A 72,089-nucleotide genomic window follows, 5' to 3' on the forward strand; every position below is an offset into this window, starting at 1 on the left:
GTGTAGGGCGTAGTTTGTAGGGTTTAGGGGTGTAGTGTGTAGGGTTTAGGGTGTAGTCTGTAGGGTTTAGGGTGTTGGGCGTAGTTTGTAGGGTTTAGGGTGTTGGGCGTAGTTTGTAGGGTTTAGGGTGTAGGGCGTAGTTTGTAGGGTTTAGGGTGTAGGGCGTAGTGTGTAGGGTTTAGGGTGTTGGGGGTAGTCTGTAGGGTTTAGGGTGTAGGGTGTAGTCTGTAGGGTTTAGGGTGTAGGGCGTAGTTTGTAGGGTTTAGGGTGTAGGGCGTAGTGTGTAGGGTTTAGGGTGTAGGGTGTTGGGGGTAGTCTGTAGGGTTTAGGGTGTTGGGCGTAGTTTGTAGGGTTTAGGGTGTTGGGCGTAGTCTGTAGGGTTTAGGGTGTTGGGCGTAGTCTGTAGGGTTTAGGGTGTTGGGCGTAGTCTGTAGGGTTTAGGGTGTTGGGCGTAGTCTGTAGGGTTTAGGGTGTAGGGCGTAGTCTGTAGGGTGTGGAATAAGTCAAGGGGTATGAATACTTTCTGAAAACACGATGACAACATCAGGGTTAGTATGTAGGGTGTTGGGCGTAGTCTGTAGGGTGTTGGGGGTAGTCTGTAGGGTTTAGGGTGTAGGGTGTTGGGCGTAGTCTGTAGGGTTTAGGGTGTTGGGCGTAGTCTGTAGGGTTTAGGGTGTTGGGCGTAGTCTGTAGGGTTTAGGGCGTTGGGCGTAGGGTGTAGGGCGTTGGGCGTAGGGTGTAGGGTGTTGGGCGTAGTCTGTAGGGTGTTGGGCGTAGTCTGTAGGGTTTAGGGGGTAGTCTGTAGGGTTTAGGGTGTAGGGTGTTGGGCGTAGTCTGTAGGGTGTTGGGCGTAGTCTGTAGGGTGTTGGGCGTAGTCTGTTGGGCGTAGTCTGTTGGGCGTAGTCTGTAGGGTGTTGGGCGTAGTCTGTAGGGTGTTGGGCGTAGTCTGTAGGGTGTTGGGCGTAGTCTGTAGGGTGTTGGGGGTAGTCTGTAGGGTGTTGGGGGTAGTCTGTAGGGTGTTGGGGGTAGTCTGTAGGGTTTAGGGTGTTGGGCGTAGTCTGTAGGGTTTATTATTCAACCATGCTGGTCATTTATGAACATTTGAACATCTTGGCCACGTTCTGTTATAATCTCCACCCGGCACAGCCAGAAGAGGACTGGCCACCCCACATATGCTCTCTCTAATTCTCTCTTTCTTTCTCTCTCTCTCGGAGGACCTGAGCCCTAGGACCGTGCCCCAGGACTACCTGACATGATGACTCCTTGCTGTCCCCAGTCCACCTGACTGTGCTGCTGCTCCAGTTTCAACTGTTCTGCCTTATTATTATTCGACCATGCTGGTCATTTATGAACATTTGAACATCTTGGTCATGTTCTGTTATAATCTCTACCCGGCACAGCCAGAAGAGGACTGGCCACCCCACATAGCCTGGTTCCTCTCTAGGTTTCTTCCTAGGTTTTGGCCTTTCTAGGGAGTTTTTCCTAGCCACCGTGCTTTTCACCTGCATTGTTTGCTGTTTGGGGTTTTAGGCTGGGTTTCTGTACAGCACTTTGAGATATCAGCTGATGTACGAAGGGCTATATAAATAAATTTGATTTGATTTGATTTAGGGGGTAGTCTGTAGGGTTTAGGGTGTTGGGCGTAGTCTGTAGGGTTTAGGGTGTTGGGCGTAGTCTGTAGGGTGTAGGGTGTTGGGCGTAGTCTGTAGGGTGTAGGGTGTTGGGCGTAGTCTGTAGGGTTTAGGGTGTTGGGCGTAGTCTGTAGGGTTTAGGGTGTAGGGTGTAGTCTGTAGGGTGTTGGGGGTAGTCTGTAGGGTTTAGGGTGTGGAATAAGTCAAGGGGTATGAATACTTTCTGAAAACACGATGACAACATCAGGGTTAGTATGTAGGGTGTTGGGCGTAGTCTGTAGGGTGTTGGGGGTAGTCTGTAGGGGTTAGGGGGTAGTCTGTAGGGTTTAGGGTGTTGGGGGTAGTCTGTAGGGTTTAGGGTGTAGGGTTTAGGGGTAGTCTGTAGGGTGTAGGGTGTTGGGGGTAGTCTGTAGGGTTTAGGGTGTAGGGTGTTGGGCGTAGTCTGTAGGGTTTAGGGTGTAGGGTGTTGGGCGTAGTCTGTAGGGTTTAGGGTGTTGGGGGTAGTCTGTAGTCTGTAGGGCGTAGTCTGTAGGGATTAGGGTGTTGGGGGTAGTCTGTAGGGTGTTGGGGTAGTCTGTAGGGTGTTGGGGGTAGTCTGTAGGGTGTTGGGGGTAGTCTGTAGGGTTTAGGGTGTTGGGCGTAGTCTGTAGGGTTTAGGGTGTTGGGCGTAGTCTGTAGGGTTTAGGGTGTTGGGCGTAGTCTGTAGGGTGTTGGGCGTAGTCTGTAGGGTTTAGGGTGTAGGGCGTAGTCTGTAGGGTGTTGGGGGTAGTCTGTAGGGTTTAGGGTGTGGAATAAGTCAAGGGGTATGAATACTTTCTGAAAACACGATGACAACATCAGGGTTAGTCTGTAGGGTGTTGGGGGTAGTCTGTAGGGTTTAGGGTGTAGGGTGTTGGGCGTAGTCTGTAGGGTGTAGGGTTTAGGGTGTAGGGTGTTGGGCGTAGTCTGTAGGGTGTAGGGGGTAGTCTGTAGGGTGTAGGGTGTTGGGCGTAGTCTGTAGGGTGTAGGGGGTAGTCTGTAGGGTTTAGGGTGTAGGGGGTAGTCTGTAGGGTGTTGGGCGTAGTCTGTAGGGTGTTGGGGGTAGTCTGTAGGGTTTAGGGTGTAGGGTGTTGGGCGTAGTCTGTAGGGTGTAGGGTTTAGGGTGTAGGGTGTTGGGCGTAGTCTGTAGGGTGTAGGGGGTAGTCTGTAGGGTTTAGGGTGTAGGGGGTAGTCTGTAGGGTGTTGGGCGTAGTCTGTAGGGTGTTGGGCGTAGTCTGTAGGGTGTTGGGCGTAGTCTGTAGGGTGTTGGGCGTAGTCTGTAGGGTGTTGGGCGTAGTCTGTAGGGTGTTGGGCGTAGTCTGTTGGGCGTAGTCTGTTGGGCGTAGTCTGTTGGGCGTAGTCTGTTGGGCGTAGTCTGTTGGGCGTAGTCTGTTGGGCGTAGTCTGTAGGGTGTTGGGCGTAGTCTGTAGGGTGTTGGGCGTAGTCTGTAGGGTGTTGGGCGTAGTCTGTAGGGTGTTGGGCGTAGTCTGTAGGGTGTTGGGCGTAGTCTGTAGGGTGTTGGGGGTAGTCTGTAGGGTGTTGGGGGTAGTCTGTAGGGTGTTGGGGGTAGTCTGTAGGGTGTTGGGGGTAGTCTGTAGCGTTTAGGGTGTAGGGTGTTGGGCGTAGTCTGTAGGGTTTAGGGTGTAGGGTGTTGGGTGTAGTCTGTAGGGCGTAGTCTGTAGGGTGTTGGGGGTAGTCTGTAGGGCGTAGTCTGTAGGGATTAGGGTGTTGGGGGTAGTCTGTAGGGTGTTGGGGGTAGTCTGTAGGGTGTTGGGGGTAGTCTGTAGGGTTTAGGGTGTTGGGCGTAGTCTGTAGGGTTTAGGGTGTTGGGCGTAGTCTGTAGGGTTTAGGGTGTTGGGCGTAGTCTGTAGGGTGTTGGGCGTAGTCTGTAGGGGGTAGTCTAGGGTGTTGGGGGTAGTCTGTAGGGTGTTGGGGGTAGTCTGTAGGGTTTAGGGGGTAGTCTGTAGGGTTTAGGGGTAGGGTTTAGGGGGTAGTCTGTAGGGTGTAGGGTGTTGGGGGTAGTCTGTAGGGTTTAGGGTGTTGGGCGTAGTCTGTAGGGTTTAGGGTGTAGGGTGTTGGGCGTAGGGTGTTGGGCGTAGTCTGTAGGGTTTAGGGTGTAGGGTGTTGGGCGTAGGGTGTTGGGCGTAGTCTGTAGGGTTTAGGGTGTTGGGGGTAGTCTGTAGTCTGTAGGGCGTAGTCTGTAGGGTTTAGGGTGTGGGGGTAGTCTGTAGGGTGTTGGGGGTAGTCTGTAGGGTGTTGGGGGTAGTCTGTAGGGTGTTGGGGGTAGTCTGTAGGGTGTTGGGGTAGTCTGTAGGGGGTAGTCTGTAGGGTGTTGGGGGTAGTCTGTAGGGTTTAGGGTGTTGGGGGTAGGCTGTAGGGTTTAGGGTGTTTGGCGTAGGCTGTAGGGTTTAGGGTGTTTGGCGTAGTCTGTAGGGTTTAGGGTGTAGTGCGTAGTCTGTAGGGTTTAGGGTGTTGGGCGTAGTCTGTAGGGTTTAGGGTGTTGGGCATAGTCTGTAGGGTGTAGTCTGTAGGGTTTAGGGTGTTGGGCGTAGTCTGTAGGGTGTTGGGGGTAGTCTGTAGGGTTTAGGGTGTTGGGGGTAGTCTGTAGGGTTTAGGGTGTAGGGCGTAGTCTGTAGGGTTTAGGGTGTAGTCTGTAGGGTTTAGGGTGTTGGGCGTAGTCTGTAGGGTGTTGGGGGTAGTCTGTAGGGTTTAGGGTGTTGGGGGTAGTCTGTAGGGTTTAGGGTGTTGGGGGTAGTCTGTAGGGTTTAGGGTGTTGGGGTAGTCTGTAGGGTTTAGGGTGTAGGGGGTAGTCTGTAGGGTTTAGGGTGTGGAATAAGTCAAGGGGTATGAATACTTTCTGAAAACACGATGACAACATCAGGGTTAGTATGTAGGGTGTTGGGCGTAGTCTGTAGGGTGTTGGGGGTAGTCTGTAGGGTTTAGGGGGTAGTCTGTAGGGTTTAGGGTGTTGAGGGTAGTCTGTAGGGTTTAGGGTGTAGGGTTTAGGGGGTAGTCTGTAGGGTGTAGGGTGTTGGGGGTAGTCTGTAGGGTTTAGGGTGTAGGGTGTTGGGCGTAGTCTGTAGGGTTTAGGGTGTAGGGTGTTGGGCGTAGTCTGTAGGGCGTAGTCTGTAGGGTTTAGGGTGTTGGGGGTAGTCTGTAGTCTGTAGGGCGTAGTCTGTAGGGATTAGGGTGTTGGGGTAGTCTGTAGGGTGTTGGGGTAGTCTGTAGGGTGTTGGGGGTAGTCTGTAGGGTGTTGGGGGTAGTCTGTAGGGTTTAGGGTGTTGGGCGTAGTCTGTAGGGTTTAGGGTGTTGGGCGTAGTCTGTAGGGTTTAGGGTGTTGGGCGTAGTCTGTAGGGTTTAGGGTGTTGGGCGTAGTCTGTAGGGTGTTGGGCGTAGTCTGTAGGGTTTAGGGTGTAGGGCGTAGTCTGTAGGGTGTTGGGGGTAGTCTGTAGGGTTTAGGGTGTGGAATAAGTCAAGGGGTATGAATACTTTCTGAAAACACGATGACAACATCAGGGTTAGTCTGTAGGGTGTTGGGGGTAGTCTGTAGGGTTTAGGGTGTAGGGTGTTGGGCGTAGTCTGTAGGGTGTAGGGTTTAGGGTGTAGGGTGTTGGGCGTAGTCTGTAGGGTGTAGGGGGTAGTCTGTAGGGTGTAGGGTGTTGGGCGTAGTCTGTAGGGTGTTGGGCGTAGTCTGTAGGGTTTAGGGTGTAGGGTGTTGGGCGTAGTCTGTAGGGTGTTGGGGGTAGTCTGTAGGGTTTAGGGTGTAGGGTGTTGGGCGTAGTCTGTAGGGTGTTGGGCGTAGTCTGTAGGGTTTAGGGTGTTGGGCGTAGTCTGTAGGGTTTAGGGTGTAGGGGGTAGTCTGTAGGGTTTAGGGTGTAGTCTGTAGGGTGTTGGGCGTAGTCTGTAGGGTGTTGGGCGTAGTCTGTAGGGTGTTGGGCGTAGTCTGTAGGGTGTTGGGCGTAGTCTGTAGGGTTTAGGGTGTTGGGGGTAGTCTGTAGGGTTTAGGGTGTTGGGCGTAGTCTGTAGGGTGTTGGGCGTAGTCTGTAGGGTGTTGGGCGTAGTCTGTAGGGTGTTGGGCGTAGTCTGTAGGGTGTTGGGCGTAGTCTGTAGGGTGTTGGGCGTAGTCTGTAGGGTGTTGGGCGTAGTCTGTAGGGTGTTGGGCGTAGTCTGTAGGGTGTTGGGCGTAGTCTGTAGGGTGTTGGGCGTAGTCTGTAGGGTGTTGGGGGTAGTCTGTAGGGTGTTGGGGGTAGTCTGTAGGGTGTTGGGCGTAGTCTGTAGGGTTTAGGGTGTTGGGCGTAGTCTGTAGGGTGTTGGGCGTAGTCTGTAGGGTGTTGGGGTAGTCTGTAGGGTGTTGGGGGTAGTCTGTAGGGTGTTGGGGGTAGTCTGTAGGGTGTTGGGGGTAGTCTGTAGGGTGTTGGGGGTAGTCTGTAGGGTTTAGGGGGTAGTCTGTAGGGTTTAGGGGGTAGTCTGTAGGGTTTAGGGGTAGGGTTTAGGGGGTAGTCTGTAGGGTTTAGGGGGTAGTCTGTAGGGTTTAGGGTGTTGGGGGTAGTCTGTAGGGTGTAGGGTGTTGGGGGTAGTCTGTAGGGTGTAGGGTGTAGTCTGTAGGGTTTAGGGTGTAGGGCGTAGTCTGTAGGGTTTAGGGTGTAGGGTGTTGGGCGTAATCTGTAGGGTTTAGGGTGTTGGGGGTAGTCTGTAGTCTGTAGGGCGTAGTCTGTAGGGTTTAGGGTGTTGGGGTAGTCTGTAGGGTGTTGGGGGTAGTCTGTAGGGTGTTGGGGGTAGTCTGTAGGGTGTTGGGGGTAGTCTGTAGGGTTTAGGGTGTTGGGGGTAGGCTGTAGGGTTTAGGGTGTTGGGGGTAGTCTGTAGGGTTTAGGGTGTAGTGCGTAGTCTGTAGGGTGTAGTCTGTAGGGTTTAGGGTGTTGGGCGTAGTCTGTAGGGTGTTGGGGGTAGTCTGTAGGGTTTAGGGTGTTGGGGGTAGTCTGTAGGGTTTAGGGTGTAGGGCGTAGTCTGTAGAGTTTAGGGTGTTGGGCGTAGTCTGTAGGGTTTAGGGTGTTGGGCGTAGTCTGTAGGGTTTAGGGTGTAGTGCGTAGTCTGTAGGGTTTAGGGTGTGGAATAAGTCAAGGGGTATGAATACTTTCTGAAGGCAAGATGACAACAGGGTTAGTATGTAGGGTGTTGGGGTAGTCTGTAGGGTTTAGGGTGTAGGGCGTAGTCTGTAGGGTTTAGGGTGTAGTCTGTAGGGTTTAGGGTGTGGAATAAGTCAAGGGGTATGAATACTTTCTGAAGGCACAGTATACCAATCAATCACAATCAAAAGGTTCTGTCCCAAGTTCAAAACAAGATTCAGTATAGAGAATGTTAATTTATGTTTTCAGTTTGAATATTTTCTTTGTCCTTTGTATGCACTGTTTGACAACGCGATCATGTCATGCCTTGTTTTGTCATTCATGATTCCGCCACTTTGTCCTTTGTATGCACTGTTTGACAACGCGATCAGGTCATGCCTTGTTTTGTCATTCATGATTCCGCCACTTTGTCCTTTGTATGCACTGTTTGACAACGCGATCATGTCATGCCTTGTTTTGTCATTCATGATTCCGCCACTTTGTCCTTTGTATGCACTGTTTGACAACGCGATCAGGTCATGCCTTGTTTTGTCATTCATGATTCCGCCACTTTGTCCTTTGTATGCACTGTTTGACAACGCGATCATGTCATGCCTTGTTTTGTCATTCATGATTCCGCCACTTTGTCCTTTGTATGCACTGTTTGACAACGCGATCAGGTCATGCCTTGTTTTGTCATTCATGATTCCGCCACTTTGTCCTTTGTATGCACTGTTTGACAACGCGATCAGGTCATGCCTTGTTTTGTCATTCATGATTCCGCCACTTTGTCCTTTGTATGCACTGTTTGACAACGCGATCAGGTCATGCCTTGGTTTGTCATTCATGATTCCGCCACTTTGTCCTTTGTATGCACTGTTTGACAACGCGATCAGGTCATGCCTTGTTTTGTCATTCATGATTCCGCCACTTTGTCCTTTGTATGCACTGTTTGACAACGCGATCAGGTCATGCCTTGTTTTGTCATTCATGATTCCGCCATTTGAAAAATTGTCTTCTGGCCCTTTATGTTTCTAGATAGAACCCTCAAAGACCCCTTTAGAACTACGGTTTTCCCACACAGAAGGTGAAAAGCCGTTTACTGTAACAAAGGGTTCTACATGGAACTCTTCATCCGAGAGGTTATTCATGTCTTTGTGAGAAACCACTTTGGAAATAACCATTTTCATTGCATGGCACTATCCACAAGAATGGGTTATTACCATGATGTCCAGGGTTAATCCACAAGAATGGGTTATTACCATGATGTCCAGGGTTAATCCACAAGAATGGGTTATTACCATGATGTCCGGGGTTAATCCACAAGAATGGGTTATTACCATGATGTCCAGGGTTAATCCACAAGAATGGGTTATTACCATGATGTCCAGGGTTAATCCACAAGAATGGGTTATTACCATGATGTCCAGGGTTAATCCACAAGAATGGGTAATTACCATGATGTCCAGGGTTAATCCACAAGAATGGGTTATTACCATGATGTCCAGGGTTAATCCACAAGAATGGGTTATTACCATGATGTCCGGGGTTAATCCACAAGAATGGGTAATTACCATGATGTCCAGGGTTAATCCACAAGAATGGGTTATTACCATGATGTCCAGGGTTAATCCACAAGAATGGGTTATTACCATGATGTCCAGGGTTAATCCACAAGAATGGGTAATTACCATGATGTCCAGGGTTAATCCACAAGAATGGGTTATTACCATGATGTCCAGGGTTAATCCACAAGAATGGGTTATTACCATGATGTCCAGGGTTAATCCACAAACTATCTTTGGCTGGAAAAATGGCTGTGTGTTTTGGGGATCTGGTGGTGATCTAACATAATCATATGTTGTGTTTTCACTGTAAAGCATTTTTTGTTTTTTAATCAGACATGATGGGTAGATTAACAAGATGTTTATCTTTCATTTGCTGTATTGGTTAATATGTGAAAGCTACATATTTCTAAAAAAATATTTTTTGAATTTCCCGTGCTGCCTTTTCAGCAGAATGTTGTGGGGGGTTCCGCTAGCGGAACGTGTGTCCTAGACAGGTTTTAAACGCTAGAAAAAACTAAATGCTCTTCAACCAATTGTTGCACGCACCCGCCTGCCAGACTAGCATCATTACTCTGGACGGCTCTGACTTAGAATATGTGGATAACTACAAATACCTTGGTGTCTGGTTAGACTGTAAACTCTCCTTCCAGACTTACATTAAGCAGCTCCAATCCAAAGTTAAATCTAGAATCTGCTTCCTATTTCGCAACAAAGCCTCCTTCACTCATGCTGCCAAACACACCCTCGTAAAACTGACTATCCTGACGATCCTTGATTTTGGCGATGTCATTTACAAAATAGCCTCCAACACTCTACTCAGCAAATTTGATGTAATCTATCACAGTGCCATCCGTTTTGTCACCAAAGCCCCATATACTACCTACCACTGCGACCTGTATGCTCTCGTTGGCTGGCCCTCGCTAATTTTGGATTAGAGATGCTTAATGCGAGTCTGGAAGGAGAGTTTACAGTCTAACCAGATACCGAGGTATTTGTAGTTGCAAGTCGGAAGGGCAGGTGCGTGCAGCAAATCGGTTGAAGAGCATACATTTAGTTTTACTTGCATTTAAAAGCTGTTGAGACCACAGAAGGAGAGTTGTATGGCATTGAAACTCGTTTGGAGGTTTGTTAACACAGTGTCCAAAGAAGGGCCAGATGTATACAGAATGGTGTTGTCTGCGTAAAGGTGGATCAAAAAAATCACCAGCAGCAAGAGCGACATCATTGATGTATACAGAGAAAAGAGTCAGCCCGAGAATTGAACCCTGTGGCACCCCATAGAGACTGCCAGGAGTCCGGACAACAGGCCCTCCAATTTTACACACTGAACTCTGAGAAGTAGTTGGTGAGCCAGGCAAGGCAGTCATTAGAGAAACCGAGGCTACTGAGTCTGCCGATAAGAATATGGTGATTGACAAGAGTCGAAAGCCTTGGCCAGGTCGATGAAGACGGCTGCACAGTACTGTTTATCGATGGCGGTTATGATATCGTTTAGGACCTTGAGCGTGGCTGAGGGGCACCCGTGACCAGCTCTGAAAGCGGATTGCATAGCGGAGAAGGTACGGTGGGATTCGAGATGGTCAGTGATCTGTTTATTAACTTGGCTTTCAAAGACTTTAGAAAGGCAGGCTATTCGAGGCTAGTGCAGCTCACCATAGGGTGTTTTTGTGCTGGTCAAGGGCAGTCAGGTCTGGAGTGAACCAATGGCTGTATCTGTTCTTAGTTCAACATTTTTTGAAAGGGGCATGCTTATTTAAGATGGTGAAGAAAGCCCTTATAAAGAACGACCAGGCATCCTCTACTGACGGGATGAGGTCAATATCCTTCCAGGATACCCGGGCCAGTTTGATTAGAAAGGCCTGCTCGCTGAAGTGTTTTAGGGAGCGCTTGACAGCGATGATGGGTGGTCATTTGACCACGGACCCGTAACGGATGAGGCAGTGATCGCTGAGATCCTGGTTGAAAACAGCATAGGTATTTAAAAGCGCAAGTTGGTCAGGATGAGATCTATGAGGGTGCCCATGTTTACGGATTTGGGGTTGTACCTGGTAGGTTCCTTGATAATTTGTGTGAGATTGAGGGCATCTAGCTTAGATTGTAGGACGGCCGGGGTGTTAAGCATATCCCAGTTTAGGTAACCTAACAGCACGAGCTCTGAAGATAGAAGGTGGCAATCAATTCACATATGGTGTTCAGGGCACAGCTAAGAGCTGAGGGGGGTCTATAACAAGCTGCAACAACGGGGGACTTATTTCTGGAGAGATCTTTAAAAGTAGAAGCTCTAATAGTTTGGGCATAGACCTAGATAGTATGACAGAACTCTGGAGGCTCTCTCTACAGTAGATTGCAACTCCGCCTCCTTTAGCAGTTCTGTCTTGACGGAAAATGTTGTAGTTGGGGATGGAAATCTCAATTTTTGGTGGCCTTCCTTAGCCTTCCTTAGCCCAGGATTCAATCACAGCAAGGAGATCGGGGTTAGCAGAGGGTGCTAAAGCAGTGAGTAAAACAAACTTAGGGAGGAGGCTTCTGATGTTGTATGACATGCATGAAAACAAGGATTTTACGGTTGCAGAAGTCAACAAATGAGGGTGCCTGGGGACACGCATGGCCTGGGTTTAACTCCACATCACCCGAGGAATAGAGGAGTAGTAGAATGAGGGTGCGGCTAAAGGCTAGCAAAACTGATCGTCTAGTGCGTTGGGGACAGAATAAAATTAGCAGATTTCACAGATGAGAGCGAATGGGAGTGATGCTGGGGGCTGCAGGGCCTCTTCATCACCAGAGGAACAGAGGAGGAATGGTATGAAGGTACGGCTAAATGCTATAAGAATTGGTCGTCTAGTGCTTTGGGAACAGAGAATGAAAGGAGCAGATTTCTGGGCGTGGTAGGATAGAGTCAGGGCATAATGTACAGACAAGGGTACGGTAGGGTGCGAGTACAGTGGAGGTAAACCTAGGCATTGAGTGACGATGAGAGGGGTTTCATCTCTGGAAGCGCCAGTTAAGCGGTCTCCGGATGTGTGGGGGGGGGGTGGGACAAGGGGGCTATCTGGATGTGTGGGGTGACAAGGGGGCTATCTGAAGCATGTTGAGCAGGACTAGGGGCTCCACTGCAAAATAAAACAATGAGAGCTGCCCTAAACAACAGTATACAAGGCATATTGAAGTTAGAGAAAGGAATAAAAGCAATCACAGGTGTTGATTGGGAGAGACATAGACCGGGTGAGACAACGGGTAAACAGCTAGGACAACAACAGCTGGTAAATGGCAATGACTGGGCAGGGAGGGTCAGTTAACTACACACAGGGCCTGAGTTAGAGGCTGGGACCAACAGATAAACCAAATGAAGTACCGGGTTAATGAACAGTCCAGCAGGCATCAGCTGTGTAGCCGAGTGGTCATAGGGTCCAATGAACAGCAATAGATGAAACAGGGAGCTGTTCGGTTACTACGCTAGGCGAGCGGGAGACACGGCGTTCAGGAAACTAGCGGGCCGGGGCTAGCAGATGGATCACCACTAACATCCACCAGGGCTAGCAGATGGATCACCACTAACATCCACCAGGGCTAGCAGATGGATCAACACTAACATCCACCAGGGCTAGCAGATGGATCAACACTAACATCCACCAGGGCTAGCAGATGGATCAACACTAACATCCACCAGGGCTAGCAGATGGATCTTCACTAACATCCACCAGGGCTAGCAGATGGATCAACACTAACATCCACCAGGGCTAGCAGATGGATCTTCACTAACATCCACCAGGGCTAGCAGATGGATCTTCACTAACATCCACCAGGGCTAGCAGATGGATCTTCACTAACATCCACCAGGGCTAGCAGATGGATCTTCACTAACATCCACCAGGGCTAGCAGATGGATCTTCACTAACATCCACCAGGGCTAGCAGATGGATCTTCACTAACATCCACCAGGGCTAGCAGATGGATCTTCACTAACATCCACCAGGGCTAGCAGATGGATCTTCACTAACATCCACCAGGGCTAGCAGATGGATCTTCACTAACATCCACCAGGGCTAGCAGATGGATCTTCACTAACATCCACCAGGGCTAGCAGATGAATCTTCACTAACATCCACCAGGGCTAGCAGATGGATCTTCACTAACATCCACCAGGGCTAGCAGATGGATCTTCACTAACATCCACCAGGGCTAGCAGATGGATCTTCACTAACATCCACCAGGGCTAGCAGATGGATCAACACTAACATCCACCAGGGCTAGCAGATGGATCAACACTAACATCCACCAGGGCTAGCAGATGGATCTTCACTAACATCCACCAGGGCTAGCAGATGGATCTTCACTAACATCCACCAGGGCTAGCAGATGGATCTTCACTAACATCCACCAGGGCTAGCAGATGGATCTTCACTAACATCCACCAGGGCTAGCAGATGGATCTTCACTAACATCCACCAGGGCTAGCAGATGGATCTTCACTAACATCCACCAGGGCTAGCAGATGGATCTTCACTAACATCCACCAGGGCTAGCAGATGGATCAACACCAACGAGGCAGAGGCCGGTTGAGAGCACATCGGCCGAATTACATCAGTAGACCAGCAGACCAGTCGTGATGGATCGGCGGGGCTCCGTGTCAACAAAGGGTTCAGTCCAATTGGCAAGAAAGGTATTGTAGTTGGTGTACTTCGTTTGCTAGCTGGGAAATGGGCCTAGCTCGAGGCTAGCTGGTGCATGCTTCTGGACAGGGTCGTTAGCAACAATAGCCACTCGGTAGGAACTAGCTAGCTGCAAAGATCCGGTGTAATGGTCCAGAGATTGCGGCAGGAATCCGGTGATGTAGTGGAGGGAAAAAAGCAGTTCGATATGGTGCTGTGCAGACTGGCAGATATTATCCAGGCTAAAGTGGCTGGAGTCCGAGCTAAAGGTAAAAACCGCTAGCAGTGGCTAACAATGACTAAAAAGCTAGTAGCTAATTAGGTCTAAAAAATAGCAGATCTGTACCACATTGGAGGCGGGTTGCAGGAAGTTTATTTAATTAGAAAATGGAGAAAAAAAATAGATTGAAATATAATGAAATGTATACAACAAAAAATATAATAAAAATAATATTTACATGGGACAAAAACAAACACGTCTTACTGCCCACCATCTTGGTACTAACTAACCCTACAGGACCCCACAGAATCCTACATGACCCTCTAGAACCCTACACAACACTCTAGAACCCCAACTAATCCTACAGGACCCCAACTAATCCTACAGGACCCTCTAGAACCCTACAGATGACCTTACAGGACCCTCTAGAACCAGACAGGACCCTCTAGAACCAGACAGGACCCTCTAGAACCAGACAGGACCCTCTAGAACCCTACATCAACTCCACAGAACCCTACATAACGCCACAGGATCCTTCTAACCTTCAGCTAGAACTCTGACCTAGAAGGTGTTGCAACCGCTTTGGATTTGTCTGTAAAGCCTCTTTTCCTGCTGATTACAGGTGTGGATGCACATATCTAGATGAAGTGGAGGTGTTTGTCTGGTGCAATGCCGTAGTTGTCCTTGTTGTCTTCAAACACCGTAGTGAGGCCCTCCAGGTAGAGAGAATGGAGACAGTCTATATCATCCTTAGTGGGAGAGGGGGTCTGGACCACTGGAATAGGCCTACCCACTGGAGAGAGAGAGAGATGAGATAGATGAGAGAGAGATGAGGGGGTCTGGACCACTGGAATAGGCCTACCCACTGGAGAGAGAGAGAGAGAGGGGGGGGTCTGGACCACTGGAATAGGCCTACCCACTAGAGAGAGAGAGAGAGAGAGAGAGAGAGAGAGAGGGGGGTCTGGACCACTGGAATAGGCCTACCCATTAGAGAGAGAGGTGAGAGATGTGAGAGGTGAGCGAGGGGTGAGAGAGAGATGTGAGAGGTGAGCGAGGGATGGAAGAGAGGTGTGAGAGATGAGGGATGAGAGAGGTGAGAGATGAGAGAGATGAGGGATGAGAGAGGTGAGGGATGAGAGAGGTGAGAGAGAGATGTGAGGTGAGAGGTGAGAGGTGAGGGATGAGAGAGAGTTGAGTGTGTGTCTTACCAACAGTGTGTATGGGCTCTCTGTAGGGCAGTAGACCGAAGCTGTATTGGAACACTCCTCGTCCGGTGAACATTGGCAGCGCAACTCCCATGAGCCTTTGCAAGTGGTCCTGGAGCCAGCGGAGCGGCGAACCGGCAGGGTTGGTCATCTGGTCGAAGAGCTCATTCTCCCCAAAGGAGAACACAGGTACTAGCTGGGCCCTACGAGACATTATATATACTGGACATTACACAAACCAGCAGGGTTGGTCATCAGCTTGTTTTCCCCTGAAGGAGAACAGGTACTATAGGACAATAACTGGGGGTGCCACTTTCCCCTTACTCTCAATAACTGGTGGTGCCACTTCCCCTTACTCTCAATAACTGGGGGTGCCACTTTCCCCTTACTCCCAATAACTGGGGGTGCCACTTTCCCCTTACTCCCAATAACTGGGGGTGCCACTTCCCCTTACACTCAATAACTGGGGGTGCCACTTCCCCCTTACTCTCAATAACTGGGGGTGCCACGTTTAGCTGTAATGACTCCAACCAAACACTTCCTGTAGTTATTGATCAGTCCCCCTTTAGCTGTAATGACTCCAACCAAACACTTCCTGTAGTTATTGATCAGGCCACGTTTAGCTGTAATGACTCCAACCAAACACTTCCTGTAGTTATTGATCAGGCCACGTTTAGCTGTAATGACTCCAACCAAACACTTCCTGTAGTTATTGATCAGTATCTCACATCACTGTGGAGGAAGTTGGCCCACTCTTGCATGCAGAACTGCTTTAACTCAGCAACATATGGGTTTTCCAGCATGAACTGCTCGTTTCAAGTCCTGTCACAACATCTCAGTGGGGATTAGGTCTGGACTTGGACATTCCAGAAATTCAAATGTGTTTTTTTAACCATTTTCACATAGACTTGATTGTGTGTTTTGTATCCTTGTATTGCTGACCCCAAACCATCACACTACCACCACCATGCTGACCCCAAACCATCCCACTACCACCTCCATGCTGACCCCAAACCATCACACTACCACCACCATGCTGACCCCAAACCATCACACTACCACCACCACCATGCTGACCCCAAACCATCACACTACCACCACCACCATGCTGACCCCAAACCATCACACTACCACCACCACCATGCTGACCCCAAACCATCACACTACCACCACCACCATGCTGACCCCAAACCATCACACTACCACCACCTCCATGCTGACCCCAAACCATCACACTACCACCACCACCATGCTGACCCCAAACCATCACACTACCACCACCACCATGCTGACCCCAAACCATCACACTACCACCACCACCATGCTGACCCCAAACCATCACACTACCACCACCACCATGCTGACCCCAAACCATCACACTACCACCACCACCATGCTGACCCCAAACCATCACACTACCACCACCACCATGCTGACCCCAAACCATCACACTACCACCACCACCATGCTGACCCCAAACCATCACACTACCACCACCACCATGCTGACCCCAAACCATCACACTACCACCACCACCATGCTGACCCCAAACCATCACACTACCACCACCACCATGCTGACCCCAAACCATCACACTACCACCACCACCATGCTGACCCCAAACCATCACACTACCACCACCACCATGCTGACCCCAAACCATCACACTACCACCACCATGCTGACCCCAAACCATCACACTACCACCACCACCATGCTGACCCCAAACCATCACACTACCACCACCACCATGCTGACCCCAAACCATCACACTACCACCACCACCACCATGCTGACCCCAAACCATCACACTACCACCACCACCATGCTGACCCCAAACCATCACACTACCACCACCACCATGCTGACCCCAAACCATCACACTACCACCACCATGCTGGACCCCAAACCATCACACTACCACCACCATGCTGGACCCCAAACCATCACACTACCACCACCATGCTGACATACACTAGAATAACATATACACTGGGACCAGCTGGGTATTAACATATACACTGGGACCAGCTGGGTATTAACATATACACTGGGACCAGCTGGGTATTAACATATACACTGGGACCAGCTGGGTATTAACATATACACTGGGACCAGCTGGGTATTAACATATACACTGGGACCAGCTGGGTATCAACATATACACTGGGACCAGCTGGGTATCAACATATACACTGGGACCAGCTGGGTATTAACATAAACACTGGGACCAACTGGGTATCAACATATACACTGGGACCAACTGGGTATCAACATATACACTGGGACCAGCTGGGTATCAACATATACACTGGGACCAGCTGGGTATCAACATATACACTGGGACCAGCTGGGTATCAACATATACACTGGGACCAGCTGGGTATTAACATATACACTGGGACCAGCTGGGTATTAACATATACACTGGGACCAGCTGGGTATTAACATATACACTGGGACCAGCTGGGTATTAACATATACACTGGGACCAGCTGGGTATTAACATATACACTGGGACCAGCTGGGTATTAACATATACACTGGGACCAGCTGGGTATTAACATATACACTGGGACCAGCTGGGTATTAACATATACACTGGGACCAGCTGGGTATTAACATATACACTGGGACCAGCTGGGTATTAACATATACACTGGGACCAGCTGGGTATTAACATATACACTGGGACCAGCTGGGTATTAACATATACACTGGGACCAGCTGGGTATTAACATATACACTGGGACCAGCTGGGTATTAACATATACACTGGGACCAGCTGGGTATTAACATATACACTGGGACCAGCTGGGTATTAACATATACACTGGGACCAGCTGGGTATTAACATATACACTGGGACCAGCTGGGTATTAACATATACACTGGGACCAGCTGGGTATTAACATATACACTGGGACCAGCTGGGTATTAACATATACACTGGGACCAGCTGGGTATTAACATATACACTGGGACCAGCTGGGACCAGCTGGGTATTAACATATACACTGGGACCAGCTGGGTATTAACATATACACTGGGACCAGCTGGGTATCAACATATACACTGGGACCAGCTGGGTATCAACATATACACTGGGACCAGCTGGGTATTAACATATACACTGGGACCAGCTGGGTATTAACATATACACTGGGACCAGCTGGGTATTAACATATACACTGGGACCAGCTGGGTATTAACATATACACTGGGACCAGCTGGGTATTAACATATACACTGGGACCAGCTGGGTATTAACATATACACTGGGACCAGCTGGGTATTAACATATACACTGGGACCAGCTGGGTATTAACATATACACTGGGACCAGCTGGGACCAGCTGGGTATCAACATATACACTGGGACCAGCTGGGACCAGCTGGGTATTAACATATACACTGGGACCAGCTGGGTATTAACATATACACTGGGACCAGCTGGGTATCAACATATACACTGGGACCAGCTGGGTATCAACATATACACTGGGACCAGCTGGGTATTAACATATACACTGGGACCAGCTGGGTATTAACATATACACTGGGACCAGCTGGGTATTAACATATACACTGGGACCAGCTGGGTATTAACATATACACTGGGACCAGCTGGGTATTAACATATACACTGGGACCAGCTGGGTATTAACATATACACTGGGACCAGCTGGGTATTAACATATACACTGGGACCAGCTGGGTATCAACATATACACTGGGACCAGCTGGGTATCAACATATACACTGGGACCAGCTGGGTATCAACATATACACTGGGACCAGCTGGGTATCAACATATACACTGGGACCAGCTGGGTATCAACATATACACTGGGACCAGCTGGGTATCAACATATACACTGGGACCAGCTGGGTATCAACATATACACTGGGACCAGCTGGGTATCAACATATACACTGGGACCAGCTGGGTATCAACATTACACTGGGACCAGCTGGGTATCAACATTACACTGGGACCAGCTGGGTATTAACATTACACTGGGACCAGCTGGGTATCAACATTTACACTGGGACCAGCTGGGTATCAACATATACACTGGGACCAGCTGGGTATCAACATTTACACTGGGACCAGCTGGGTATCAACATTTACACTGGGACCAGCTGGGTATTAACATATACACTGGGACCAGCTGGGTATTAACATATACACTGGGACCAGCTGGGTATTAACATATACACTGGGACCAGCTGGGTATTAACATATACACTGGGACCAGCTGGGTATTAACATATACACTGGGACCAGCTGGGTATTAACATATACACTGGGACCAGCTGGGTATTAACATATACACTGGGACCAGCTGGGTATTAACATATACACTGGGACCAGCTGGGTATTAACATATACACTGGGACCAGCTGGGCATTAAGGGACACCAAACATTCAGATGTTTCCCACCTACCCGTGTTTTAGGACTTCCTGTGTTCCCACCTACCCGTGTTTTAGGACTTCCTGTGTTCCCACCTACCCATGTTTTAGGACTTCCTGTGTTCCCACCTACCCGTGTTTTAGGACTTCCTGTGTTCCCACCTACCCGTGTTTTAGTGCCAGTTTGATGAATCCCTTGCGATGTAGAATCTGAAGGGTGAGAGCTCCTGGTCGGGCGTCTAGAGCCTCTGGAGCGCCCCCTATAGCCACCACCGCCACATTACCTCCTCTAGGAGCTGAGAGCAGGTAGGACAGGCTGGCTTTCTCACTGGATACCAGACCTGAATGAACACATAATACACACATCACACACCGTAACCCCAAATACACACACACACACACACCGTAACCCCAAATACACACACACACACACCGTAACCCCAAATACACACACACACACACATCACACACACACACACACACACATCACACACACACACACACACACACACACATCACACACCGTAACCCCAAATACACATCACACACCTTAACCCCAAATACACACATAATACACACATCACACACCTTAACCCCAATTACACACACACACACACATACATCACACACCGTAACCCCAACTCCACACACACACATAATACACACATCACACACCTTAACCCCAATTACACACACACACATACATCACACACCGTAACCCCAATTACACACACACACATAATACACACATCACACACCGTAACCCCAATTACACACACACACATAATACACACATCACACACCGTAACCCCAATTACACACACACACATAATACACACATCACACACCGTAACCCCAAATACACACACACACATCACACACCGTAACCCCAAATACACACACACACAAACCCTACTTACAAAGACACCTTAACCCCAAATACACACACACCATAATTACACACACACACAAACACACACCTTAACCCCAAATACACACACACCCCCACATTACACACACACACCTTAACCCTTATTTCACACACACACCTTAACCCCAAATACACACACACACTAACCCTAATTACACACACACACACCGTAACCCTTATTTCACACACACACCTTAACCCCAAATACACACACACACATTACACACCATAATCACACACACACACACACCTTAACCCAAAATACACACACACACACACACACACCATAATTACACACACACAAACACACACCTTAACCCCAAATACACACACACACCCACATTACACACACACTAACCCCAAATACACACACACCCACATTACACACACACTAACCCCAAATACACACACAAACATTACACACACACTAACCCCAAATACACACACACACCCACATTACACACACACTAACCCCAAATACACACACACCCACATTACACACACACTAACCCCAAATACACACACACCCCCACATTACACACACACACCTTAACCCTTATTTCACACACACACCTTAACCCCAAATACACACACACACTAACCCTAATTACACACACACACACCGTAACCCTTATTTCACACACACACCTTAACCCCAAATACACACACACACACTAACCCTAATTACACACACACACACCTTAACCCCAAATACACACACACCTTAACCCCAAATACACACACACCTTAACCCCAAATACACACACACACACACCTTAACCTCAATTACACACAAACACACACACCTTAACCCCAAATACACACACACTACACACCATAATCACACACACCTTAACCCAAAATACACACACACACACCTTAACCCAAAATACACACACACACCTTAACCCAAAACACACACACACACCGTAACCCCAATTACACACACACACACACCTTAACCCCAAAACACACACACACACACACACACACACACCGTAACCCCAAATACATATACACAAACATTACACACCCTAATTACGCGCACACATTATACTCACACACACACTAACCCTACTTACACACACACACACACACCTTAACCCCAAATACACACACGATTTTCCATGTGTAAAGATATATGGTGCTTTCTAAAGGTTTGTAAAGGTCAGTACATTTCAAATATGCTAATGTATTCAGGATGTTTCCCTGTAGACACAGAGAGAGAGAGAGAGACATGTATTCAGGATGTTCCCCTGTAGACACAGAGAGAGAGAGACATGTATTCAGGATGTTCCCCTGTAGACACAGAGAGAGAGAGACATGTATTCAGCATGTTCCCCTGTAGACACAGAGAGAGAGACATGTATTCAGGATGTTCCCCTGTAGACACAGAGAGAGACATGTATTCAGGATGTTCCCCTGTAGACACAGAGAGAGAGACATGTATTCAGGATGTTCCCCTGTAGACACAGAGAGAGAGAGAGAGACATGTATTCAGGATGTTCCCCTGTAGACACAGAGAGAGAGAGAGAGAGAGAGAGACATGTATTCAGGATGTTTCCCTGTAGACACAGAGAGAGAGAGAGACATGTATTCAGGATGTTCCCCTGTAGACACAGAGAGAGAGAGAGAGAGAGAGAGACATGTATTCAGGATGTTTCCCTGCAGACACAGAGAGAGAGACATGTATTCAGGATGTTTCCCTGTAGACACACAGAGAGAGAGAGACATGTATTCAGGATGTTCCCCTGTAGACACAGAGAGAGAGAGACATGTATTCAGGATGTTCCCCTGTAGACACAGAGAGAGAGAGACATGTATTCAGGATGTTCCCCTGTAGACACAGAGAGAGAGAGACATGTATTCAGGATGTTCCCCTGTAGACACAGAGAGAGAGAGAGACATGTATTCAGGATGTTTCCCTGTAGACACAGAGAGAGAGAGAGACATGTATTCAGGATGTTTCCCTGTAGACACAGAGAGAGAGACGTATTCAGGATGTTTCCCTGTAGACACAGAGAGAGAGAGACATGTATTCAGGATGTTTCCCTGTAGACACAGAGAGAGAGAGACATGTATTCAGGATGTTCCCCTGTAGACACAGAGAGAGAGAGAGACATGTATTCAGGATGTTCCCCTGTAGACACAGAGAGAGAGAGAGACATGTATTCAGGATGTTCCCCTGTAGACACAGAGAGAGAGACATGTATTCAGGATGTTCCCCTGTAGACACAGAGAGAGAGAGACATGTATTCAGGATGTTCCCCTGTAGACACAGAGAGAGAGAGAGACATGTATTCAGGATGTTCCCCTGTAGACACAGAGAGAGAGACATGTATTCAGGATGTTCCCCTGTAGACACAGAGAGAGAGACATGTATTCAGGATGTTTCCCTGTAGACACAGAGAGAGAGAGAGAGACATGTATTCAGGATGTTTCCCTGCAGACACAGAGACAGGAACTGTTGACACTGACTGAAACACACAGACACGTTAGTACACGTTAGTACACGCCCAGTCAGTCTCTGTCCTATTGTGAAACAGTTTGTCTGTCAGTGTCACCTACTTTGTCAGATTTTGCAACAGAAACTTTCACAACAGGAAAACCCTGCGGCAGCAAATACAGCGTGCACACACCACCCACCCACTACCCACCCACACACTACCCACCATCCACTACCCACCATCCACCCACACACTATCCACACACCACCCACACACTACCCACCCACACACTACCCACCATCCACCCATACACTACCCACCATCCACCCTCACACTACCCACCCACACACTACCCACCCACACACTACCCACCCACACACTACCCACCATCCACACACTACCCACCATCCACACACTACCCACCCACACACTACCCACACAGACTCAGCCTCATCTCCACACATGATGTAGTCCCTAAAGAAGGGTATTAGGGTGAGGGGTTAGAGGTTAGGGTACTAACCTCCACACATGATGTAGTCCCTGAAGAAGGGTACTAACCTCCACACATGATGTAGTCCCTGAAGAAGGGTACTAACCTCCACACATGATGTAGTCCCTGAAGAAGGGTACTAACCTCCACACATGATGTAGTCTCTGAAGGGTACTAACCTCCACACATGATGTAGTCTCTGAAGGGTACTAACCTCCACACATGATGTAGTCTCTGAAGGGTACTAACCTCCACACATGATGTAGTCTCTGAAGGGTACTAACCTCCACACATGATGTAGTCTGAAGGGTACTAACCTCCACACATGATGTAGTCTGAAGGGTACTAACCTCCACACATGATGTAGTCTGAAGGGTACTAACCTCCACACATGATGTAGTCCCTGAAGGGTACTAACCTCCACACATGATGTAGTCCCTGAAGGGTACTAACCTCCACACATGATGTAGTCCCTGAAGGGTACTAACCTCCACACATGATGTAGTCCCTGAAGGGTACTAACCTCCACACATGATGTAGTCCCTGAAGGGTACTAACCTCCACACATGATGTAGTCCCTGAAGGGTACTAACCTCCACATGATGTAGTCCCTGAAGGGTACTAACCTCCACACATGATGTAGTCCCTGAAGGGTACTAACCTCCACACATGATGTAGTCCCTGAAGGGTACTAACCTCCACACATGATGTAGTCCCTGAAGGGTACTAACCTCCACACATGATGTAGTCCCTGAAGGGTACTAACCTCCACACATGATGTAGTCCCTGAAGGGTACTAACCTCCACACATGATGTAGTCCCTGAAGGGTACTAACCTCCACACATGATGTAGTCCCTGAAGGGTACTAACCTCCACACATGATGTAGTCCCTGAAGGGTACTAACCTCCACACATGATGTAGTCCCTGAAGGGTACTAACCTCCACACATGATGTAGTCCCTGAAGGGTACTAACCTCCACACATGATGTAGTCCCTGAAGGGTACTAACCTCCACACATGATGTAGTCCCTGAAGGGTACTAACCTCCACACATGATGTAGTCCCTGAAGGGTACTAACCTCCACACATGATGTAGTCCCTGAAGGGTACTAACCTCCACACATGATGTAGTCCCTGAAGGGTACTAACCTCCACACATGATGTAGTCCCTGAAGGGTACTAACCTCCACACATGATGTAGTCCCTGAAGGGTACTAACCTCCACACATGATGTAGTCCCTGAAGGGTACTAACCTCCACACATGATGTAGTCCCTGAAGGGTACTAACCTCCACACATGATGTAGTCCCTGAAGGGTACTAACCTCCACACATGATGTAGTCCCTGAAGGGTACTAACCTCCACACATGATGTAGTCCCTGAAGGGTACTAACCTCCACACATGATGTAGTCCCTGAAGGGTACTAACCTCCACACATGATGTAGTCTCTGAAGAAGGGTACTAACCTCCACACATGATGTAGTCCCTGAAGGGTACTAACCTCCACACATGATGTAGTCCCTGAAGGGTACTAACCTCCACACATGATGTAGTCCCTGAAGGGTACTAACCTCCACACATGATGTAGTCCCTGAAGGGTACTAACCTCCACACATGATGTAGTCCCTGAAGGGTACTAACCACCACACATGATGTAGTCCCTGAAGAAGGGTACTAACCTCCACACATGATGTAGTCCCTGAAGAAGGGTACTAACCTCCACACATGATGTAGTCCCTGAAGAAGGGTACTAACCTCCACACATGATGTAGTCCCTGAAGGGTACTAACCTCCACACATGATGTAGTCTCTGAAGGGTACTAACCTCCACACATGATGTAGTCTGAAGGGTACTAACCTCCACACATGATGTAGTCTGAAGGGTACTAACCTCCACACATGATGTAGTCCCTGAAGGGTACTAACCTCCACACATGATGTAGTCTCTGAAGAAGGGTACTAACCTCCACACATGATGTAGTCCCTGAAGGGTACTAACCTCCACACATGATGTAGTCCCTGAAGGGTACTAACCTCCACACATGATGTAGTCTCTGAAGGGTACTAACCTCCACACATGATGTAGTCCCTGAAGGGTACTAACCTCCACACATGATGTAGTCCCTGAAGAAGGGTACTAACCTCCACACATGATGTAGTCTCTGAAGGGTACTAACCTCCACACATGATGTAGTCTGAAGGGTACTAACCTCCACACATGATGTAGTCTGAAGGGTACTAACCTCCACACATGATGTAGTCCCTGAAGGGTACTAACCTCCACACATGATGTAGTCCCTGAAGGGTACTAACCTCCACACATGATGTAGTCCCTGAAGGGTACTAACCTCCACACATGATGTAGTCCCTGAAGGGTACTAACCTCCACACATGATGTAGTCCCTGAAGGGTACTAACCTCCACACATGATGTAGTCCCTGAAGGGTACTAACCTCCACACATGATGTAGTCCCTGAAGGGTACTAACCTCCACACATGATGTAGTCCCTGAAGGGTACTAACCTCCACACATGATGTAGTCTCTGAAGAAGGGTACTCTGAACCAGAATGGCAGCATCAGGAGGTAGGGGGTCAGCCCGGGGAACAGCGAGGAGAACCCTGACGCCTCCGTACAGAAGTTCCCAAAACCCCCCGCCACCAGAACACCATGGGGGTGGAACCCAAAGATGTAGTTAGAACCAGGGTCCAGATCCACCATCTTTATGAGCTGGGGGGGAGCAACAGGTACTGTAGTTAGAATCCTCGGCGTGGGTCCTAACCTTAACTCAGGACCCCCCCTCCCGGACCTGCACATAAAGGACCCACACTGAGAGGACCTACATCCAGACCACAGCACCACCAGCCATATCCACACACCCCACCCCAACCAATCAACCCTCCCCCCCCTAAAGGACCCACGCTGAGAGGACCTACATCCAGACCACAGCACCACCAGCCACATCCACACACCCCACCCAAGTCAACCATGCCCACACCCCATTTAGGCCCCCTCAGATCAGACCTATGCCCCTCCTGCCCACCCCTTGCCCCCCACTCCCGCAAAGAGGGCCTCAACATAGAAGTCACACATCCACCCAGGCCGTGAGCAGGCAAACAGGCCCAACCCCCACTCTTACACTCGCCCAAGCCAATGGCATGTACCAGATGCTCAGCAGGCTCTGCTCACACTTACTGGCCTGAGGCCAAACCACACGACCAACAACATTGGACACTTTATGGAACACAAAGCCTTCACAATCTCATCCTGGAATATCCAAGACCTGAGGTCATCTGCCTTTGGCCTAAAGAGCAGAAACCCGGACTTCACCAAAGAAATCAGAAATACAGACATTGTCATCCTACAAGAAACCTGGTATAGAGGAGACAGACCCACTGGTTGTCCTCTAGGTTACAGAGAGCTGGTAGTCCCATCCACCACACTACCAGGTGGGTGGTATAGAGGAGACGGACCCACTGGTTGCCCTCTAGGTTACAGAGAGCTGGTCGTCCCATCCACCACACTACCAGGTGGGTGGTATAGAGGAGATGGACCCACTGGTTACCCTCTAGGTTACAGAGAGCTGGTAGTCCCATCCACCACACTACCAGGTGGGTGGTATAGAGGAGATGGACCCACTGGTTACCCTCTAGGTTACAGAGAGCTGGTAGTCCCATCCACCACACTACCAGGTGGGTGGTATAGAGGAGATGGACCCACTGGTTGCCCTCTAGGTTACAGAGAGCTGGTAGTCCCATCCACCACACTACCAGGTGGGTGGTATAGAGGAGATGGACCCACTGGTTGCCCTCTAGGTTACAGAGAGCTGGTAGTCCCATCCACCAAACTACCAGGAGTAAAACAGGGGAGGGACTCAGGGGGTATGCTAATTTGGTATAGAGCAGAATTAACTCACTATTACATGAATCAAAACAGGAACATTTTACATTTGGCTAGAAATTCAAGAGGAAATGATCTCAACAGAGAAAAATGTCCTCCTGTGTGCTACCTATATCCCCCCACCAGAATCCCCTATATCCCCCCACTAGAATCCCTATACTTTAATGAAGACAGCTTCTATAGGAGGGGTATAGATCATCTCTTGGCAGTAGTACTGTAGACTACTTTATCACTGACCTCAACCCAGAGTCTCTCAGAGCGTTCAGTCAGCCCACTGACAGCCCTATCAGACCAAAATCACAATGTACTTGAACAGAGCAATACTCAACCATGAGTCATCAAAGCTGAACAAACTGCTATTAAGAAATGCTACAGATGGAAGGAGGGTACAAACCTACCAAACAACTATTGGCCAACAACAAATCCAATCCATCCTAGACAACTTCCTGGACAAAATGTTTTCATGCAGTAGTGAAGGTGTAAAATTAACAGTAGGAAGCCTGAACAATATATTTGACCTATCAGCTAACATCATATTTAAATTCCGGCAGAAAACCTAAGACAACTTAAAACAATGAGAAACGGTTTGATGAAGAATGTAAAAACCTAAAAAAAGAAATTGAGAAACCAAACAAAAACACAGAACCAGAAAACCTGAGACACACCTTCACTGGGGTGAATCACTAAAACCTGAGACACACCTTCACTGTGGTGAATCACTAAAACCTGAGACACACCTTCACTGTGGTGAATCACTAAAACCTGAGACACACCTTCACTGGGGTGAATCACTAAAACCTGAGACACACCTTCACTGGGGTGAATCACTAAAACCTGAGACACACCTTCACTGGGGTGAATCACTAAAACCTGAGACACACCTTCACTGGGGTGAATCACTAAAACCTGAGACACACCTTCACTGGGGTGAATCACTAAAACCTGAGACACACCTTCACTAGGGTGAATCACTAAAACCTGAGACACACCTTCACTGGGGTGAATCACTAAAACCTGAGACACACCTTCACTGGGGTGAATCACTAAAACCTGAGACACACCTTCACTGGGGTGAATCACTAAAACCTGAGACACACCTTCACTGTGGTGAATCACTAAAACCTGAGACACACCTTCACTGTGGTGAATCACTAAAACCTGAGACACACCTTCACTGGGGTGAATCACTAAAACCTGAGACACACCTTCACTGGGGTGAATCACTAAAACCTGAGACACACCTTCACTGGGGTGAATCACTAAAACCTGAGACACACCTTCACTAGGGTGAATCACTAAAACCTGAGACACACCTTCACTGGGGTGAATCACTAAAACCTGAGACACACCTTCACTGGGGTGAATCACTAAAACCTGAGACACACCTTCACTAGGGTGAATCACTAAAACCTGAGACACACCTTCACTGGGGTGAATCACTAAAACCTGAGACACACCTTCACTGGGGTGAATCACTAAAACCTGAGACACACCTTCACTAGGGTGAATCACTAAAACCTGAGACACACCTTCACTGGGGTGAATCACTAAAACCTGAGACACACCTTCACTGGGGTGAATCACTAAAACCTGAGACACACCTTCACTGGGGTGAATCACTAAAACCTGAGACACACCTTCACTGTGGTGAATCACTAAAACCTGAGACACACCTTCACTGTGGTGAATCACTAAAACCTGAGACACACCTTCACTGGGGTGAATCACTAAAACCTGAGACACACCTTCACTGGGGTGAATCACTAAAACAATACAGAAAACCTGAGACATACCTTCACTGGGGTGAATCACTAAAACCTGAGACACACCTTCACTGTGGTGAATCACTAAAACAATACAGAAATACACTACGGAAAGAGAAGGAACAGCACGTCAGAAATCAGCTCAATGCAATTGAAGAATCCATAGAATCAAACCACTTCTGGGAGAATTGGAACAAAATGGAGATGTATGGGTAAACTACTTCTCCAATCTTTTTTAATCATATACATGATCAAATACAAATCTTACTTTCAACTATTACAGACGACCAGAACCCACTGGGATTCCAGAACCCACTGGGATTCCAGAACCCACTGGGATTCCAGAACCCACTGGGATTCCAGAACCCACTGGATTCTCCAATTACATTGAATGAACTACAGGACAAAATAAAAACCCTCCAACCCAGAAAGGCCTGTGGTGTTGATGGTATCCTCAATGAAATGATCAAATATACAGACCGTGATTTCCAATTGGCTAAACTTAAACTCTAACACCATCCCACAAACTGGGACATAACACCCAACTGAGACTGTATGCAGAATTCTGCAAAGATATACTCTGTGTACAACGCAAAACTCAAAAAAATGAATGCAGAGCAGAGCTAACATACCTGACTATGTACAGACTCAGTGAGCATAACCTTGCTATTGAGAGGCACCGCCTCAGTCTTCTCTTGAGAGCCAGGCCTATGAGCTCACTGCCCACAAAATGAGGTGGAAACTGAGCTGCACTTCCTAACCTCCTGCTCAATGTATGACCATATCAGAGACACATATTTCCCTCAGATTACACGGATACACAAAGATTTAGAAAATAAGTCAAACTGATAAACTCCCATATCTCCTGGGTGAAATACCACAGTTGCATGATGTGTGGCCCGTTGCCATGACAAAAGGGCAACCAGTGGAGCACAAACATTGTAAATACAGTCGTGGCCAAATGTTTTGAGAATGACACAAATATACATTTTCAAAGTCTGCTGCATCAGTTTGTATGATGGCAATTTGCATATACTCCAGAATGTTATGAAGAGTGATCAGATGAATTGCAATTAATTGCAAAGTCCCTCTTTGCCATGCAAATGAACTGAATCCCCCAAAAACATTTCCACTGCATTTCAGCCCTGCCACAAAAGGACCAGCTGACATGTCAGTGATTCTCTCGTTAACACAGGTTTGAGTGTTGACGAGGACAAGGCTGGAGATCACTCTGTCATGCTGAGTGAGTTTGAATAACAGACTGGAAGCTTCAAAAGGGGCTGCAGGGTAGCCTAGTGGTTAGAGCGTTGGACTAGTAACCGGAAGGTTGCAAGTTCAGATCCCCAAGCTGACAAGGTACAAATCTGTCGTTCTGCACCTGAACAGGCAGTTAACCCACTGTTTCTAGGCCGTCATTGAAAATAAGAATTTGTTCTTAACTGACTTGCCTAGTTAAATAAAATAAAAAGGAGGGTGGTGCTGGGAATCATTGTTCTTCCTCTGTCAACCATGGTTACCTGCAAGGAAACACGTGCCGTCATCATTGCTTTGCACAAAAAGGGCTTCACAGGCAAGGATATTGCTGCCAGTAAGATTGCACCTAAATCAACCATTTATCAGATCATCAAGAACTTCAAGGAGAGCGGTTCATTTGCTGTGAAGAAGGTTTCAGGGCCCGAGAAAGTCCAGCAAGCGCCAGGACCGTCTCCTAAAGTTGATTCAGCTGCGGGATCGGGGCACCACCAGTACAGAGCTTGCTCAGGAATGGCAGCAGGCAGGTGTGAGTGCATCTGCACGCACAGTGAGGCGAAGACTTTTGGAGGATGGCCTGGTGTCAAGAAGGGCAGCAAAGAAGCCACTTCTCTCCAGGAAAAACATCAGGGACAGACTGATATTCTGCAAAAGGTACAGGGATTGGACTGCTGAGGACTGGGGGTAAAGCCATTTTCTCTGATTCCCTTTCCGATTGTTTGAGGCATCCTGAAAAAAGCTTGTCTGGAGAAGACAAGGTGAGCGCTACCATCAGTCCTGTGTCATGCCAACAGTAAAGCATCCTGAGACCATTCATGTGTGGGGTTGCTTCTCAGCCAAGGGACTGGGCTCACTCACAATTTGCCTAAGAACACAATCATGAATAAAGAATGGTACCAACACAACCTCCGAGAGCAACTTCTCCCAACCATCCAGGAACAGTTTGGTGACAAACAAAGCCTTTTCCAACATGATGGAGCACCTTGCCATAAGGCAAAAGTGATAACTAAGTGGCTCGGGGAACAAAACATTGTTATTTTGGGTCCATGGCCAGAAAACTCCCCAGACCTTAATCCCATTGAGAACTTGTGGTCAATCCTCAAGAGGCGGGTGGACAAATAAAAAGCCACAAATTCTGACAAACTCCAGCATTGATTATGCAAGAATGGGCTGCCATCAGTCAGGATGTGGCTCAGAAGTTAATTGACAGCATGCCAGGGCGGATTGCAGAGGTCTTGAAAAAGAAGGGTCAACACTGCAAATATTGACTCTTTGCATCAACTTCATGTAATTGTCAATAAAAGCCTTTGACACGTATGAAATGCTTGTAATTATACTTCAGTATTCCATAGTAACATCTGACAAAAATATCTAAAGACACTGAAGTAGCAAACTTTGTGGAAATTAATATTTGTGTCATTCTCAAAACTTTTGGCCACGACTGTACTACCTATATTTATCTGTTCATTGAATTTCCCTTTCATACTTCAACTACTTGCACGTTGCTACAACACTGGACATAGCCAATAATATAACATTTGAAATGTCCATATTCTTTTAAAACGACAAAGCCCTTTGAATTGAGAGAGAGAGATGGAAAAAGCCCTTTGAATTGAGAGGGAGAGAGAGATGGAGAAATCCCTTTGAATTGAGAGGGAGAGAGAGATGGAGAAATCCCTTTGAATTGAATTGAGAGGGAGAGAGAGATGGAGAAAGCACTTTGAATTGAATTGAGAGGGAGAGAGAGATGGAGAAAGCACTTTGAATTGAATTGAGAGGGAGAGAGAGATGGAGAAAGCCCTTTGAATTGGGAGAGATGGGGGGGGGAAGGAAGGAAGTTTGGGCTGAGCAGCATGAGCCTCTTGCAGAGCAGTATTGCTTAAACACAGGTTTCATTGAAATGAATGGGAGCGTCTCACACTCTGCAAAAGTTACGGCCCAGAAGAAGAAGAAGAAGTAGAAGGCCTGTTAGGGTTAGGGTTATAGTTTAGAGTCTTACATTGAGAGGGAAGTAGTCTCTGAAGTGTTTCCAGACGCTCCAGTTCCGAAGCCACTCTGACCTCCGACCCCCGCTGGTGGGTGTGTCCCTGTCCAGATACAGCCAACCAGCATACAGCGCCGCCAGAACCCACCAATCAGAGACGCACAGCAACACATACCCTGCTAGACAACACTGGGCTGGGGGATGAGGGGGGAATAGGGCAGACATGTTATTGGTCAGTTACTCGCTGGGGGAGGGGAAATAAGGCAGACATGTTATTGGTCAGTTACTCGCTGGGGGGGAAATAAGGCAGACATGTTATTGGTCAGTTACTCGCTGGGGGAGGGGAAATAAGGCAGACATGTTATTGGTCAGTTACTCGCTGGGGGGGAGGGGAAATAAGGCAGACATGTTATTGGTCAGTTACTCGCTGGGGGGGAGGGGAAATAAGGCAGACATGTTATTGGTCAGTTACTCGCTGGGGGGAGGAGGAAAATAAGGTCACATGTTTGATAAAGGAGAGCAGAGAGCAAATGTGTTGTGTGTGTGTGTGTGTGTGTGTCTGTGTGTGTGTGTGTCCATTCTCACCCACACATACCCCCTCCCCTGTTCCCTCACAAGGTGACCCCAGCTTCACTACAGAGACAAAGGTAATGCATGGTCTGCATTGGAAGCACAGCGGTGATATTGTCTCATTCAACAGACTCTGGGAGGTACATGGTGCTGTGGTACAGAGCTCTATTTGACCTCTGGGAGGTACATGGTGCTGTGGTACAGAGCTCTATTTGACCTCTGGGAGGTACATGGTGCTGTGGTACAGAGCTCTATTTGACCTCTGGGAGGTACATGGTGCTGTGGTACAGAGCTCTATTTGACCTCTGGGAGGTACATGGTGCTGTGGTACAGAGCTCTATTTGACCTCTGGGAGATGCGACCGGCTCGCTCCGGGTTGGAGCGAGCCGGTCGCATCCGCGCTTCGGTCTGCAGGTTGTATAACTTTTTCATTACATTTCATTACATTTCATTATAGTACAATGGTCTGATTTGTCTAATCTTAGCAATTTCTTCTTAGCTAGCTACATAGTCGTCGTTGTATCAAAGATAATTGCGTAATTATCGTATTTCGTCGTCTCCCATCTGCCCAACACGTTCACCGTCTACCGTAGCACTGTAGTAACTATCACACTCAACTGAACGACTTGATTAGTGTTTTTTATTTTATTTTATTTTACCTTTATTTAACCAGGCAAGTCAGTTAAGAACAAATTCTTATTTTCAATGACGGCCTGGGAACAGTGGGTTAACTGCCTGTTCAGGGGCAGAACGACAGATTTGTACCTTGTCAGCTCGGGGGGTTGAACTTGCAAACTTCCGGTTACTAGTCCAACGCTCTAACCACTAGGCTACCCTGCCGCCCCAAGTGTAGTGTTAGCTAGCTACATAGTTGTCTTTGCTGTCTTCGTATCCAAGATAATTGTGTAGTTAGAGTGTGTAGTCTTAGAGTGATTATCTTAATTTACCGAGGTTAGCTAGCCAGCTATTTTGTCGTCCTTAACGTAGGAGACACTCCTAGCTAGCCAATAGCCAGCCAACGTCTACTGAATAGAACTTTCGCATTCCGGTCGCATTCCGCTTCGCTCCACAGGTAGTATCATATTTTCATTTCATTTCATTACAGTCCCAACGGTGTGATTTGTTTGATCGTAGCTAGCTACATAGCCGTCTTTGTTTCAAAGATAATTGTGTAGTCTAGAGCGATTTTCTAGGTTAGCTAGCCAGCTATTGTCGTTCTCCTAACGCAACGTAACGTAACCAACACTGCTAGCTAGCCAGCTTGTCCCCGAAAAGCAGCATTGTAGAAACTTCACACTCAACGGAACGACTTGATTAGGGTAGTGTCAACAACGCAGCTAGCCTACCTCAGCAGTACTGTATCATTTGAATCATTTTAGTCAATTAGATTCTTGCTACGTAAGCTTAACTTTCTGAACATTCGAGACGTGTAGTCCACTTGTCATTCCAATCTCCTCTGCATTAGCGTAGCCTCTTCTCTAGCCTGTCAACTATGTGTCTGTCTATCCCTGTTCTCTCCTCTCTGCACAGACCATACAAACGCTCCACACCGCATGGCCGCGGCCACCCTAATCTGGTGGTCCCAGCGCGCACGACCCACGTGGAGTTCCAGGTCTCCAGTAGCCTCTGGAACTGCCGATCTGCGGCCAACAAGGCAGAGTTCATCTCAGCCTATGCCGCCCTCCAGTCCCTAGACTTCTTGGCTCTGACGGAAACATGGATCACCACAGACAACACCGCTACTCCTACTGCTCTCTCTTCGTCCGCCCACGTGCTCTCGCACACCCCGAGAGCTTCTGGTCAGCGGGGTGGTGGCACCGGGATCCTCATCTCTCCCAAGTGGTCATTCTCTCTTTCTCCCCTTACCCATCTGTCTATCGCCTCCTTTGAATTCCATGCTGTCACAGTTACCAGCCCTTTCAAGCTTAACATCCTTATCATTTATCGCCCTCCAGGTTCCCTCGGAGAGTTCATCAATGAGCTTGATGCCTTGATAAGCTCCTTTCCTGAGGACGGCTCACCTCTCACAGTTCTGGGCGACTTTAACCTCCCCACGTCTACCTTTGACTCATTCCTCTGCCTCCTTCTTTCCACTCCTCTCCTCTTTTGACCTCACCCTCTCACCTTCCCCCTACTCACAAGGCAGGCAATACGCTCGACCTCATCTTTACTAGATGCTGTTCCTCCACTAACCTCATTGCAACTCCCTCCAAGTCTCCGACCACTACCTTGTATCCTTTTCCCTCTCGCTCTCATCCAACACTTCCCACACTGCCCCTACTCGGATGGTATCGCGCCGTCCCAACCTTCGCTCTCTCTCTCCCCGCTACTCTCTCCTCTTCCATCCTATCATCTCTTCCCTCTGCTCAAACCTTCTCCAACCTATCTCCTGATTCTGCCTCCTCAACCCTCTCCTCCCTTTCTGCATCCTTTGACTCTCTATGTCCCCTATCCTCCAGGCCGGCTCGGTCCTCCCCTCCCCCTCCGTGGCTCGACGACTCATTGCGAGCTCACAGAACAGGGCTCCGGGCAGCCGAGCGGAAATGGAGGAAAACTCGCCTCCCTGCGGACCTGGCATCCTTTCACTCTCTCCTCTCTACATTTTCCTCCTCTGTCTCTGCTGCTAAAGCCACTTTCTACCACTCTAAATTCCAAGCATCTGCCTCTAACCCTAGGAAGCTCTTTGCCACCTTCTCCTCCCTCTTGAATCCTCCTCCCCTCCCTCCTCCCTCTCTGCAGATGACTTCGTCAACCATTTTGAAAAGAAGGTCGACGACATCCGATCCTCGTTTGCTAAGTCAAACGACACCGCTGGTTCTGCTCACACTGCCCTACCCTGTGCTCTGACCTCTTTCTCCCCTCTCTCTCCAGATGACATCTCGCGTCTTGTGACGGCCGGCCGCCCAACAACCTGCCCGCTTGACCCTATCCCCTCCTCTCTTCTCCAGACCATCTCCGGTGACCTTCTCCCTTACCTCACCTCGCTCATCAACTCATCCCTGACCGCTGGCTACGTCCCTCCCGTCTTCAAGAGAGCGAGAGTTGCACCCTTCTGAAAAACCTACACTCGATCCCTCCGATGTCAACAACTACAGACCAGTATCCCTTCTTTCTTTTCTCTCCAAAACTCTTGAACGTGCCGTCCTTGGCCAGCTCTCCCGCTATCTCTCTCAGAATGACCTTCTTGATCCAAATCAGTCAGGTTTCAAGACTAGTCATTCAACTGAGACTGCTCTTCTCTGTATCACGGAGGCGCTCCGCACTGCTAAAGCTAACTCTCTCTCCTCTGCTCTCATCCTTCTAGACCTATCGGCTGCCTTCGATACTGTGAACCATCAGATCCTCCTCTCCACCCTCTCCGAGTTGGGCATCTCCGGCGCGGCCCACACTTGGATTGCGTCCTACCTGACAGGTCGCTCCTACCAGGTGGCGTGGCGAGAATCCGTCTCCTCACCACGTGCTCTCACCACTGGTGTCCCCAGGGCTCTGTTCTAGGCCCTCTCCTATTCTCGCTATACACCAAGTCACTTGGCTCTGTCATAACCTCACATGGTCTCTCCTATCATTGCTATGCAGACGACACACAATTAATCTTCTCCTTTCCCCCTTCTGACGACCAGGTGGCGAATCGCATCTCTGCATGTCTGGCAGACATATCAGTGTGGATGACGGATCATCACCTCAAGCTGAACCTCGGCAAGACGGAGCTGCTCTTCCTCCCGGGAAGGACTGCCCGTTCCATGATCTCGCCATCACGGTTGACAACTCCATTGTGTCCTCGTCCCAGAGCGCTAAGAACCTTGGCGTGATCCTGGACAACACCCTGTCGCTCTCAAATAACATCAAGGCGGTGGCCCGTTCCTGTAGGTTCATGCTCTACAACATCCGCAGAGTACGACCCTGCCTCACACAGGAAGCGGCGCAGGTCCTAATCCAGGCACTTGTCATCTCCCGTCTGGATTACTGCAACTCGCTGTTGGCTGGGCTCCTGCCTGTGCCATTAAACCCCTACAACTCATCCAGAACGCCGCAGCCCGTCTGGTGTTCAACCTTCCCAAGTTCTCTCACGTCACCCCGCTCCTCCGCTCTCTCCACTGGCTTCCAGTTGAAGCTCGCATCCGCTACAAGACCATGGTGCTTGCCTACGGAGCTGTGAGGGGAACGGCACCTCAGTACCTCCAGGCTCTGATCAGGCCCTACACCCAAACAAGGGCACTGCGTTCATCCACCTCTGGCCTGCTCGCCTCCCTACCACTGAGGAAGTACAGTTCCCGCTCAGCCCAGTCAAAACTGTTCGCTGCTCTGGCCCCCCAATGGTGGAACAAACTCCCTCACGACGCCAGGACAGCGGAGTCAATCACCACCTTCCGGAGACACCTGAAACCCCACCTCTTTAAGGAATACCTAGGATAGGATAAAGTAATCCTTCTCACCCCCTTAAAAGACCTAGATGCACTATTGTAAAGTGGCTGTTCCACTGGATGTCATAAGGTGAAAGCACCAAATTTGTAAGTCGCTCTGGATAAGAGCGTCTGCTAAATGACTTAAATGTAAATGTAAATGTAATGCATGGTGCTGTGGTACAGAGCTCTATTTGACCTCTGGGAGGTACATGGTGCTGTGGTACAGAGCTCTATTTGACCTCTGGGAGGTACATGGTGCTGTGGTACAGAGCTCTATTTGACCTCTGGGAGGTGCATGGTGCTGTGGTACAGAGCTCTATTTGACCTCTGGGAGGTACATGGTGCTGTGGTACAGAGCTCTATTTGACCTCTGGGAGGTGCATGGTGCTGTGGTACAGAGCTCTATTTGACCTCTGGGAGGTGCATGGTGCTAGGGTTAGAGGGTTACACTATACAACCATAACCACTGATCTAGGACCAGTCCTAACCTGATCCATTAAATACTAACCTAACCACTGATCTAGGACCAGTCCTAACCTGATCCATTAAATACTAACCTAACCACTGATCTAGGACCAGTCCTAACCTGATCCATTAAATACTAACCTAACCACTGATCTAGGACCAGTCCTAACCTGAACCATTAGATACTATACCAATTTACAGATGCCAGGTCATGAAGGAAGGCTTGCTCATTAAAGTGTTTTAGCGTCTATGACAAATCAGGACAGGACGTTTCACTGAGCAGCCGTTACGAACACAGTGTGTAAAACAGTAATCACTAAGATAATTACAGAAAACACCAGACTGATACCTATCAGGATTATTTGTGAGGATAACGTCGAGGAGAGAAGCCTTTTCTGGGTGTTTGGAGTCATACCTTGTGGGATTGGTGATAATCTGAGAAAGATTTAGGGAGTCCCATTGCCTTAGGACTTGGTTAGGTAGTTTAAGCCCGTCCCAGTTTAGGTCACCTAGCAGGACAAATTCAGACTTCGTGTAAGGGGCCAGGAGAAAGCTTAGGGCAGGGTAGGGTACAGGCCAGTGCTGATGGAGGACGATAGCACCCAGCAACAGTAAACAAAGAGCTATTTGAAAGTTCAATGCTTAAAACCAGCAAATCAAATTGTTTGAGGACAGACTTGGTGGAGACAACCGAGCACTGAAGGTGATCCTTGGTAAAGATTGCCACTCCCTCACCTTTGGAAGATCTGTCTTGCTGAAAAAGGTTATAACCAGAAAGGTCAAAATCAGTATTCAAAACACTCTTCCTGAACCACGTCTCAGTAGTGACCAACATTATTGGAGCTGGAGCTGTGAACCAACACTTTAAATTTTTTATTTTACCTTTATTTAACTATCAGTGAAGCAGTGAAGCAGATAGAGCACAAGTCAGAATTGGGGCTAGCAACAGTAGATGGGCCAGGGTGTACATGCACATTTCCAGATATCATCAACAGTAATATAATCAGGGCACGGCAGAGGACAGGGAGAGCTCTGCAGTGTTGATTTATGACACCTGAATGTGTATCAGATGGCAACAAGGTCATATTATACAGCAATTTCATCAGGTAACATGAACACAAAGCCGGCGAGAGGTGGTTAGAATAGGATGGGAGGACAAAAGTCTGTGTAACCAATAGAGAGTCAGAGTCCTCAGTGTGGAACAAACAGTCTGTCCCACGGTCGGGTAAAGACAGTCTGTGTAACCAGACCAGGGAGAGAGGGGAGTGTGGTGGCGGTACCTGTACCAGACAAGAGGAAACAGGAGAGGGCAGACAGTAAACAGAGAGGGGTGAGTGTGGTGGAGGTACCTGTACCAGACAGGGGGAGACAGACCAGGGAGAGAGGGGAGTGTGGTGGGGGTAGCTGTACCAGACAGCGGGAGACAGACCAGGGAGAGAGGGGAGTGTGGTGGAGGTAGCTGTACCAGACAAGAGGAGACAGGAGAGGGCAGACAGTAAACAGAGAGGGGTGAGTGTGGTGGAGGTAGCTGTACCAGACAGGAGGAGACAGACCAGGGAGAGAGGAGAGTGTGGTGGGGGTAGCTGTACCAGACAGCGGGAGACAGACCAGGGAGAGAGGGGAGTGTGGTGGAGGTAGCTGTACCAGACAGGGGGAGACAGACCAGGGAGAGAGGGGAGTGTGGTGGGGGTAGCTGTACCAGACAGGAGGAGACAGGAGAGGGCAGACGGTGAACCTGTCTTTTAATCAGGGGACTCCATCTCCTGTCCATTTATTTTTCAATCTCTTTTTCCATTTTTAAATTAAATATACCTTCCGGTAACCAGCCTCACTGAATGTGACACGGATCCGCAATTTTTTGTTAGACCCTATAGCCAAAACTTTCATCAGAAGGTAGTCAGCTAATTAGCTACTAGCTAGTTACTAGCTATTTAATCATCGTTAGCCACTGCTAGTGGCCTTTACCCTCTGCTCAGGCACCAGCCGTTTTTTTCGCCTGGATAATACCTGCCAGCCTCTGACTGTTTTTCTGATTCCTGCGAACCATTGATCATCACAGCTAGCTATCTTCAACTGAGTGACCCAGCCCAGAAGCTAGCCCTGAGCCAGGCGCATCTCCCGGCTAGCAAACAAAATTCCCAAAACTACAATAACTCTCGCCATCTTGCCCTGCCCCTTCGTCGACACGGCGCCACAACTGGTCCGCAGATGTAATTCCATCAGCTGTGCCTTCAACCGACCTTTGCCAGACGACGGAGCAGACGCTTCTGCTTACCCCGCGTGCTAGTGTAGCAATGCCTACCTAGCTGCTTCCCTGTTCCTTCTATTGGCTGCATAGCTGATGCCTGCTGGACTGTTCATTTATCACGGTACTTCACTTTGTTTCTTTGTTTATCTGTTGGCCCCAGCCTCCAACTCAGGCCCTGTGTGTAGTTAACCGACCCGCTCTGTCCATTCATTTTACCTGTGTGTAGTTAACCGACCCTCTCTGTCCATTCATTTTACCTGTGTGTAGTTAACCGACCCTCTCTGCCCATTCATCGCCATTTTACCTGTGTGTAGTTAACCGACCCGCTCTGCCCATTCATCACCATTTTACCTGTTGTTGTTGACTTAGCTAGCTCTCCCAATCAACACCTGTGGTTGTTTTATACCTCGCTTTATGTCTCTCTCAAATGTCAATATGCCTTGATAAGTATCTTAAACAACAGTATATTTTGTTTTAGTTTACTGCGGAGCCCCTAGTCCCACTGTACATGCCTGAGACTCCTTTGTCCCACCTCCCACACATGCGGCGACCTCACCTAGTAGAACCAGCATTCCCAGAGATGCAACCTCTCTTATCATCACTCAGTGCCTGGGCTTACCTCCACTGTACCTGCACCCAACCATACCCCTGTCTGTACATTATGCCATGAATCTATTCTACCACACCCAGGATTCTGCTCCTTTTATTCTCTGTCCCCAACGCACTAGACGACCAGTTTTGATAGCCTTTAGCCGTACCCTCATCCTACTCCTCCTCTGTTCCTCGGGTGATGTGGAGGCTAACCCAGGCCCTGCGCGTCCCCAGGCACCCTCATCCTACTCCTCTGTTCCTCGGGTGATGTGGAGGCTAACCCAGGCCCTGCGTGTCCCCAGGCACTCATTTGTTGACTTCTGTAATCGAAAAAGTCTTGGTTTCATGCATGTTAACATCTGAAGCCTCCTCCCTAAGTTTGTTTTACTCACTGTTTTAGCACACTCCGCCAACCCCGATCTCCTTGCCGTGTCTGAATCCTGGCTTAAGAAGGCCACCAACAATTCTGAGATGTCAATACTGAACTACAACATTTTCCGTCAAGATAGAACTGCCAAAGGGGGAGGAGTTGCAATCTACTGCAGAGATAGCTTGCAAAGTTCTGTCATACTTTCCAGGTCTATACCCAAACAGCTCGAACTTCTAATTTAAAAAATGAATCTCTCCAGAAATAAGTCTCTCACTGTTGCCGCCTGCTACCGACCCCCCTCAGCTCCCAGCTGAGCCCTGGACACCATATGTGAATTGATTGCCCCTCATCTATCTTCAGAGTTCGTTCTGTTAGGTTACCTAAACTGGGATATGCTTAACACCCCAGCAGTCCTACAATCTAAGCTAGATGCCCTCAATCTCACACAAATTATCAAGGAACCCACCAGGTACAACCGTAATTACATAAACATGGGCACCCTCATTGATATCATCCTGACCAACTTGCCCTCCAAATACACCTCTGCTGTTTTTAAATCAGGATCTCAGCGATCACTGCCCCATTGCTATGCATCTGCTATGGGTCCGCGGTCAAGCGACCACCCCTCATCACTGTCAAACGCTATATAAAACACTTCTGCGAGCAGGCCTTTCTAATCGACCTGGAAGGATATTGACCTCATTCCGTCAGTAGAGGATGCCTGGTCGTTCTTTAAAAGTGCTTTCCTCAACATCTTAAATAAGCATGCCCCTTTCAAAAAATGTAGAACAAAGAACAAATATAGCCCTAGGTTCACTCCTGACCTGACTGCCCTTGACCAGCACAAAAACATCCTGTGGCGGATGGCAATAGCATCAAACAGTCCCCGCGATATGCAACTGTTCAGGGAAGTCAGGAACCAATACACACAGTCAGTCAGGAATGCAAAGGCCAGCTTTTTCAAACAGAAATTTGCAGCCTGTAGCTCAAACTCCAAAAAGGTTTGGGACAGTGTAAAGTCCATGGAGAACAAGAGCACCTCCGCCCAACTGTCCACTGCATTGAGGCTAGGCGACATGGTCACCACCGATAAATCCATGATAATGGAACATTTCAATAAGTATTTCTCTACGGCTGGCCATGCTTTCCTCCTGGCTACCACAGCCAAAAGCTCCATCCCCCTCACAGCTAACTACCTCGAAACTACTTGCCCGAGCCTCCCCAGCATCTTCTTCACCCAAATCCAGATAGCTGATGTTCTGAAAGAGCTGCAAAACCTGGACCCCTACAAATCAGCTGGGCTCGACAATCTGGACCCTCTCTTTCTAAAATTATCTGCCACCATTGTTGCAACCCCTATAACCAGTCTGTTCAACCTGTTTTTCCTTTCTTCTGAGATCCCAAAAGATTGGAAAGCAGCCGCGGTCATCCCCCTCTTCAAAGGGGGTGACACTCTAGACCCAAACTGTTACAGACCTACATCCATCCTGCCCTGCCTTTCTAAGGTCTTTGAAAGCCAAGTTAATAAACAGATCACTGACCATTTCGAATCCCACCGTACCTTCTCCGCTGTGCAATCCGGTTTCCGAGCTGGTCACGGGTGCACCTCAGCCACACTCAAGGCACTAAATGATATCGTAACCGACATCAATAAAAGACAGTACTGTGCAGCAGTCTTCATCGACCTGGCCAAGGCTTTCGACTTTGTCAACCACCGTATTCTTATTGGCAGACTCAATAGCCTTGGTTTCTCAAATGACTGCCTCACCTGGTTCACCAACTACTTCTCAGATAGAGTTCAGTGTAAAATCGGAGGGCCTGTTGTCCAGACCTCTGACAGTCTCTATGGGGGTGCCACAAGGTTCAATTCTCAGGCCGACTATTTTCTCTGTATATATCAACGATGCCGCTCTTGCTGCGGGTGATTCCCTGATCCACCTCTACGCAGACAACACCATTCTGTATACATCTGGCCCTTCTTTGGCCATTGTGTTAACTAACCTCCAAACGAGCTTCAACGCCATACAACACTCCTTCCGTGGCCTCCAACTGCTATTAAACGCTAGCAAAACCAAATGCATGCTTTTCAACCGTTCGCTGCCTGCACCCGCACGCCATACAGGGTGGGGAGGATATACAGGGTGGGGGGGGATATACCTGGTGGGGGGGATATACAGGGTGGGGGGGATATACGGTAGGTAAATTGGGTGGGCTATTTACCGATAGACTATGTACAGCTGCAGCGATCGATTAGCTGCTCAGATAGCAGATGTTTGAAGTTGGTGAGGGAGATAAAAGTCTCCAACTTCAGTGATTTTTGCAATTCATTCCAGTCACAGGCAGCAGAGAACAGGAACGAAAGGCGGCCAAATTAAGTGTTGGCTTTAGGGATGATCAGTGAGATACACCTGCTGGAGCGCGTGCTACGGGTGGGTGTTGCCATCGTGACCAGTGAACTGATAAGGCGGAGCTTTACCTAGCATGGACTTGTAGATGACCTGGAGCCAGTGGGCCTGGCGACGAATATGTAGAGAGGGCCAGCCGACTAGAGCATACAGGTCGCAGTGGTGGGTGGTATAAGGTGCTTTAGTAACAAAACAGATGGCACTGTGATAAACTGCATCCAGTTTGCTGAGTAGAGTATTGGAAGCTATTTTGACATCGCCGAAGTCGAGGATCGGTAGGATGGTCAGTTTTACTAGGGTAAGTTTGGCGGCGTGAGTGAAGGAGGCTGTGTTGCGGAATAGAAAGCCAACTCTAGATTTGATTTTAGATTGGAGATGTTTGATTTGAGTCTGGAAGGAGAGTTTACAGTCTAGCCAGACACCTAGGTACTTATAGATGTCCACATATTATAGGTCGGAACCATCCAGGGTGGTGATGCTAGTCGGGCGTGCGGGTGCAGGCAGCGAACGGTTGAAAAGCATGCATTTGGTTTTACTAGCGTTTAAGAGCAGTTGGAGGCCACGGAAGGAGTGTTGTATGGCGTTGAAGCTCGTTTGGAGGTTAGATAGCACAGTGTCCAAGGAAGGGCCGGAAGTATACAGAATGGTGTCGTCTGCGTAGAGGTGGATCAGAGAATCGCCCGCAGCAAGAGCAACATCATTGATATATACAGAGAAAAGAGTCGGCCCGAGAATTGAACCCTGTGGCACCCCATAGAGACTGCCAGAGGACCGGACAACATGCCCTCCAATTTGACACACTGAACTCTGTCTGCAAAGTAATTGGTGAACCAGGCAAGGCAGTCATTAGAAAACCGAGGCTGCCGATAAGAATATGGTGATTGACAGAGTCGAAAGCCTTGGCCAGGTCGATGAAGACGGTTGCACAGTACTGTCTTTTATCGATGGCGGTTATGATATCATTTAGGACCTTGAGCGTGGCTAAGGTGCACCCGTGACCGGCTCGGAAACCAGATTGCACAGCGGAGAAGGTACGGTGGGATTCGAGATGGTCAGTGACCTGTTTGTTGACTTGGCTTTGGAAGACCTTAGATAGGCAGGACAGGATGTATATAGGTCTGTAACAGTTTGGGTCCAGGGTGTCTCCCCCTTTGAAGAGGGGGATGAATGCGGCAGCTTTCCAATCCTTGGGGATCTCAGACGATATGAAAGAGAGGTTGAACAGGCTGGCAATTGGGGATGCGACAATGGCGGCGGATAGTTTCAGAAATAGAGGGTCCAGATTGTCAAGCCGGGCTGATTTGTACGGGTCCAGGTTTTGCAGCTCTTTCAGAACATCTGCTATCTGGATTTGGGTAAAGGAGAACCTGGAGAGGCTTGGGCGAGTAGCTGCGGGGGGGGCGGAGCTGTTGGCCGAGGTTGGAGTAGCCAAGAGGAAGGCATGGCGTGCCGTTGAGAAATGCTTGTTGAAGTTTTCGATAATCATGGATTTATCGGTGGTGACCGTGTTACCTAGCCTCAGTGCAGTGGGCAGCTGGGAGGAGGTGCTCTTGTTCTCCATGGACTTTACAGTGTCCCAGAACTTTTTGGAGTTAGAGCTACAGGATGCAAATTTCTGCCTGAAGAAGCTGGCCTTGGCTTTTTTGACTAACTGCGTGTATTGGTTCCTGACTTCCCTGAACAGTTGCATATCGCGGGGACTATTGCAGTCCGCCACAGGATGTTTTTTGTGCTGGTCGAGGGCAGTCAGGTCTGGAGTGAACCAAGGGCTGTATCTGTTCTTGGTTCTGCATATTTTGAAACGGAGCATGCTTATCTAAAATGGAGAGGAAGTTACTTTTAAAGAATGACCAGGCATCCTCAACTGACGGGATGAGGTCAATATCCTTCCAGGATACCCGGGCCAGGTCGATTAGAAAAGCCTGCTCGCAGAAGTGTTTTAGGGAGCGTTTGACAGTGATGAGAGGTGGTCGTTTGACTGCGGATTCGTAGCGGATACAGGCAATGAGGCAGTGATCGCTGAAATCCTGGTTGAAGACAGCGGAGGTGTATTTGGAGGGCCAGTTGGTCAGGATGACGTCTATGAGGGTGCCCTTGTTTATAGATTTAGGGTTGTACCTGGTGGGTTCCTTGATGATTTGTGTGAGATTGAGGGCATCTAGCTTAGATTGTAGGACTGCCGGGGTGTTAAGCATATCCCAGTTTAGGTCACCTAACAGAACAAGCTCTGAAGCTAGATGGGGGGCGATCAATTCACAAATGGTGTCCAGGGCACAGCTGGGAGCTGAGGGGGGTCGGTAGCAGGTGGCAACAGTGAGAGACTTATTTCTGGAGAGATTCATTTTTAAAATGAGTAGTTCGAACTGTTTGGGTATGGACCTGGAAAGTATGACATTACTTTGCAGGCTATCTCTGCAGTAGACTGCAACTCCTCCCCCTTTGGCAGTTAATCTTGACGGAAAATGTTATAGTTAGGTATGGAAATCTCAGAATTTTTGGTGGCCTTCCTAAGCCAGGATTCAGACACGGCAAGGACATCAGGGTTAGCAGAGTGTGCTAAAACAGTGAGTAAAACAAACTTAGGGAGGAGGCTTCTGATGTTGACATGCATGAAACCAAGGCTTTTTCGATCACAGAAGTCAACAAATGAGGGTGCCTGGGGACATGCATGGCCTGGGTTTAACTCCACATCACCCGCGGAACAGAGGAGGAGAAGTATGAGGGTGCGGCTAAAGGCTATCAAAACTGGTCGCCTAGAGCGTTGGGGACAAAGAATAAAATGAGCATATTTCTGGGCATGGTAGAATATATTCAGGGCATAATGCGCAGACAGGGGTATGGTGGGGTGCGGGTACAGCGGAGGTAAGCCCAGGCACTGGGTGATGATAAGAGCAGGCATCAGCTATGTAGTCAAGTGATCACAGTGTCCAGCAGGCATCAGCTATGTAGCCAAGTGATCACAGTGTCCAGCAGGCATCAGCTATGTAGCCAAGTGATCACAGTGTCCAGCAGGCATCAGCTATGTAGCCAAGTGATCACAGTGTCCAGCAGGCATCAGCTATGTAGCCAAGTTTACAGCAAGGATCTGGTGGAGTATTGGGCTCTAGCCGTGTATGAGTGGGGTTCGGGTGATCAGCTGAATAGCCCGGGAAGTGGGCCTCAGGGATAGCTTCGGTACTGCGTGCAAGCTAGCTGTGAAGATCAGAAGTAGTGGTCCAGGGATTACGGCAGGAATCCGGCGTTGTTGTGGAGAGACAGTTATCCAGGCAAAAAAAAAACTGGCTGGCTGTGCAGATGGTAAAAGCCGCTAGCAGTGGCTAACAATGACTAAATAGCTTGTAGCTAGTATGCTGGTTAGCTTCTGGAGGTTCTTGAATGTGTTCTAAAAATTCAAAATAATAGCGATTCCGTATCACATTGGGTGAGGCAGGTTACCGGAAGGTATAATCAAATTAAAAATCGAAAAGAGATTGAAAATAAATATGGGTCTGGTGAGTGGATTTTGATTTTATTACTTTTTTTTATTTAGTAAATATTTTATTAACTATATTTCTTGAACTGCATTGTTGGTTAAGGGCTGGTCAGTCAGCATTTCACTGTGAGGTCTACAGACCTGTTGGTTAAGGGCTGGTCAGTCAGCATTTCACTGTGAGGTCTACACCTGTTGGTTAAGGGCTGGTCAGTCAGCATTTCACTGTGAGGTCTACACCTGTTGGTTAAGGGCTGGTCAGTCAGCATTTCACTGTGAGGTCTACAGACCTGTTGGTTAAGGGCTGGTCAGTCAGCATTTCACTGTGAGGTCTACACCTGTTGGTTAAGGGCTGGTCAGTCAGCATTTCACTGTGAGGTCTACACCTGTTGGTTAAGGGCTGGTCAGTCAGCATTTCACTGTGAGGTCTACACCTGTTGGTTAAGGGCTGGTCAGTCAGCATTTCACTGTGAGGTCTACACCTGTTGGTTAAGGGCTGGTCAGTCAGCATTTCACTGTGAGGTCTACACCTGTTGGTTAAGGGCTGGTCAGTCAGCATTTCACTGTGAGGTCTACACCTGTTGGTTAAGGGCTGGTCAGTCAGCATTTCACTGTGAGGTCTACACCTGTTGGTTAAGGGCTGGTCAGTCAGCATTTCACTGTGAGGTCTACACCTGTTGGTTAAGGGCTGGTCAGTCAGCATTTCACTGTGAGGTCTACACCTGTTGGTTAAGGGCTGGTCAGTCAGCATTTCACTGTGAGGTCTACACCTGCTGGTTAAGGGCTGGTCAGTCAGCATTTCACTGTGAGGTCTACACCTGTTGGTTAAGGGCTGGTCAGTCAGCATTTCACTGTGAGGTCTACACCTGTTGGTTAAGGGCTGGTCAGTCAGCATTTCACTGTGAGGTCTACACCTGTTGGTTAAGGGCTGGTCAGTCAGCATTTCACTGTGAGGTCTACACCTGTTGGTTAAGGGCTGGTCAGTCAGCGTTTCACTGTGAGGTCTACACCTGTTGGTTAAGGGCTGGTCAGTCAGCATTTCACAGTAAGGTCTACACTGTTGGTTAAGGGCTTGTCAGTCAGCATTTCACTGTGAGGTCACCTGTTGGCACCTGTTGAATACGGCTGCTAGAATCCTGACTAGAACCAAAAAATTTGATCATATTACTCCAGTGCTAGCCTCTCTACACTGGCTTCCTGTCAAAGCAAGGGCTGATTTCAAGGTTTTACTGCTAACCTACAAAGCATTACATGGGCTTGCTCCTACCTATCTCTCTGATTTGGTCCTGCCGTACATACCTACACGTACGCTACGGTCACAAGACGCAGGCCTCCTAATTGTCCCTAGAATTTCTAAGCAAACAGCTGGAGGCAGGGCTTTCTCCTATAGAGCTCCATTTTTATGGAACGGTCTGCCTACCCATGTCAGAGACGCAAACTCGGTCTCAACCTTTAAGTCTTTACTGAAGACTCATCTCTTCAGTGGGTCATATGATTGAGTGTAGTCTGGCCCAGGAGTGGGAAGGTGAACGGAAAGGCTCTGGAGCAACGAACCGCCCTTGCTGTCTCTGCCTGGCCGATTCCCCTCTTTCCACTGGGATTCTCTGCCTCTACCCTGTTACGGGGCTGAGTCACTGGCTTACTGGGGCTCTCTCATGCCGTCCCTGGGGGTGCGTCACCTGGGTGGGTTGATTCACTGTTGTGGTCGGCCTGTCTGGGTTGGCGCCTCCCCCTTGGGTTGTGCCGTGGCGGAGATCTTTGTGGGCTATACTCGGCCTTGTCTCAGGATGGTAAGTTGGTGGTTGAAGATATCCCTCTAGTGGTGTGGGGCTGTGCTTTGGCAAAGTGGGTGGGGTTATATCCTTCCTGTTTGGCCCTGTCCGGGGTGTCCTCGGGTTGGGGCCACAGTGTCTCCTGACCCCTCCTGTCTCAGCCTCCAGTATTTATGCTGCATTAGTTTATGTGTCGGGGGCTAGGGTCAGTTTGTTATATCTGGAGTACTTCTCCTGTCCTATTCGGTGTCCTGTGTGAATCTAAGTGTGCGTTCTCTAATTCTCTCCTTCTCTCTTTCTTTCTCTCTCTCGGAGGACCTGAGCCCTAGGACCATGCCCCAGGACTACCTGACATGATGACTCCTTGCTGTCCCCAGTCCACCTGGCCATGCTGCTGCTCCAGTTTCAACTGGCCTGGGCCCTAGGACCATGTCCCAGGACTACCTGACATGATGACTCCTTGCTGTCCCCAGTCCACCTGGCCATGCTGCTGCTCCAGTTTCAACTGTTCTGCCTTACTATTATTCAACCATGCTGGTCATTTATGAACATTTGAACATCTTGGCCACGTTCTGTTATAATCTCCACCCGGCACAGCCAGAAGAGGACTGGCCACCCCACATATGCTCTCTCTAATTCTCTCTTTCTTTCTCTCTCTCTCGGAGGACCTGAGCCCTAGGACCGTGCCCCAGGACTACCTGACATGATGACTCCTTGCTGTCCCCAGTCCACCTGACTGTGCTGCTGCTCCAGTTTCAACTGTTCTGCCTTATTATTATTCGACCATGCTGGTCATTTATGAACATTTGAACATCTTGGTCATGTTCTGTTATAATCTCTACCCGGCACAGCCAGAAGAGGACTGGCCACCCCACATAGCCTGGTTCCTCTCTAGGTTTCTTCCTAGGTTTTGGCCTTTCTAGGGAGTTTTTCCTAGCCACCGTGCTTTTACACCTGCATTGTTTGCTGTTTGGGGTTTTAGGCTGGGTTTCTGTACAGCACTTTGAGATATCAGCTGATGTACGAAGGGCTATATAAATAAATTTGATTTGATTTGATTTGTTGGTTAAGGGCTTGTCAGTCAGCATTTCACTGTGAGGTCTACACCTGTTGGTTAAGGGCTGGTCAGTCAGCATTTCACTGTGAGGTCTATACCTGTTGGTTAAGGGCTGGTCAGTCAGCATTTCACTGTGAGGTCTACACCTGTTGGTTAAGGGCTGGTCAGTCAGCATTTCACTGTGAGGTCTACACCTGTTGGTTAACCTGTTGCTTCTACTTGGGACGCTTGCGTCCCAACTAGAGCTCTGGAAATGCAAATGCGCTACGCTAAATGCTAATAGTATTAGTTAAAACTCAAAAGTTCATTAAAATACACATGCAGGGTATCGAATTAAAGCTACACTCGTTGTGAATCCAGGCAACAAGTCAGATTTTTAAAATGCTTTTCGGCGAAAGCATGAGAAGCTATTATCTGATAGCATGCAACACCCCAAAAGACCCACAGGGGACGTAAACAAAATAATTAGCATTTCGGCGTTACACAAACCGCACAATAAAATAGAAAACATTCATTACCTTTCACCATCTTCTTTGTTGGCACTCCTAGATGTCCCATAAACACTATTTGGGTCTTTATTTCGATTAAATCGGTCCATATAAAGCCTAGATATCGTTATATGTAGACTGTGTGATAAACGAAAAAAACATCGTTTCAAAACGTAACGTCATTTTTAAAATTCAAAAAGTCGACGATAAACTTTCACAAAACACTTCGAAATACGTTTGTAATGCAACTTTAGGTATTAGTAAACGTTAATAAGCGATAAAATTCATCAGGAGGCGATGTAAAGATCATTAGCTGTCCGTCTGGAAAAATGTCCGGCTAGAAACTCAACGAAAATATCCGGTCCTAGACCGGATGAGATACGGTGTCCTGCATGTGTTTGACCAAGAAAAAAGTTGAAGGGAAATGACAAGACTCTAGACACCGTGTGGAAGCTGTAGGTACTGCAACCTCAGTCAATTAATTGTGGTTCACCTTTATCAATGGGTTCAAGTAGCGCATGGATATATTTTCCCATTTTCAGTGATCAGTTTTTCCTGTGCTTTTCGATGTAAATGCCGTTCTGGTAAAGCCACAGCAGTGATTTAACCAGTTTTTTAAACGTCTGAGTGTTTTCTATCCACACAGACTAAGCAAATGCATATACTATATTCCTGGCATGAGTAGCAGGGCGCTGAAATGTTGCGCGATTTTTAACAGAATGTTCAAAAAAGTAGAGGGTCGACTTAAGAGGTTAACTAACCTCCAAACAAGCTTCAACGCCATACAACACTCCTTCCGTGGCCTCCAACTGCTATTAAACACTAGCAAAACCAAATGCTTTTCAACTGTTCGTTGCCCGCACCCGCCCGCCCGACTAGCATCACTACTCTGGACGGTTCTGACCTAGAATACACGGACAACTCCAAATACTTAGGTGTCTGGTTAGACTGTAAACTCTCCTTCCAGACTCATATCAAACTTCTCCAATCCAAAATCAAATCTAGAATCGGTTTTCTATTTCACAACAAAGCCTCCTTCACTCACGCCGCCAAACTTACCCTAGTAAAACTGACTATCCTACCGATCCTCGACTTCGGCGATGTCATCTAAAAATGAGCTTCCAATACTCTACTCAGCAAATTGAATGCAGTCTATCACAGTGCCATCCGTTTTGTTACCAAAGCACCTTATACCACCCACCACTGTGACCTGTATGCTCTAGTCGGCTAGCCTTCGCTACATATTCGTCGCCAGACCCACTGGCTCCAGGTCATCTACAAGTCTATGCTAGGTAGAACTCCACCTTATCTCAGCTCACTGGTCACGATAACAACACCCACCCGTAGCACGTGCTCCAGCAGGTATATCTCACTGGTCATCCCCAAAGCCAACACCTCCTTTGGCCGCCTTTCCTTCCAGTTCTCTGCTGCCAGTGACTGGAACAAATTGCAAAAAAAAAAACACACAAAAAAAATAAAAAAATCACTGAAGCTGGAGACTTACATTTCCCTCACTAACTTTAAACATCAATCCATCTGTAATTAGCCCACCCAATCTACCTACCGCATACCCATATGGTTTTTATTTACTTTGCTTCTCTTTTGCACACAGTATCACTACTTACACACCATCATCTGCTCATCTATCACGCCAGTGTTAATCTGCTAAAATTGTAATTACTTCGCTACTATGGCCTATTTATAGACCTTTTTTTTCATAGTGTTATTGACTGTACACTTGTGTATTCCATGTGTAACTGTGTTGTTGTTTGTGTTGCGCTCCTTTGCTTTATCTTGGCCAGGTCGCAATTGTAAATGGGAACTTGTTCTCAACTAACCTACCTGGTTAAATAAAAGGTTAAATATATTTTTTTATAAAAAAATCTTTCTCCAAGTTGAAATGAATTGGCTAGCTAGCTAATGTTAGCTAGCAGGAATCTTCTTAGCTAGCAAGTTAGAGTTCAAACATTATCAGTAGCAAGCTGGCTAACATTACATCCTATCAAACTTTATCGTCAGGTGCCACATTAGCTATGTAAATCTTCCTCTCCATGACATTACTTCAGATTAGGGAGAGGCTGTGTATTTAGCGAGCTACATCACATTACCCAGTAGGGAGAGGCTGTGTATTTAGCGAGCTACATCACATTACCCAGTAGGGAGAGGCTGTGTATTTAGCTAGCTACATCACATTACCCAGTAGGGAGAGGCTGTGTATTTAGCTAGCTACATCACCCAGTAGGGAGAGGCTGTGTATTTAGCGAGCTACATCACATTACCCAGTAGGGAGAGGCTGTGTATTTAGCTAGCTACATCACATTACCCAGTAGGGAGAGGCTGTGTATTTAGCTAGCTACATCACATTACCCAGTAGAGAGAGGCTGTGTATTTAGCTAGCTACATCACATTACCCAGTAGGGAGAGGCTGTGTATTTAGCTAGCTACATCACATTACCCAGTAGGGAGAGGCTGTGTATTTAGCTAGCTACATCACATTACCCAGTAGGGAGAGGCTGTGTATTTAGTGAGCTACATCACATTACCCAGTAGGGAGAGGCTGTGTATTTAGCTAGCTACATCACCCAGTAGGGAGAGGCTGTGTATTTAGCGAGCTACATCACATTACCCAGTAGGGAGAGGCTGTGTATTTAGCGAGCTACATCACATTACCCAGTAGGGAGAGGCTGTGTATTTAGCTAGCTACATCACATTACCCAGTAGGGAGAGGCTGTGTATTTAGCTAGCTACATCACATTACCCAGTAGGGAGAGGCTGTGTATTTAGCTAGCTACATCACATTACCCAGTAGGGAGAGGCTGTGTATTTAGCTAGCTACATCACATTACCCAGTAGGGAGAGGCTGTGCATTTAGCTAGCTACATCACATTACCCAGTAGGGAGAGGCTGTGCATTTAGCTAGCTACATCACATTACCCAGTAGGGAGAGGCTGTGCATTTAGCTAGCTACATCACATTACCCAGTAGGGAGAGGCTGTGTATTTAGCTAGCTACATCACATTACCCAGTAGGGAGAGGCTGTGTATTTAGCTAGCTACATCACATTACCCAGTAGGGAGAGGCTGTGTATTTAGCGAGCTACATCACATTACCCAGTAGGGAGAGGCTGTGTATTTAGCTAGCTACATCACCCAGTAGGGAGAGGCTGTGTATTTAGCGAGCTACATCACATTACCCAGTAGGGAGAGGCTGTGTATTTAGCTAGCTACATCACATTACCCAGTAGGGAGAGGCTGTGTATTTAGCTAGCTACATCACATTACCCAGTAGGGAGAGGCTGTGTATTTAGCTAGCTACATCACATTACCCAGTAGGGAGAGGCTGTGTATTTAGCTAGCTACATCACATTACCCAGTAGGGAGAGGCTGTGTATTTAGCTAGCTACATCACATTACCCAGTAGGGAGAGGCTGTGTATTTAGCTAGCTACATCACAGTATCACAGCTAGCAGACCACACCTTGTTGTCTCTGGGTAATTAGACATAACTGTAAAATATTACACTGACCCAGGTTGAACCTGGCCTTTGCCCGTCATCGGGCGAAAGCGGGAAGGGAAGAGCGCCCTTCCCAAATCCAACAGTAATCTGGTGCAAAACATGCCTTCACGGCGCCCGGGCGAGATGAATCGAACCCCCTCATTGGTAAACATGCCTTCACGGCGCCCGGGCGAGATGAATCGAACCCCCTCATTGGTAAACACGCCTTCACGGCGCCCGGGCGAGATGAATCGAACCCCCTCATTGGCACGGTGCCCGGGCGAGATGAATCGAACCCCCTCATTGGTAAACACGCCTTCACGGCGCCCGGGCGAGATGAATCGAACCCCCTCATTGGCACGGTGCCCGGGCGAGATGAATCGAACCCCCTCATTGGTAAACACGCCTTCACGGCGCCCGGGCGAGATGAATCGAACCCCCTCATTGGTAAACATTGGAACGCAAGTAATCCAGGCCCAACCCATCCATACAATTCCCGACTCAATTCCAAATATAGTTTTGGACAACACTGATTTTATGACCAATATTATCCAATTAACACTTTGTAGTCAATTTTGCCACTATAATGAATTACTCATATTAATACCACATAGTTTATACCTGAAAAGTTGATTCTAGGAGGCAGTATAATGGGTTAGTCAGATCTATTGGCAATTCACAGTTTGACTATTTACTCTATTTGCAACAAACTGATTGATCGATCCTTGAGAACATCACAACACTCTCAGCTAATCTCCAACACACAGAGAGAGAGACTCAACCAGTGAAGAACAAACACTATTGTAAATAAAACCTGTTTATTTATTTTCCCTTTTGTACTTGAACTATTTGCACATCATTACAACACTGTATATATCCTATATCCTACATAATATGACATTTGAAATCTCTTCAAAATTATTTTGGAACTTTTGTAAGTGTAATGTTTACTGTACACATTTTGTTAATTTCACTTTTGTTTATATATTTCACTTGCTTTGGCAATGTAAACATATGTTTCCTACGCCAGTAAAGCCCTTAAACTGAAATTGACTCACCTAGCGCAAGGAAAGAGAAGACCCACTGCAGCACCGCGGCTGTCTGGAGTCTCCTCCGCAGCGGGATGTTCAGCGGAGCGAACAGGATCTTCATCTCGGGAAACACACGACCTTTCCGGCTACAAGGTTTTAATCTACCTGGTCCCGTTCTGTCTGTCTGGCTGCGGGTGAGAGAGAACAAGTTGTTGTTTTGACTGATAGCTCCTAATTGTCTGCAACAAAGTTCTGAAACGCACGGGTCAGGCTCGTGCAGCACCGTGAAAGTTCCGTTATCAACGTTACTCGGTTGTTGCTGGTTTTTAGTTAACCTTTCTAGTTTCAGTGACGGAGTTAATATCTGCAAACGAACTTTAGAAATTAACTAATTGAACAAGTCACCTGCAAGAGAACTCTCCAACCCACGTCACGACCTTCTTCCCGGAATGGAACCGTGTCAACCAATCAAAGGAGAGGAGAGGTCGGGAGGACAGATTTATACCAGAATAATAATAAATAGTAGTTTAAACTCTAGTTATTTATAATAATAATAATAGTAGTAGACCGAAACTCTAGTTATTTATAATAATAAGTAGTAGTAGACCTAAAGTCTAGTTATTTATAATAATAGTAGACCTAAACTCTAGTTATTTATAATAATAGTAGTAGTAGTAGACATAAACTCTAGGTATTTATAATAATAATTAGTAGCTTAAACTCTAGTTATTTACAATAATAGTAGGCCTAAACTCTAGTTATTTATAATAATAAGTAGTAGACCTAAACTCTAGTTATTTATAATAATAATAGTAGTAGTAGCCCTAAAGTCTAGTTATTTATAATAATAATAATAGTAGTAGTAGCCCTAAAGTCTAGTTATTTATAATAATAGTAGACATAAACTCTAGGTATTTATAATAATAATTAGTAGCTTAAACTCTAGTTATTTATAATAATAATAATAGTAGTAGATCTAAACTCTAGTTATTTATAATAATAATAGTAGTAGATCTAAACTCTAGTTATTTATAATAATAATAATAGTAGTAGTCCTAAACTCTAGTTATTTATAATAATAAGTAGTAGACCTAAACTCTAGTTATTTATAATAATAGTAGTAGACCTAAACTCTAGTTATTTATAATAATAGTAGTAGACCTAAACTCTAGTTATTTATAATAATAGTAGTAGACCTAAACTCTAGTTATTCATAATAATAGTAGACCTAAACTCTAGTTATTCATAATAATAATAGTAGTAGTAGTAGACCTAAACTCTAGTTATTTATAATAATAGTAGTAGTAGTAGACCTAAACTCTAGTTATTTATAATAATAATAGTAGTAGTAGTCCTAAACTCTAGTTATTTATAATAATAATAGTAGTAGTAGACCTAAACTCTAGTTATTTATAATAATAGTAGACCTAAACTCTAGTTATTTATAATAATAGTAGTAGTAGTAGTCCTAAACTCTAGTTATTTATAATAATAGTAGTAGTAGTAGACCTAAACTCTAGTTATTTATAATAATAGTAGACCTAAACTCTAGTTATTCATAATAATAATAGTAGTAGACCTAAACTCTAGTTATTTATAATAATAATAGTAGTAGTAGTAGACCTAAACACTAGTTATTTATAATAATAGTAGACCTAAACTCTAGTTATTTATAATAATAAGTAGTAGACCTAAACTCTAGTTATTCATAATAATAATAATAGTAGTAGACCTAAACTCTAGTTATTCATAATAATAATAGTAGTAGTCCTAAACTCTAGTTATTCATAATAATAATAGTAGTAGTAGTCCTAAACTCTAGTTATTTATAATAATAGTAGACCTAAACTCTAGTTATTTATAATAATAATAGTAGTAGTAGACCTAAACTCTAGTTATTTATAATAATAGTAGACCTAAACTCTAGTTATTTATAATAATAATAGTAGTAGACCTAAACTCTAGTTATTTATAATAATAGTAGTAGTAGACCTAAACTCTAGTTATTTATAATAATAGTAGTAGTCCTAAACTCTAGTTATTTATAATAATAATAGTAGTAGACCTAAACTCTAGTTATTTATAATAATAATAATAGTAGTAGATCTAAACTCTAGTTATTTATAATAATAATAGTAGTAGTCCTAAACTCTAGTTATTTATAATAATAGTAGACCTAAACTCTAGTTATTTATAATAATAATAGTAGACCTAAACTCTAGTTATTTATAATAATAATAGTAGACCTAAACTCTAGTTATTTATAATAATAATAGTAGACCTAAACTCTAGTTATTTATAATAATAGTAGACCTAAACTCTAGTTATTTATAATAATAGTAGACCTAAACTCTAGTTATTTATAATAATAGTAGACATAAACTCTAGGTATTTAGAATAATAATTAGTAGCTTAAACTCTAGTTATTTATAATAATAATAGTAGACCTAAACTCTAGTTATTTATAATAATAGTAGTAGTCCTAAACTCTAGTTATTTATAATAATAGTAGTAGTAGTAGACCTAAACTCTAGTTATTTATAATAATAATAGTAGTAGACCTAAACTCTAGTTATTTATAATAATAGTAGTAGTCCTAAACTCTAGTTATTTATAATAATAGTAGTAGACCTAAACTCTAGTTATTTATAATAATAATAATAGTAGTAGACCTAAACTCTAGTTATTTATAATAATAATAATAGTAGTAGACCTAAACACTAGTTATTTATAATAATAGTAGTAGACCTAAACTCTAGTTATTTATAATAATAGTAGTAGACCTAAACTCTAGTTATTTATAATAATAATAATAGTAGTAGACCTAAACACTAGTTATGTATAATAATAAAGTTGAAGTCGGAAGTTTACATACACCTTAGCCAAATACATTTAAACTCAGTTTTTCACAATTCCTGACATTTAATCCTTGTAAAAATTCACCCAATTTATTGTGGGAAGCTTGTGGAAGGCTACCCGAAACATTTGACCCAAGTTAAACTATTTAAAGGCAATGCTACCAAATACTAATTGAGTGTATGTAAACTTCTGACCCACTGGGAATGTGATGAAAGAAATAAAAGCTGAAATAAATCATTCTCTACTATTATTCTGACATTTCACATTCCTAAAATAAAGGGATGATCCTAACTGACCTAAGACAGGGAATTTTTTACTAGGATTAAATGTCAGGAATTGTGGCTACGGTGATCAGTCTACGTCATGGAATGAGCAGCTGTTCATAATGTGTTGTGTACTCTGTGAAAATGAGGCCCCTGGAATCTGTGGTGCTGCAGTAGTATTAGTAGTGTTGCCATCTATCAAGTCTGGTGTGCTGCAGTCTCTCTCAGGATCCACCAGAGGGAGCACACAGACCACAGAATCCACTGGACACCTCCAGCCTCTCTATAACCGTTTGTGTTCTGGTACAAAGCTTGTAGCCTGCAGCCAGAACAGGAGATACAGCGGCCTCTGAAACACTCCACTCTCCATCTCTCTATCTCTCTCCATCTCTCTCCATTTCTCTTTCTCTCCATCTCTCTTTCTCTCAATCTCTCTCCATCTCTCCATTTCTCTCTCTCTCCATCTTTCTCTCCATCTCTCCATCTTTCTCTCCATCTCTCTCTCCATCTTTCTCTCCATCTCTCTCTCCCTCCATCTTTCTCTCCATCTCTCTCTCCCTCCATCTCCCTCTCTCTCCATCTCTCCCTCCATCTCTCTCCATCTCTCTCCCTCCATCTCTCTCTCCCCATCTCTCACTCTCCATCTTTCTCTCCATCTCTATCTCCATCTCTCCATCTTTCTCTCTCTCATTCTCTCTCCACCTTTTCATCTCTCTCTCCATCTCTCACTCTCTATCTTTCTCTCCATCTCTCCATCTCTCTCTCTCCATCTCTCTATCCACACGTTGAAATGCAGTCTGTCTTCTGTGGCCAAACATTCATTCTGTTTATCATTTCAGGTCCACACACACACAGGTTGTTGAGGTTATAATGGAGGGTAGTGGGGGTGGGGCCAGATGGGATAGATGTGTCCTATAGGCGGAGAGCAGGGGCTGATTATGACGTGGACATGTATCCAGGCTCGAGCCCGTTTTACCGCAGTATCGTCGCGCCGCAGTAGAACAGAACAGCCAGTCTCGCATCGTCTGTGACTGTAGATTATCGATAGACTATAGCACCTGTCGTCATCACCGGTGGCTTGAAAAGCCTAGCATTTATTCTGAAACACCTCGCGCATTTTACCGGACTAGACAGACAGATAACAGTCATTATCGGGACATCTCATTTTTACCGCGCCAGACAGCCAGAATCCTCATTTTTAGTTGACACCGAGTACAAACTGCCGCACGATACGCAACGGGCACCATGAACAACAAGGAAGATGAGCGCGTGGACACCGGAATCAAGGAGCCATACTTCTGGAACCCTCGGACACACGAGTTCCTGGGCCGGACCGCAAGCAGCTGGGGTCAGTCAGTCTCTCTCTCTCTCTCTGCCTCTCTCTCTCTCTCCTGCTCTCAGATGGTTTGAATCTGTCCGGTGATCCTTCATGCGAGTAGCCCCCCTCCTTTCAGTCCAGTAGGCTGACATTATATGATGTGTGTTTAAGGCTGTGGCCGGTCTCATGGTAATTGACCGTTAATGAACATAAACACCTTTCGCATCTTCCACACAGCCTACAAGCCACTGATGAAGACCTTTGGAACGTATACGTTTTAAAAAAGACTAATAAATCCATGTAATATAGTCTACACCATCACAATACATCCATGTGATATAGTCTACACCATCACAATAAATCCATGTAATATAATCTACACCATCACAATAAATCCATGTAATATAGTCTACCTACACCATCACAATAAATCCATGTAATATAGTCTACACCATCACAATAAATCCATGTAATATAATCTACACCATCACAATAAATCCATGTAATATAGTCTACCTACACCATCACAATAAATCCATGTAATATAGTCTACACCATCACAATAAATCCATGTAATATAGTCTACACCATCACAATAAATCCATGTAATATAGTCTACACCATCACAATAAATCCATGTAATATAGTCTACACCATCACAATAAATCCATGTAATATAGTCTACACCATCACAATAAATCCATGTAATATAGTCTACCTACACCATCACAATAAATCCATGTAATATAGTCTACCTACACCATCACAATAAATCCATGTAATATAGTCTACACCATCACAATAAATCCATGTAATATAGTCTACCTACACCATCACAATAAACCCATGTAATATAGTCTACTCCTTCACAATAAATCCATGTAATATAGTCTACCTACACCATCACAATAAATCCATGTAATATAGTCTACACCATCACAATAAATCCATGTAATATAGCCTAGACCATCACGATAAATCCATGTAATATAGTCTACCTACACCATCACAATAAATCCATGTAATATAGTCTACACCATCACAATAAATCCATGTAATATAGTCTACACCATCACGATAAATCCATGTAATATAGTCTACCTACACCATCACAATAAATCCATGTAATATAGTCTACACCATCACAATAAATCCATGTAATATAGTCTACACCATCACAATAAATCCATGTCATATAGTCTACACCATCACAATAAATCCATGTAATATAGTCTACCTACACCATCACAATAAATCCATGTAATATAGCCTAGACCATCACGATAAATCCATTATTTATTTTAGACCGGTCTAAAGAAACATGATATGAAGAAAATGTGGTCTATTTCAGAAGAACAGAATAGCATACTCTTGAGTTGTCCTTATGTTATGGCATCTCAGTGCTAGAGGCGTCACGACAGACCCTGGTTTGATCCCGGGCTGTGTCACAACCGGCCGTGATCAGGAGTCCCATAGGGTGGTGCACGAAACACTAGCCTATGTCAGTCTACTATCTACGTCCTATTCTATTGGTCAACTTGTCCTTCTGTACCAGAAATACATTTTACGAACATACTCTGGGACAGTTGTGGGATACGATAGATCCACAATTAATACAACCACTTGCATCAAAAACACGTTTACAAGCAATGAGGTAATAGCAGAACTTTTAGCTTAAAATGTGAACATACTATTAGGCTATTTCTTCACGTTATGAGCGCAGCAGTAGACTATAAGCGCAAATGTTCACGTTATGAGCGCAACAGTGCGCACACGGCAGTAGACTATAAGCGCAAATGTTCACGTTATGAGCGCAGCAATGCGCACACGGCAGTAGACTATAAGCGCAAATGTTCACGTTATGAGCGCAGCAATGGGCACACGGCAGTAGGCTATACGCGCAAATGTTCACGTTATGAGCGCAGCAATGCGCACACGGCAGTAGGCTATAAGCGCAAATGTTCACGTTATGAGCGCAGCAATGCGCACACGGCAGTAGGCTATACGCGCAAATGTTCACGTTATGAGCGCAGCAATGCGCACACGGCAGTAGACTATAAGCGCAAATGTTCCAAAATGCAATCAATTCGTGGGAAAACATAATTCTCAAAAGTGAGTGCGATTCTGCATGGTTTATTATAAAGGTGCATTTTATGGTGAAAATGATCTTCCCCAAACCGAAAACTCAAGCTCCTCCTGTGTAGTTAGGCTCTGTACCCAGTGTAAAGAGGATTAATGTGCTTCATTAGAAATACGTATTTAATACTAAACTTATTCAAACATATAGGACTATAGGCTACATGAGGTGTGATACTAACCTTATAGGACTATGGACTAGACTACATGAGGTGTGATACTAACCTTATAGGACTATGGACTAGACTACATGAGGTGTGATACTAACCTTATAGGACTATGGGCTAGACTACATGAGGTGTGATACTAACCTTATAGGACTATGGACTAGACTACATGAGGTGTGATACTAACCTTATAGGACTATGGGCTAGGCTACATGAGGTGTGATACTAACCTTATAGGACTATGGACTAGACTACATGAGGTGTGATACTAACCTTATAGGACTATGGACTAGACTACATGAGGTGTGATACTAACCTTATAGGACTATGGACTAGACTACATGAGGTGTGATACTAACCTTATAGGACTATGGGCTAGACTACATGAGGTGTGATACTAACCTTATAGGACTATGGACTAGACTACATGAGGTGTGATACTAACCTTATAGGACTATGGACTAGACTACATGAGGTGTGATACTAACCTTATAGGACTATGGGCTAGACTACATGAGGTGTGATACTAACCTTATAGGACTATGGACTAGGCTACATGAGGTGTGATACTAACCTTATAGGACTATGGGCTAGACTACATGAGGTGTGATACTAACCTTATAGGACTATGGACTAGACTACATGAGGTGTGATACTAACCTTATAGGACTATGGACTAGGCTACATGAGGTGTGATACTAACCTTATAGGACTATGGACTAGACTACATGAGGTGTGATACTAACCTTATAGGACTATGGACTAGACTACATGAGGTGTGATACTAACCTTATAGGACTATGGACTAGGCTACATGAGGTGTGATACTAACCATATAGGACTATGGGCTAGACTACATGAGGTGTGATACTAACCATATTAAAACATATAGGACTATGGACTAGGCTACATGAGGTGTGATACTAACCTTATAGGACTATGGGCTAGGCTACATGAGGTGTGATACTAACCTTATAGGACTATGGACTAGACTACATGAGGTGTGATACTAACCTTATAGGACTATGGACTAGGCTACATGAGGTGTGATACTAACCTTATTGGACTATGGGCTAGACTACATGAGGTGTGATACTAACCTTATAGGACTATGGACTAGACTACATGAGGTGTGATACTAACCTTATAGGACTATGGGCTAGACTACATGAGGTGTGATACTAACCTTATAGGACTATGGACTAGACTACATGAGGTGTGATACTAACCTTATAGGACTATGGACTAGACTATATGAGGTGTGATACTAACCTTATAGGACTATGGACTAGACTACATGAGGTGTGATACTAACCTTATAGGACTATGGGCTAGACTACATGAGGTGTGATGAGGTGAGAATGGACCATTATTATGCACCAGTTTCGAAACAGGGGCGAAATAGATGTCACCTATGCACTTAAATAGTGAATGAAGGTTTATTTCCCCATGGTTCATTTTCCTGCCAGCCAGGTAGGCTATACTCCTGTTGTAAAGAGAAGCAATGTGCTTAATATTAGCAAAGTTGAGAAGTAAATATAGTAGGCATAGCCTATAGATAGCTGATGGGATCCTCCTCTTTTTAGTAGAGGCCATCACTCTGTTTTCTTATGCATAGCCTATAGAAATGTTGCGCAACATGAGCTCATCTGCTCTCATCAAGTGTTTGATTAGATGTGCCACTATATCTGCATTGATGTCAGAGTGATTAGAGGGACAATAGAGTGCTGAGTACCAGGCAGTTAGCAAGTTTGGTAGGTTACTAATGACCATCAGTAGCATCAGAGCTTGATTACCAGAGCCTAATTACCGTGACTCGTAACCGCCGGTATGGTGGTCACCGTAACAGCTCTAGTTGAGGGACGCTCCTCACACACTCACAGGTGGGACACACACACATACAGGCTGATCTGATGAGGATGCTGTCATTCTGCTCAATCTGTACTAGAGGAGGGTTACAGAGGGGGGAGAGGAGAGATAGAGGACAGAGAGAGAGAGGGGGGGTAGAAAGAAAGGACAGAGAGAGAGGGGGAGAGAGAAAGAGGACAGAGAGAGAGATAGAGGACAGAGAGAGGGGGTAGAAAGGACAGAGAGAGAGGGGGAGAGAGAAAGAGGACAGAGAGAGAGGGGGTAGAAAGAAAGGAGAGAGAGAGAGAGATAGAGGACAGAGAGAGAGGGGGTAGAGAGAAAGGACAGAGAGAGTGGGGGGAGAGAGATAGAGGGGGGTAGAGAGAAAGGACAGAGAGAGAGAGGGAGAATGAGGACAGAGAGAGAGAGAGAGAGAGAGAGGGTATGTGATGACTAGTCTAATCTGGATTAAAGTAGAATTTGATTCGTCTGTTTAATCTGGCTGCTGAGCGTCTGCTGCTGGACGGAATATAGAACACAAAACATAGAACACATAATATAGAACTCAGAATATAGAACTCAGAACATAGAACATAACACAGAACTCAGAATCTAGAACACAGAACACAAAATATAGAACATAGAACACAGAACATAGAACTCAGAATATAGAACACAGAACATAGAACACAGAACATAGAACTCAGAATATAGAACATAGAACACAGAACATAGAACTCAGAATATAGAACATAGAACTCAGAATATAGAACACAGAACATAGAACTCAGAATATAGAACATAGAACTCAGAATATAGAACTCAGAATATAGAACATTGAACACAGAACATAGAACTCAGAATATAGAACGTAGAACACAGAACAGAACACATAACTCATAATCGAGAACACAGAACACAAAATATAGAACATAGAACACAGAAAATAGAATACAGAACACAGAATACAATCCAGTATCTGTTCTGTTCTCTACAAACACACACACCCTTGCGTGAGGGTTGTTCTTGGTATGACTGTGTATAATCCATGTATAATCTTTATTCTAAAGAGGAGGGCGAGAGGGAGGGAGGATGAGAGGGATGGCGGATGAGAGGGAGGAGAGGATGAGAGGGAGGGAGGATGAGAGGGAGGAGAGGATGAGAGGCAGGGAGGATGAGAGGGAGGTAGGGTGAGAGGGAGGAGAGGATGAGATGGAGGGAGGATGAGAGGGAAGATGAGAGGGAGGATGAGAAGGAGGGAGGATGAGAGAGAGGGAGGATGAGAGGGAGGGAGGATGAGAGGGAGGGAGGATGAGAGGGAGGAGAGGATGAGAGAGCAAACAGAAAGCAGCATTCTAAATAAACCATCTGAAATTATTAATCAGCATTCAGGAGAGGTACTGGACACAGGATCAGAATGCATTCAGGAGAGGTACTGGACACAGGATCAGAATGCATTCAGGAGAGGTACTGGACACAGGATCAGAATGCATTCAGGAGAGGTACTGGACACAGGATCAGAATGCATTCAGGAGAGGTACTGGACACAGGATCAGAATGCATTCAGGAGAGGTACTGGACACAGGATCAGAATGCATTCAGGAGAGGTACTGGACACAGGATCAGAATGCATTCAGGAGAGGTACTGGACACAGGATCAGAATGCATTCAGGAGAGGTACTGGACACAGGATCAGAATGATCCTCACAGTGAAATGATTAACCAACAGGTGTAGACCTCACAGTGAAATACTGACTGACCAGCCCTTAACCAACAGGTGTAGACCTCACAGTGAAATGCTGACTGACCAGCCCTTAACCAACAGGTGTAGACCTCACAGTGAAATGCTGACTGACCAGCCCTTAACCAGCAGGTGTAGACCTCACAGTGAAATGCTGACTGACCAGCCCTTAACCAACAGGTGTAGACCTCACAGTGAAATGCTGAATGACCAGCCCTTAACCAACAGGTGTAGACCTCAAGTGAAATACTGACTGACCAGCCCTTAACCAACAGGTGTAGACCTCACAGTGAAATGCTGACTGACCAGCCCTTAACCAACAGGTGTAGACCTCACAGTGAAATGCTGACTGACCAGCCCTTAACCAACAGGTGTAGACCTCACAGTGAAATGCTGACTGACCAGCCCTTAACCAACAGGTGTAGACCTCACAGTGAAATGCTGACTGAACCAGCCCTTAACCAACAGGTGTAGACCTCACAGTGAAATGCTGACTGACAAGCCCTTAACCAACAGTGTAGACCTTACTGTGAAATGCTGACTGACCAGCCCTTAACCAACAGGTGTAGACCTCACAGTGAAATGCTGACTGACCAGCCCTTAACCAACAGGTGTAGACCTCACAGTGAAATGCTGACTGACCAGCCCTTAACCAACAGGTGTAGACCTCACAGTGAAATGCTGACTGACCCGCCCTTAACCAACAGGTGTAGACCTCACAGTGAAATGCTGACTGACCAGCCCTTAACCAACAGGTGTAGACCTCACAGTGAAATGCTGACTGACCAGCCCTTAACCAACAGGTGTAGACCTCACAGTGAAATGCTGACTGACCAGCCCTTAACCAACAGGTGTAGACCTCACAGTGAAATGCTGACTGACCAGCCCTTAACCAACAGGTGTAGACCTCACAGTGAAATGCTGACTGACCAGCCCTTAACCAGCAGGTGTAGACCTCACAGTGAAATGCTGACTGACCAGCCCTTAACCAACAGGTGTAGACCTCACAGTGAAATGCTGACTGACCAGCCCTTAACCAACAGGTGTAGACCTCACAGTGAAATGCTGACTGACCAGCCCTTAACCAACAGGTGTAGACCTCACAGTGAAATGCTGACTGACCAGCCCTTAACCAACAGGTGTAGACCTCACAGTGAAATGCTGACTGACCAGCCCTTAACCAACAGGTGTAGACCTCACAGTGAAATGCTGACTGACCCGCCCTTAACCAACAGGTGTAGACCTCACAGTGAAATGCTGACTGACCAGCCCTTAACCAACAGGTGTAGACCTCACAGTGAAATGCTGACTGACCAGCCCTTAACCAACAGGTGTAGACCTCACAGTGAAATGCTGACTGACCAGCCCTTAACCAACAGGTGTAGACCTCACAGTGAAATGCTGACTGACCAGCCCTTAACCAACAGGTGTAGACCTCACAGTGAAATGCTGACTGACCAGCCCTTAACCAGCAGGTGTAGACCTCACAGTGAAACGCTGACTGACCAGCCCTTAACCAACAGGTGTAGACCTCACAGTGAAATGCTGACTGACCAGCCCTTAACCAACAGGTGTAGACCTCACAGTGAAATGCTGACTGACCAGCCCTTAACCAACAGGTGTAGACCTCACAGTGAAACGCTGACTGACCAGCCCTTAACCAACAGGTGTAGACCTCACAGTGAAACGCTGACTGACCAGCCCTTAACCAACAGGTGTAGACCTCACAGTGAAACGCTGACTGACCAGCCCTTAACCAACAGGTGTAGACCTCACAGTGAAACGCTGACTGACCAGCCCTTAACCAACAGGTGTAGACCTCACAGTGAAACGCTGACTGACCAGCCCTTAACCAACAGGTGTAGACCTCACAGTGAAACGCTGACTGACCAGTCCTTAACCAACAGGTGTAGACCTCACAGTGAAACGCTGACTGACCAGCCCTTAAGCAACAGGTGTAGACCTCACAGTGAAACGCTGACTGACCAGCCCTTAACCAACAGGTGTAGACCTCACAGTGAAATGCTGACTGACCAGCCCTTAACCAACAGGTGTAGACCTCACAGTGAAATGCTGACTGACCAGCCCTTAACCAACAGGTGTAGACCTCACAGTGAAATGCTGACTGACCAGCCCTTAACCAACAGGTGTAGACCTCACAGTGAAATGCTGACTGAACCAGCCCTTAACCAACAGGTGTAGACCTCACAGTGAAATGCTGACTGACCAGCCCTTAACCAACAGGTGTAGACCTCACAGTGAAATGCTGACTGACCAGCCCTTAACCAACAGGTGTAGACCTCACAGTGAAATGCTGACTGACCCGCCCTTAACCAACAGGTGTAGACCTCACAGTGAAATGCTGACTGACCAGCCCTTAACCAACAGGTGTAGACCTCACAGTGAAATGCTGACTGACCAGCCCTTAACCAACAGGTGTAGACCTCACAGTGAAATGCTGACTGACCAGCCCTTAACCAACAGGTGTAGACCTCACAGTGAAATGCTGACTGACCAGCCCTTAACCAACAGGTGTAGACCTCACAGTGAAATGCTGACTGACCAGCCCTTAACCAGCAGGTGTAGACCTCACAGTGAAATGCTGACTGACCAGCCCTTAACCAACAGGTGTAGACCTCACAGTGAAATGCTGACTGACCAGCCCTTAACCAACAGGTGTAGACCTCACAGTGAAATGCTGACTGACCAGCCCTTAACCAACAGGTGTAGACCTCACAGTGAAATGCTGACTGACCAGCCCTTAACCAACAGGTGTAGACCTCACAGTGAAACGCTGACTGACCAGCCCTTAACCAACAGGTGTAGACCTCACAGTGAAACGCTGACTGACCAGCCCTTAACCAACAGGTGTAGACCTCACAGTGAAACGCTGACTGACCAGCCCTTAACCAACAGGTGTAGACCTCACAGTGAAACGCTGACTGACCAGCCCTTAACCAACAGGTGTAGACCTCACAGTGAAACGCTGACTGACCAGCCCTTAACCAACAGGTGTAGACCTCACAGTGAAACGCTGACTGACCAGCCCTTAACCAACAGGTGTAGACCTCACAGTGAAACGCTGACTGACCAGACCTTAAGCAACAGGTGTAGACCTCACAGTGAAATGCTGACTGACCAGCCCTTAACCAACAGGTGTAGACCTCACAGTGAAATGCTGACTGACCAGCCCTTAACCAACAGGTGTAGACCTCACAGTGAAATGCTGACTGACCAGCCCTTAACCAACAGGTGTAGACCTCACAGTGAAATGCTGACTGACCAGCCCTTAACCAACAGGTGTAGACCTCACAGTGAAATGCTGACTGACCAGCCCTTAACCAGCAGGTGTAGACCTCACAGTGAAATGCTGACTGACCAGCCCTTAACCAACAGGTGTAGACCTCACAGTGAAATGCTGACTGACCAGCCCTTAACCAACAGGTGTAGACCTCACAGTGAAATGCTGACTGACCAGCCCTTAACCAACAGGTGTAGAACTCACAGTGAAATGCTGACTGACCAGCCCTTAACCAACAGGTGTAGACCTCACAGTGAAATGCTGACTGACCAGCCCTTAACCAACAGGTGTAGACCTCACAGTGAAACGCTGACTGACCAGCCCTTAACCAACAGGTGTAGACCTCACAGTGAAACGCTGACTGACCAGCCCTTAACCAACAGGTGTAGACCTCACAGTGAAACGCTGACTGACCAGCCCTTAACCAACAGGTGTAGACCTCACAGTGAAACGCTGACTGACCAGTCCTTAACCAACAGGTGTAGACCTCACAGTGAAACGCTGACTGACCAGCCCTTAAGCAACAGGTGTAGACCTCACAGTGAAATGCTGACTGACCAGCCCTTAACCAACAGGTGTAGACCTCACAGTGAAATGCTGACTGACCAGCCCTTAACCAACAGGTGTAGACCTCACAGTGAAATGCTGACTGACCAGCCCTTAACCAACAGGTGTAGACCTCACAGTGAAATGCTGACTGACCAGCCCTTAACCAACAGGTGTAGACCTCACAGTGAAATGCTGACTGAACCAGCCCTTAACCAACAGGTGTAGACCTCACAGTGAAATGCTGACTGACAAGCCCTTAACCAACAGTGTAGACCTTACTGTGAAATGCTGACTGACCAGCCCTTAACCAACAGGTGTAGACCTCACAGTGAAATGCTGACTGACCAGCCCTTAACCAACAGGTGTAGACCTCACAGTGAAATGCTGACTGACCAGCCCTTAACCAACAGGTGTAGACCTCACAGTGAAATGCTGACTGACCAGCCCTTAACCAACAGGTGTAGACCTCACAGTGAAATGCTGACTGACCAGCCCTTAACCAACAGGTGTAGACCTCACAGTGAAATGCTGACTGACCAGCCCTTAACCAACAGGTGTAGACCTCACAGTGAAATGCTGACTGACCAGCCCTTAACCAACAGGTGTAGACCTCACAGTGAAATGCTGACTGACCAGCCCTTAACCAACAGGTGTAGACCTCACAGTGAAATGCTGACTGACCAGCCCTTAACCAACAGGTGTAGACCTCACAGTGAAATGCTGACTGACCAGCCCTTAACCAACAGGTGTAGACCTCACAGTGAAACGCTGACTGACCAGCCCTTAACCAACAGGTGTAGACCTCACAGTGAAACGCTGACTGACCAGCCCTTAACCAACAGGTGTAGACCTCACAGTGAAACGCTGACTGACCAGCCCTTAACCAACAGGTGTAGACCTCACAGTGAAACGCTGACTGACCAGTCCTTAACCAACAGGTGTAGACCTCACAGTGAAACGCTGACTGACCAGCCCTTAAGCAACAGGTGTAGACCTCACAGTGAAATGCTGACTGACCAGCCCTTAACCAACAGGTGTAGACCTCACAGTGAAATGCTGACTGACCAGCCCTTAACCAACAGGTGTAGACCTCACAGTGAAATGCTGACTGACCAGCCCTTAACCAACAGGTGTAGACCTCACAGTGAAATGCTGACTGACCAGCCCTTAACCAACAGGTGTAGACCTCACAGTGAAATGCTGACTGAACCAGCCCTTAACCAACAGGTGTAGACCTCACAGTGAAATGCTGACTGACAAGCCCTTAACCAACAGTGTAGACCTTACTGTGAAATGCTGACTGACCAGCCCTTAACCAACAGGTGTAGACCTCACAGTGAAATGCTGACTGACCAGCCCTTAACCAACAGGTGTAGACCTCACAGTGAAATGCTGACTGACCAGCCCTTAACCAACAGGTGTAGACCTCACAGTGAAATGCTGACTGACCAGCCCTTAACCAACAGGTGTAGACCTCACAGTGAAATGCTGACTGACCAGCCCTTAACCAACAGGTGTAGACCTCACAGTGAAATGCTGACTGACCAGCCCTTAACCAACAGGTGTAGACCTCACAGTGAAATGCTGACTGACCAGCCCTTAACTAACAGGTGTAGACCTCACAGTGAAATGCTGACTGACCAGCCCTTAACCAACAGGTGTAGACCTCACAGTGAAATGCTGACTGACCAGCCCTTAACCAACAGGTGTAGACCTCACAGTGAAACGCTGACTGACCAGTCCTTAACCAACAGGTGTAGACCTCACAGTGAAACGCTGACTGACCAGCCCTTAACCAACAGGTGTAGACCTCACAGTGAAATGCTGACTGACCAGCCCTTAACCAACAGGTGTAGACCTCACAGTGAAATGCTGACTGACCAGCCCTTAACCAACAGGTGTAGACCTCACAGTGAAATGCTGACTGACCAGCCCTTAACCAACAGGTGTAGACCTCACAGTGAAATGCTGACTGACCAGCCCTTAACCAACAGGTGTAGACCTCACAGTGAAATGCTGACTGACCAGCCCTTAACCAACAGGTGTAGACCTCACAGTGAAATGCTGACTGACCAGCCCTTAAGCAACAGGTGTAGACCTCACAGTGAAATGCTGACTGACCAGCCCTTAACCAACAGGTGTAGACCTCACAGTGAAATGCTGACTGACCAGCCCTTAACCAACAGGTGTAGACCTCACAGTGAAATGCTGACTGACCAGCCCTTAACCAACAGGTGTAGACCTCACAGTGAAATGCTGACTGACCAGCCCTTAACCAACAGGTGTAGACCTCACAGTGAAATGCTGACTGACCAGCCCTTAACCAGCAGGTGTAGACCTCACAGTGAAATGCTGACTGACCAGCCCTTAACCAACAGGTGTAGACCTCACAGTGAAATGCTGACTGACCAGCCCTTAACCAACAGGTGTAGACCTCACAGTGAAATGCTGACTGACCAGCCCTTAACCAACAGGTGTAGACCTCACAGTGAAATGCTGACTGACCAGCCCTTAACCAACAGGTGTAGACCTCACAGTGAAATGCTGACTGACCAGCCCTTAACCAACAGGTGTAGACCTCACAGTGAAATGCTGACTGACCAGCCCTTAACCAACAGGTGTAGACCTCACAGTGAAACGCTGACTGACCAGCCCTTAACCAACAGGTGTAGACCTCACAGTGAAACGCTGACTGACCAGCCCTTAACCAACAGGTGTAGACCTCACAGTGAAACGCTGACTGACCAGCCCTTAACCAACAGGTGTAGACCTCACAGTGAAACGCTGACTGACCAGTCCTTAACCAACAGGTGTAGACCTCACAGTGAAACGCTGACTGACCAGCCCTTAAGCAACAGGTGTAGACCTCACAGTGAAATGCTGACTGACCAGCCCTTAACCAACAGGTGTAGACCTCACAGTGAAATGCTGACTGACCAGCCCTTAACCAACAGGTGTAGACCTCACAGTGAAATGCTGACTGACCAGCCCTTAACCAACAGGTGTAGACCTCACAGTGAAATGCTGACTGACCAGCCCTTAACCAACAGGTGTAGACCTCACAGTGAAATGCTGACTGACCAGCCCTTAACCAACAGGTGTAGACCTCACAGTGAAATGCTGACTGAACCAGCCCTTAACCAACAGGTGTAGACCTCACAGTGAAATGCTGACTGACAAGCCCTTAACCAACAGTGTAGACCTTACTGTGAAATGCTGACTGACCAGCCCTTAACCAACAGGTGTAGACCTCACAGTGAAATGCTGACTGACCAGCCCTTAACCAACAGGTGTAGACCTCACAGTGAAATGCTGACTGACCAGCCCTTAACCAACAGGTGTAGACCTCACAGTGAAATGCTGACTGACCAGCCCTTAACCAACAGGTGTAGACCTCACAGTGAAATGCTGACTGACCAGCCCTTAACCAACAGGTGTAGACCTCACAGTGAAATGCTGACTGACCAGCCCTTAACCAACAGGTGTAGACCTCACAGTGAAATGCTGACTGACCAGCCCTTAACCAACAGGTGTAGACCTCACAGTGAAATGCTGACTGACCAGCCCTTAACCAACAGGTGTAGACCTCACAGTGAAATGCTGACTGACCAGCCCTTAACCAACAGGTGTAGACCTCACAGTGAAATGCTGACTGACCAGCCCTTAACCAACAGGTGTAGACCTCACAGTGAAACGCTGACTGACCAGTCCTTAACCAACAGGTGTAGACCTCACAGTGAAACGCTGACTGACCAGCCCTTAACCAACAGGTGTAGACCTCACAGTGAAATGCTGACTGACCAGCCCTTAACCAACAGGTGTAGACCTCACAGTGAAATGCTGACTGACCAGCCCTTAACCAACAGGTGTAGACCTCACAGTGAAATGCTGACTGACCAGCCCTTAACCAACAGGTGTAGACCTCACAGTGAAATGCTGACTGACCAGCCCTTAACCAACAGGTGTA

General features: G+C 46.9%; 2 protein-coding genes across 6 annotated transcripts in view; one reads left to right on the top strand and one right to left on the bottom strand.

The window, feature by feature from the left end:
• Positions 1-13,324: 13,324 nt before the first annotated feature.
• mogat3a (monoacylglycerol O-acyltransferase 3a) lies at positions 13,325-54,407 on the bottom strand. 4 transcript variants are annotated; one of them, XM_065025097.1, is made up of 7 exons: positions 54,346-54,407; positions 53,968-54,128; positions 31,593-31,771; positions 25,205-25,409; positions 18,977-19,151; positions 14,397-14,596; positions 13,325-14,107 (listed from the first exon to the last, which is right to left on the bottom strand). In XM_065025097.1, exons 2-7 carry the CDS (start codon positions 54,059-54,061, stop codon positions 13,827-13,829), a joined length of 1,134 nt encoding a protein of 377 aa, XP_064881169.1. In that variant the 5' UTR covers positions 54,062-54,128; positions 54,346-54,407; the 3' UTR covers positions 13,325-13,826. The 4 variants fall into 4 exon arrangements, with proteins under 4 accessions (XP_064881169.1, XP_064881170.1, XP_064881171.1 ...); XM_065025098.1 differs by lacking the exon at positions 54,346-54,407 and adding an exon at positions 54,204-54,337; XM_065025099.1 differs by lacking the exon at positions 54,346-54,407 and having other exon boundaries at positions 13,325-13,981; positions 53,968-54,337.
• A 3,626-nt stretch (positions 54,408-58,033) lies between these two features.
• Positions 58,034-72,089, top strand: part of atp1b2a (ATPase Na+/K+ transporting subunit beta 2a) — a 121,788-nt gene continuing 107,732 nt past the window's right edge. For both annotated transcript variants that reach the window (XM_065025100.1, XM_065025101.1), the window contains exon 1: positions 58,034-58,410. In XM_065025100.1, coding sequence (XP_064881172.1) covers positions 58,308-58,410 — 103 coding nt within the window. In that variant the 5' untranslated portion in view covers positions 58,034-58,307. The remainder of the gene's footprint in view (positions 58,411-72,089) is intronic.

This window comes from Oncorhynchus nerka, linkage group LG12 (assembly GCF_034236695.1).
Source record: "Oncorhynchus nerka isolate Pitt River linkage group LG12, Oner_Uvic_2.0, whole genome shotgun sequence".
NCBI classification, from domain to species: Eukaryota; Metazoa; Chordata; class Actinopteri; order Salmoniformes; family Salmonidae; genus Oncorhynchus; species Oncorhynchus nerka.

Coding starts and splice junctions, on each gene's coding strand:
- mogat3a (XM_065025097.1), bottom strand. CDS start 54,061: ATGAAGATCCTGTTCGCTCCGCTGAACATCCCGCTGCGGAGGAGACTC. Junction 31,772..53,967: donor CTTCTCTTTCCTTGCGCTAG/GTGAGTCAATTT, acceptor CTCATCCCCCAG/CCCAGTGTTGTCTAGCAGGG. Junction 19,152..25,204: donor AGACTACATCATGTGTGGAG/GTTAGTACCCTT, acceptor GTGTTCATTCAG/GTCTGGTATCCAGTGAGAAA.